General features: G+C 46.2%; 1 protein-coding gene across 3 annotated transcripts; it reads left to right on the forward strand.

Moving 5' to 3' along the window:
* The first annotated feature begins 19,917 nt into the window (after nt 1-19,917).
* LOC130382269 (syntaxin-binding protein 5-like) lies at nt 19,918-48,084 on the forward strand. Of its 3 annotated transcripts, none has more exons than XM_056589908.1 (29): nt 19,918-20,425; nt 21,578-21,675; nt 26,325-26,406; nt 27,151-27,251; nt 27,500-27,634; nt 28,237-28,300; nt 28,453-28,536; nt 29,086-29,209; nt 29,798-29,876; nt 30,914-31,068; nt 31,173-31,245; nt 31,913-32,060; nt 33,350-33,417; nt 33,799-33,839; nt 33,957-34,177; nt 35,286-35,473; nt 35,710-35,835; nt 37,097-37,248; nt 39,188-39,274; nt 40,600-40,662; nt 40,762-40,821; nt 41,166-41,213; nt 42,016-42,066; nt 43,767-44,009; nt 44,316-44,685; nt 45,777-45,942; nt 46,313-46,424; nt 47,105-47,325; nt 47,992-48,084. In XM_056589908.1, the coding sequence occupies exons 1-29, from the start codon at nt 20,288-20,290 to the stop codon at nt 48,031-48,033; spliced, it is 3,540 nt and encodes a 1,179-aa protein (XP_056445883.1). In that variant the 5' UTR covers nt 19,918-20,287; the 3' UTR covers nt 48,034-48,084. The 3 variants fall into 3 exon arrangements, with proteins under 3 accessions (XP_056445883.1, XP_056445881.1, XP_056445882.1); XM_056589906.1 differs by lacking the exon at nt 39,188-39,274 and adding an exon at nt 42,356-42,484; XM_056589907.1 differs by lacking the exon at nt 39,188-39,274.
* The last annotated feature ends 3,019 nt before the right edge of the window (nt 48,085-51,103 follow it).

Below are 51,103 nucleotides of genomic sequence, written 5' to 3' on the forward strand. Positions count from 1 at the left end.
CCCGTATCTGTGCCCTCTGTCCCCCGCACTTTTTACAGCCATTATAACCATTCAATTCATTTTTAACACGTGGAAACGCATTTTTCCGAGCCGCCTTTGACGCACCATGAGCAGGCGGAGCCAGGTGGCAAATACCGCTGCCGTGTTGTGATTTCAATCACACTGACGTTGAGTCAGATCTGTTTCAAGCATGTTCAGCAAACCAGCAGCCAAGAGGCAAAAGACTGCCTGTTTTTTTCCAAACAAACCGTGTAAGTTTGGTAATGCTGTTGCATGTTGTTTAACTAAATGATGACTGACTAATAGATGTCAATATATCAAGTTAAGCTAGTTAACAATTGTTAACTGCTACCTATGTTAAATCGCTTAGTAGGTGCTGAGGTGATGGTAACTAGTTACATTTACTCTGTTACATTTACTTGAGTAACTTTTTGGATAAATTGTACTCTTAAGAGTTGTTTTAGGCTACTGCAAAATACTTTTTTACTTAGGCCCATATTATTCTAAAGCAGGGGTGTCAAACTCATTTTGGTTCAGGGGCCGCATGCAGCCCATCTGATCTCAAGTGGGCCGGACTAGTAAAATAATCACGGATCACAAGGATCTAGCCCAACACATTTATTCACAGATAGGCCAATGGAATTTAAATAAAATACATTTCACTTTTATTATCAACTGCTTTATTTTTATAGAGTTATCTTGTTATCCTGTTATCTTGTCTTTGTACTGATCCATATCAGCATTACGTCCGGTCCAACGCACAGCGGTTAGACATGGGAAATGGGCGGTGTCACCACTAGAGCTGCGTCTCCCAGAGTGACAGTTTTAATTTGAATGCGCGGATGCTGTCGTAATAGTGAGTGACTCTTTTTTTGCGGCGCTGCAACATTTTGTTAAGATTATTCAGGGGCTGTGTAATATCCGCCATAAAGACAAGATCCTGCACCCACTGCGGACATTTAAGTTCCTTCACTGGGCTACCCATTTTCTCCATGAATTGTCCAATATCCTCTTGTAGCTCAAAGAAACACATGAGCACGGCACCTCGGCTTAACCACCGTACTTCAGTGTGGTATGGTAGGCCAGCCTGAATGTCATTATCTCTGAGAAAAGTGTCAAACTGACGGTGATTCAGACCTCGCGCTCTGATGAAATTTACAGTTTTTACAACCACAATCATAACATGATCCATTTTTTGTGTTTTGCAACACAACGCTTCTTGATGCAAAATACTTTTCTACTTATATCATTCTAAAGCAGGGGTGTCCAACTCATTTTGGTTCAGGGGCCACATACAGCCCATCTGATCTCAAGTGGGCCGGACCAGTAAAATAATCACGGATCATAAGGATCTAATTAGCCCAACACATTTATTCACAGATAGGCCAATGGCATTGAAATACAATTAATTTCACATTTATTATCAACTGCTTTATTTTTATAGAGTTGAGGGAATACATTTTTACATCTGAACACCTGAACCAACTCACCACACCAAACAAACTCAAGTGGTAGCTATGAAGATAGCTATCATGCTGCTTTGAAAATGTAAATGTGCACATATATAAATAAAATAAACAAACATAAAAGTTATAGCAGTGCATGAGCAATGAGATTAAGCTAAATCAGATCAAACTCTTTTGTAGGCTACTGAAGCTGAGAATGTGTCACGCTCCACTGAAGAGACTGGCAGATTTGAACCCAAAAGCACGACTCAGAGACCAGCAAACACAATGATAATCCGATTTTTACTTCGTCAAGCAAATCAACGGGGACGGGGCGAAGAACGTAGTCGGGGGCAGGCAGAATCGGGAAACCGGGGCAGCAGACAGGCGAACGAGGATCCAGAGGGGCGAGACGGGGAGCGTAGTCGGGGACAGGCAGGGTCGGGGAGCCGGGACAGGAGACAGGCGAACGAGGGTCCAGTAGGACGAGACGGGGGACGTGGTCGGGGACAGGCAGGGTCGGGAAGCCGGGACAGGAGACAGGCGAACGAGGATCCAGTAGGACGAGGCGGGGAACGTAGTCAGGAACAGGCAGGATCGGTAAACCGGGAACAGGAGACAGGCGAATAGCTGGAGAGACTTGCATGAACCAACAGCGAAGACAATCTGGCAACAGGAGAACAGTGTTCAGTCAACTTAAAGGCTCCACTAACCACCTGACGCAGCCCAGCTGCGAGGGTGAAGGGGGCGTGGCGGACAGACCGTGACAGGACCCCCCCCTCAAGGGACGGCTCCTGACGTCCCACCAGGTTGGTCAGGATGGGACCGGTGGAAGTCCCTGATAAGGGACGGGTCTAAGATGTTGCGGGCGGCCACCCAGGAGCGCTCCTCGATGCCATAGCCCTTCCAGTCCACAAGATACTGAAAGCCTCACGTTCTTGCTCGGGAAAGAGGGGTGGCTGGAACCCCTGGGAGCACTGGAAGGGAGAGAGGCCAGTGGCCGAGCTGGGAAGGGTGTTGTGGGCATACTCCACCCACAGGAGATGTTTGGACCAGGAGGATGGGTTGCGGGAGGCGAGACAGCGCAGAGCAGTCTCCATCTCCTGGTTCATGCGTTCAGCTTGACCATTGCTTTGTGGGTGGAATCCAGACGACAGACTAACCTTGGCTCCTAGGAGGGTACAAAACTCAGACCAAAAACGAGAGGTGAATTGTGGCCCTCGATCTGAGACCACGTCACTAGGGAATCCATGCAGGCGGAACACATGTTTTAACATAATTTCTGCAGTTTCTCTGGCGGTGGGTAGCTTGGGTAAAGGGATTAAATGCGCCGTCTTAGAGAAACGGTCCACAACAGTGAGGATGACAGTGTTACCATGAGAGGCAGGTAGTCCAGTGACAAAGTCCAAAGCGACATGAGACCAGGGGCGATGCGGAATCGGCAGGGGTTGGAGGAGACCGGGCGGGGCTTGATGTGAGCCCTTGCACTGGGAACACGTTGGGCAGGCAGCGACAAACTCCTTGGTATCCTCTTGCATAGACGGCCACCAAAACCGCTGACGCAGCAGAGCCAGGGTGCGCCTCACCCCAGGATGACAAGCAAGGCGGGAGGAATGACCCCACTGAAGAACCTGGGAACGGAGACTAGCAGAGACAAACAAACGACCACTGGGACAAGAGCTTGGAGCAGGATGCTCCGTCAGGGAGCGCTTGACTTTCTCCTCCACCTCCCAGGTGACTGACCTGATGACACAGGTGGAAGGGAGAATATTCTCCGGCTGGGAGGACAACACGTCGGGTTGGTACTGCCGGGATAGGGCGTCAGGCTTAAGGTTCTTGGAACCTGGGCGGTATGAAAGAGAAAAGTCAAATCGGTTGAAGAAAAGAGCCCACCTGGCTTGCCTGGAAGTCAGACGCTTGGCTGAACGGATATATTCCAGGTTCTTGTGATCTGTCCAGACCACAAACGGTAACTCGGCCCCTTCCAACCAGTGTCTCCACTCCTCAAGGGCCAGTTTCACCGCCAGTAATTCCCGATTCCCAATGTCATAATTCCTCTCCGCTGGAGACAGTTTGCGGGAGAAGAAAGCGCATGGGTGGACCTTCTGGTCCTTGACCGAACGTTGCGAGAGGACAGCTCCCACCCCCGTGTCAGAGGCATCCACCTCCACGATGAATTGGCGGCCTGGGTCTGGGAAGACGAGAATGGGAGCAGAAGTGAAGCGTTCCTTTAACTCACCGAACGCCCTCTCGGCCACCGATGACCACTGGAAGGGGGCGCTTAGGGAGGTGAGTGCCGTGAGGGGGGCTGCCACCGAGCTGTAGTTCCTGATAAATCGCCGGTAGAAATTTGCGAACCCAAGGAACCGCTGAAGTTCCTTGCGGTTTGAGGGAGTGGACCATCCCGTTACTGCTCTCGTCTTGGCCGGATCCATCTGAACACTCCCTGTACCGACGATGAACCCCAGAAACGATACCTCTGGGACATGGAACTCACACTTCTCGGCCTTGACGAACAGCTGGTTCTCCAGGAGTCTCTGCAGCACCCGACGCACGTGCTGCACATGATCCTGTTTGGTCTTAGAAAAAATTTGAATATCATCCAGATAGACGAACACACAGATGTTGAGCATATCCCGAAGCACATCGTTTAACAGACCTTGAAACACAGCGGGAGCATTGGTGAGTCCAAACGGCATGACCAAGTACTCATAGTGTCCACTAGGTGTATTAAAAGCCGTCTTCCACTCGTCCCCCTCTCTGATGCGTACGAGGTGGTAGGCGTTTCGGAGATCGAGCTTAGAGAAGATGGTGGCCCCTTGCAAAAGTTCAAAGCCAGAAGAGATGAGGGGAAGGGGGTACCTGTTCTTGACGGTTATGTTGTTGAGCCCCCTGTAATCGATACACGGCCTCAGGGACTTGTCCTTCTTTGAGACAAAGAAAAACCCCGCTCCAGCAGGAGACGAGGAAGGCCGGATGATCCCTGCTGCCAGTGACCCCTGGATGTACTGCTCCATGGCTCTGTTCTCCGGAGCAGACAAGGAGTAGAGCCCACCTCTAGGGGGCGACATGCCAGGAAGCAGGTCAATGGCACAGTCGTACGGTCGATGAGGTGGCAAAGAGGTGGCCCGGGTCTTATTGAAGACCTCCTTTAGGTCCAGGTACTCCCCAGGAACACTAGACAGGTCTGGGAAATCTGAAAGGGCAGGCGGACTAGGGGCAGGCGAAAATGCAGCTTTAAGACAGACAGCATGACAATGTGAACTCCACTGTAGGATGGTTCCTGTAGACCAGTCTATGTGTGGATTGTGTCTTCTTAACCAGGGATACCCCAGAATGACTGGCTGTTGAGGAGAGTGAATGAGGTGAAAGGCAAGTGTCTCGGTGTGATTACCTGACATGCTCATTCGGAGGGGAACAGATCGGTGAGTAACCCGGCAAAGAAGACGGCCGTCGAGGGCCGTGGCGAGGATGGGTTTCTCCAGGAGCTCGCGTCCAATCTCCAGTTGGGTGGCCAGCGACATGTCCATGAGATTGGCGTCGGCACCGGAGTCTATGAGGACACTGAATGTGTGGTCCTGCCCGGAGTAGTGGAAACGAGCCTGGAGCAGAGGTCGAGAGGGCATTTCAAAGTTCACGGTCCGACTCACCAGCGCCCTCTGGATGACTGGTGAGCCCTGCCTTTTACTGGACAAGCCGAAACAAAATGGCCGTCCTGACCGCAGTACATGCATTGGTTCGCACGTAAACGGCGCTGCCTCTCCTCCATGGATAGCTGAGACCGACCCAGCTGCATAGGCTCAGGTGAGCCACTAGGGGCGTGCTGAGAAGTTGGAGGCGGCTGAGGATCTCGCGGAGAATGGGGCGGCGCTGGAGAGACTGAAACCTGGGCTCTCTCCCTCCACCGTTCCCTGAGACGTCCGTCGATGCGAACGGCAAGGGCTACCAGGGGGTCCAGGTCAGTAGGGAGATCCCGGGCTGCCAGCTCGTCCTTGATGCGGCCGGAGAGCCCATGGTAGAAGGCGTCTATGAGGGAGGGGGCGTTCCAGCTACTATCAGCCGCGATTGTGCGTAACTCGATAGCGTAATCCGCGACGGTTCTCCCACCTTGGGTTAAATTCAGCAACCCCCGAGCTGCCTCCCTACCCGGAGTCTCATGATCAAAAACCTTACGGAACTCCGTAGAGAAAGCACTAACCGAAGCGCAGATAGGCGAGTCCCTCTCCCATTCGGCGGTTCCCCAGTCCCTGGCTCTTCCGGTGAGCAAAGAGACAATGTAAGCCACCCGGGACCGCTCAGTGGGAAAGGCTGAGGGTTGGAGTTCGAAGGAGAGGGAGCACTGCACCAGGAAGGGGCGACAAGAACCAGGAGCCCCGGAGCAGCGCTCCGGAGGGGGCACACGAGCCTCAGACGTTGAAGAGGAACCGGGATGAGGAGCGGCGACGGGTAACCTCCGCAAGTGATCCCGGACCGATTCCATGCTGCTCTCGTGGCGGGCGACCAGCGTCTGCAGGTTCTCCGCCATGGAGGTAAGTTGTAGGTCATGGCGTTGCAGGACGCTGCCTTGCGCCTGTAGTTCATTCTGGAAAGAATCTGAGTCGGCTGGGTTCATGTTGCGGCCAGATTGTACTGTCACGCTCCACTGAAGAGACTGGCAGATTTGAACCCAAAAGCACGACTCAGAGACCAGCAAACACAATGATAATCCGATTTTTACTTCGTCAAGCAAATCAACGGGGACGGGGCGAAGAACGTAGTCGGGGGCAGGCAGAATCGGGAAACCGGGGCAGCAGACAGGCGAACGAGGATCCAGAGGGGCGAGACGGGGAGCGTAGTCGGGGACAGGCAGGGTCGGGGAGCCGGGACAGGAGACAGGCGAACGAGGGTCCAGTAGGACGAGACGGGGGACGTGGTCGGGGACAGGCAGGGTCGGGAAGCCGGGACAGGAGACAGGCGAACGAGGATCCAGTAGGACGAGGCGGGGAACGTAGTCGGGAACAGGCAGGATCGGTAAACCGGGAACAGGAGACAGGCGAATAGCTGGAGAGACTTGCATGAACCAACAGCGAAGACAATCTGGCAACAGGAGAACAGTGTTCAGTCAACTTAAAGGCTCCACTAACCACCTGACGCAGCCCAGCTGCGAGGGTGAAGGGGGCGTGGCGGACAGACCGTGACAGAATGATATACTGCACAATATTCATTGTCTTTTAACATGAAACCTGAGTAAACCTTATTTTCAAAGATCTGTATTCATCAGAGTGCAAACATTTCTGAAATAGCATCACAAGAATTATGCCCAGGCCTACTTGCTGATTAACCTTTTTTTTTTTTCACTGCAGTCCATTTGCTGCTGCTTGCTCCTGAAACTTGGCATTTTTTAGCCTTTACGAGTGCATCAATATCAGGTGTCAAATCCTGAGTAGCAGCACATTTCACAATGTCTATCAAGTGTGTGTTTGTTAACCTTGAGCGGTCCTTTGTTTTATTTAGGTTCATTACAGAGAACACCTGTTCACAATGATAGATAGTCTCAAACATGGATAAAACCTTTGCAGCTAGGGATGTTAATTTGGGGTACCCTGGCAAGAGATATTGATAAAATGTGTCCAAGCCAACAGACGCAAATTTCTCCTTCATAATGGTATCACACAGGCATGTCAGAAGGCTTGACTGTAAATGGCGGGCGAAAAACGGCAAATTCCTTCTCTAGTTCACTGAAGACCTGAAACCTCCAGGCAGATCGCTATTCAGGGAACACTACTTCTGCAGCCTTCAGTATGCATGTTTTCACGAACTAACCATCAGAAAATTCAATTGGTGACATTTTTCTTTATGCTGAGTCTCATAGTGGCGCCGAATATTATATTCTTTGAGCAATGAAACTTGCTGATTACATACCAAGCACACTGCTTTTGTATTCACCTCGTTTGCTGTCATAGTTGACGACAGCAAATGTCAAATTGCTACATCTTCATGTCGAGATGTTTATTGTTGTCACTTTCACTTGTCACTTCTTGTCATTAAATTAAATTATGTTGCTTATATGACAAGGTAACACTGTTACCTTGTCACTTCCATTCCATTTTGGTGCTGATAATTTGAAACAGGAATGGTGTTTTACAGAACTTTTCGTGTTCAGTGTTGTCATTTGGCACTTAATTATCTGGCTACTTACCCTGTAGATGCTCGACGGTCATTCAGTGTCAACTCAACCAGAGTTTGGCAGCTTTAGATTTTAGATTTTGATAGTATATCATTTTAAAGAAGTAAAGTCGTCCCCTGTTGCTGTGCTGTTTGTGGTTATGTGGTTCTTTAGCCACTAAGGAGAGGTGCAACTGAATGCGAGAGGATGATAAATCACTCAATAGACCTCTGAACAATTTGTCCCCCTCACTTCTGAAATGATGGCTACACCCCTGCTATAGGGCTTTGCTTTGCATTATGCTAGCCTAGGCCCTCTAAATATAATTTAGGATTATGAGCATATGAGTACGACGTTTGTTTATAACCATGGACGTAGTCATAGTTTTGGTTCCGAAACAGATATACAAGTGAATCAAACACAGCATGTGAAGAATTGTTGAGTGACTACCTCATGGATAGGCAGCGGCTAGATACTATACTTGTGTCTGAATGGATGTCACAGCGAAATTCAGACAATAACCTACTGTATTTAGGTTTTACAGTACAATGATGTGAAAGACGCATTGTGGGAGTCTCCATGATCGTTCAAGCAATTCATCAATCAATGTGTCAATTTTCATCCGTAGAGCTCGTAAGTCCCACCCCTTCCGGTAGACCCCATGGGACCTATGAGATCGTAAAATATGAATGGGTTTCAATGAAGAGGACGTTTTTATTGTCTGGTCCCATTCTTTATATGCTCCGGATTGCACATATGTTTTTTGTGGATTCAAATGATAATTTTTCATGCAATGAAAACTACAATTTATCGCGAATAAGTTTGATAATGTTAGCTTTTGTGTGAGGCCGCTTTGTGAACTACAGCTCCTCGCTCCTCCGACGCGAATGATATACGTCCCCCCCACTCTGGTACACTGGAAAAAGCCTTCTGTTGAATCAATTTAAAAAAACAAGGGTAATGGTTCACATCTATATTACATAACTTGAGCCAATGACAAATATATAGCTTGCCTCAAACAATATTTCCTATGTTCATAAAAACAAAATAATACAACTTGGCACCAAGTATAATTATATTCTTTGAATGAAGTTAATACATTTAAATCGTATGTTAAATCCTAAACAAAAAAATATTGATTCACTCCAACAATTGTATCTCATTTAAGAAATATCTATCAGAAATAATTTGTTTTATCCAATCAAAAAGATTACAATTTAATCAAACAATTGTTTCTCATTTAAACATGAACATTTTTAAACAAAACATATTTTTGTATACATCATCATCAGCATTATTTCCCACTCGGCTCTCGCCGCTTCATGACCTTGGGGCGCTTCAGTCTGGATTCAACATCACATCGCGACATCAGTCAGGGTTAGGTGCTTTGTCAAAGACACCTCGCTACTCCGCTTGGTGAAGCCGGGGATCGAACCAACAACCTTCGGGATACCAGCCAACCCGCTCTACCACCTGGGCTACTTCCGCCACACAATATACCATTTATATTAACAATCTAAAGGGCAGAGTTAGACCTACTCCAGACCTCCCTCCAGACACAGACAGACTGTCCTAGCTCACAGAACCAGTGAGTCATCGTCACTCTGGTCAAGGCTAGTGCTTTCACCTCCAAAAGTCGCCAAAAGTCACCAATAGCAGCTGAAAAAGAAGCTAGATTTGTTGCTTGTCGCTGTTTTGAAAAAAAGTCGCCAAAGGGGTCTGAAAAGTAGCTAAATATAGCGACAAAATCGCTAAGTTGGCAACACTGCGGTTTGGTCCAGTAAGACGTAAGCGTCTTTGTATTTAATGCGCATATGCAGGCTTGTACGAAACCTTGAAATTGTACATTTGTCAGAACAAATATTTCTAAATTGAGCTCCTAATCAATTATAACAGTGTTTTAGGATGAAAACAAAAAAAAATATTTGGATTGAATGACAAAAGTATTAATCAGTTGAATACACAACCTTAACATTTTACATTTGTCAAAATGGATATTTCTTAATTGAGCTCCTAATTAAAAATATCTATATTTCACAGTAATGGGTCAAGCAAACAGATAGGTGATAGGCTACAAGGAAATAAAGGCGTTCGAACTTGAAACTGATCCTACTAATTTCTGTTTAGTTCTGACTTTTTTATAGGACAAAAAAACCTGCTGTGAATAACTTTTCGATTCCCAACGGAGTGCACATAAACGGTCGCTATCGGGAACACGCGCAAGCATAAGCGTCATCACTGGTGGTGAGCCATCTCGTTATCACCAGGACCATGAACACGCCTTTTCTAATTGTGTTTTCTCTACAGCCTCTAATTGAATAAACTGTCAAACTCTTGACATGAAAAATTATAGGCCTAATTTAAATCCACAGACAACATATGTGTAATCCGGTGCATAAAAAGACTGGGACCAGATAATAAATTCTTTCTCTGCATTGAAACCCATTCATATTTTACGATCTCATAGGTCCCATGGGGACCACCGGAAGGGGCGGGACTTACGAGTTCTATAGAGCTTACAAGCTCTGTAGAGCTCGTAAGCCGCCATTGCTCATGGGACCTATGAGACCGAAAAAAATTAATGGGAGTCAATGGAGGGAAAGTAATTATTTTCTTATCCCAGTCATTAAATGCCTTGGATTACTCATATGTTTTGTGTGGGTCTGGAAAGGCCAATCGCTTTTGCTTCCCATGCACTCAGCCCTACGGAACAACGGTATTCTGTGGGAGAGCGGGAGGCACTGGCTTGTCTCTGGGCCTGTGAAAGCTGGCACATGTACCTGTATGGACGTGAATTTGTGTTAAGGACTGATCACCAAGCCCTTGGCCACGTCAGGCACCGGCCACAAACCACTCAGATTGCACCGCTGGGCCGACCGCCTACATCAGTAAAATTTTTGGGAATAGTTCACACCAGGAAGGGGCAACGTAGTAGCCGACCTGCTATCTCGCTCCATCATCGCACCCACACCAGAGTCTACAGCACTCGTGCATGACGAAGCAGAGCATAACATTATACAGCTTCTGTATAATGTGTCACTGAGTGAGCTGCAGGACGCCTCAGCCGCCGACCCTGCTCTTTCCCTGGTGGCCTCGTACATCAGGAACTGCTGGCCTAACAACGTGCCGGGCAATCTTTCGGCCTACTTCAGGGACCGCGAACAACTTGCATGCTGGAACGACTCCTGTGTTGCGAGAGGGCTCTGCACTGTGGTCCCAAGTGTTCTTCGGGCACGTGTCCTTGCTATGGCGCATGAGGGCCACAGGCTCAAGCAACGATGCCGGGACCTGGTATGGTGGCCGGGGATTGACAGAGACATTGAGACCCCTGAGACTGCACTGCCTGCCTTCTCAGCGGCAAGACCAGGGCCCCAGCCCCGCCCCCACCCATGCAGCCCCTGGAATTTCCGTCCCCCCTCAGTCCTAGGAGCAGCTTCAACTCGACATCTTTTGTGAGCTGAAGGGAGTGCCGCACCACCAGAGATTTCTTTTGGTGACCTACGACCTCCACTCCAAGTGGCCAGAGGTGGCAGCAGCCGGCACAGTTACGGCTGGGGTACTGGTTAACAACTTAGACTCCCTGTTCGCTCGCTGGGGTCTGCCTAAGAAAATCACCACTGACAAAGGGGCCCCAAATGGTGTCTCACGAACTTTGTTCCTACCTGAAAGAGTAAGGAATTCACCATATTCGCACAGCTTTCTATAAATCAGTGTATGGTCGAACGGCTAAATCAGTCACTAAAGAATGGAATTAGGGCCCACCTGGCTCAAGGGTGCACGTTCAACACCAGTCTTCTCCAGTCACTACTACACTACCCTGCTACCCCCCACGCGACCACTGGGGTCTCTCCGGCCTTCCTCCTGCTGGGGCGGGAGCTACAGTTGCCGCTGGACAGGCTTCACCCTGGTCTGATCCAGTGCACCCGGCCCAAGCAAGGGTCAATATAGGTCAGGGCCAGAAGAAGAACCAACTTGACCGGAGGCAGCGAGCCAGACCACCATCCATTGCCGCTCAAGACTGGGTCAGAATTCGACAACCCCATCGCAACAACAAGCTGGTGTCATTCTGGTCGGAACCAATGCAAGTCAGCCAGCAGCTTGGCCCTGCCACCCTCAGGCTCGTAGATGGTACCCGCTGGCATGGCAGCCGCCTGCGCAAGGTTTTAGCTCCTCCTGCACCTGGCCTGAGCACAGCTCCTGCGACAGCTTCTTCAGCCTGGCAGTCAGACCTTTCTGCGGCCTGGGATTCACTGCAAAGTGATGCACCATCGCCTCCTGCCCAGCAAGGGGCCCCGGAGCCCAACCCTGAGACCAGTGCCCCACCTGAGCCCCGCCCGGTCCGTGCACAGAACCAGCCTGGGCGTCTTCAGGACTTTGAGACTGAGTATCACACTTGAATTCTTGTGAAGGGGGGGGGGAATGTTATGTTTGACATAGCTGTAACAATGCATGTTATGTTACGTATGTTTACGACATGCCATGTTCTAATTGGTTTTGCACTCTTGATGTGAGTCGCGCATGCGTGAGTTAGTTGGTTGAATAAATGGAGTAGGAAGCTCTGACTAGAGCTCTGTGACACTGCGGCTTTATTCATACATAACAATCAACCTAACAAAATAGGGGCCCTCGAATTAAGAAAGTATCCCAGCTTAGTGTATGCATAGTGAACCAGCCATGTTGTTGAGTGTTACCAAGCACTGTCCTGGATAACGTTATATGTTATCCATGTTAACACAGGATAACGTTATGTTATAAATATGTATATATTGAGTTTTAAGTTATATTTCCGACTCTGCAGACCTCGGCCAGGCTTGGCTATTTCAATGATGAGTCGAACTTCAGCTGCAAAAAAAAATAAACAAATCCATCCACAGGACGTAGTTCCAACAAACATTGTGATCTTAACTCCAGGCCTGATTGTGTTGGAGTTAGGGTTGTGTGTGTGTGTGTGTGTGTGTGTGTGTGTGTGTGTGTGTGTGTGTGTGTGTGTGTGTGTGTGTGTGTGTGTGTGTGTGTGTGTGTGTGTGTGTGTGTGTGTGTGTGTGTGTGTGTGAAGCCAAGCCAGAACTTCACAGATAGAGGCTACCAATGTTAGAGAATGATTTAGGATCACCCTCTGGTTTCCACTGGTGGGTAATAGAGTAAGACGTGCGTGCGTGCGTGCGTGCGTGCGTGCGTGTATGTCTGTGTGTGTGTCAGAGAGATAATGTTTGTGTATGAGTGAGAGAGAGAGTATGTTTCAGTGACAGAGAGAGTATGTGTGTGTGTGTGTGTGTGTGTGTGTGCGTGTGCGTGTGCGTGTGTGTGTGTGTGTGTGTGTGTGTGTGTGTGTGTGTGCGTGCATCAGAGAGATAGTGTGTGAGTGTCTTTAATCATTAACACAAACTCGCTAAAGTCAATGTTCAGATCCTTTTAAAGACAACAAAAAACGTCTGTTTTTACATACTTTATTGATGTATATATAAATGAATGCCTCAGTTAACAACAACATTATGTATAGTTGACATAAACCCCAATAGTAAACATGAACACCAATAGTAATGGTATTCATTAGTTAACTCTTAATTTACTCATTCAATTCAGAACTAATGTAAATTTTTTCTTTTCATCCTTATTATCTTATTCTGCTTAATGACACAGCCAATCACACCTGCAGTTGACCAGATATGGTATTCTCTCTCTGCGGCTGTATATGTAGGACAACATGAATATTGATGAGTCAACGTCAAACACATGATGCTCGCTGACAAAGGACAGCTTAATGAGGACTGTCAGGCTGGGGACATGATCAAAGTGAGCCAGCCCGCCCAATCACAATGCTGCTGGTCCGGTTGTTCTGAGACTCATAACCACACAAACACAAACAGATCCAACTGTAGTGGGATGTGTGTGTGTGTGTGTGTGTGTGTGTGTGTGTGTGTGTGTGTGTGTGTGTGTGTGTGTGTGTGTGTGTGTGTGTGTGTGTGTGTGTGTGTGTGTGTGTGTGTGTGTGTGACAAGACAAGCCAGAACTTCACAGATAGAGGCTACCAATGTTAGAGAATGATTTAGGATCACCCTCTGGTTTCCACTGGTTGGTAATAGAGTAAGACTCCCGTCCCGGGGAGTTCATATTCTGCTTTGCTGGTGTTCTGCTGAGCCCATCTCCCAATCACCTTGTTAGATTCGAGATGTTGAGCTCATTTTGATGATTATCAATGTTTCACACTTATAAACTGAACAGCATGGTGCAATGGCTGCTGGGAAAAATCTGTATTACATTCCCAGTTTTTACACCCAGCTGATGATTTTTTTTGGAAATCGGAGTCCGATTATACGTTTATGTATGACGTATGTCATTTTGATTCAGTCTACACATTAGGCTTTTTAGAGCAAAAATATAAAGCACAATTTTAGCTATGCAGTCATTTACAACAAAACATTTCTGATGTTCATTCAAATAAAGTATTTTGGTGTAGTGTAGGGAGCTATGGCCGGTGTGTGTGGTAAGGTTCCCGTCAGCTCTGTTCAGCTCATGAAGCCTACGTTACCTAACACTAACCCTGTCAAAAGGTGCGTGCTTGTGTGTTTATTCTGGGTTTTAAAAAGTGTCGATTAGGATTTGGAACATGAACACAAGTACACTTAGGAAGTAAGTGGTGAATTTATAATGGTTTAGAAAAAACTTTGCACGATACAAGTTTTCTTTAAATGGACTGCATAATGTAGCCAGATCCATGCTGCACGTCAACTCCCAGGTGGCTGCCATACCCAACCAAGGTGACTTTGACCGGGCTCCTCCAGACAAAGGACACAGGATGATGGTGTTGAAAGGCGGTTTATTGTACGGTTTGCAGCTTATGATACATGGCGCCGGTGCTCCATGTTGCCAGCAGGACATCTCTCCCTGAGTGTGTGTGGAGATGTCTGGTTTAACATGTGCACACTGATTACTCAAGGTGCAACAGGTGTGCAGCCTCATCCAGCCCCAGGTTCCCATCCCACTTGGCAAGGGGAGGCAGCCTAAACCAGCCATCCTCCAGACACACTCCCACACAAAGAAGGCTTAAGAATGAAACATAGTCCTTCAATCTAGACTGAAAGGGGGGGTCCTTCACACCAATGGTGAAGGAAACAAAAAAAACTATCTGGCATGTTGACATTTTGAGTAACGGCCTGTTCTGTGTGTGGAGCCTTGTTGGGCTGCGATGATGAAGGTGCATATGATATGATTATCTGCTACTTAGCTCGCTGTTAGCTCACTGGGGCTATAGGAGTCGTCCAATTAGGCTGGAGTTCAGCAATAAAAGCCATTCCTGACGTTAGCAAACAGCAGGTGGAAGTGGAGGTAAACTGACATGTTCTGTGGGTATCTCTGGGAGGTGGCGGGGGCCTCAGAACTCAAGCTCTTCTACGGCCACTTTGGGGGCTGAGCTGTGAGTGTGCTGCACTGGAAAAAGCCTTCTGTTGAACCAAGTAAAAAAAACATGGGTAATGGTTCACATCTATATTACATAACTTGAGCCAATGACAAATATATAGCTTGCCTCAAACAATATTTCCTATGTTCATAAAAACAAAATAATACAACTTGGCACCAAGTATAATTCTATTCTTTGAATGAAGTTAATACATTTAAATCGTATGTTAAATCCTAAACAAAAAAATATTGATTCACTCCAACAATTGGTTCTCATTTAAGAAATATCTATCAGAAATAATTTGGTTTATCCAATCAAAAAGATTACAATTTAATCAAACAATTGTTTCTCTTTATTGTATACATCATCATCATCATTTTTTCCCGCTCGGCTCTCGCCGCTTCATGGCCTTGAGGCGCTTCTGTCTGGATTCGACATCACATCGCGACATCAGTCAGGGTTAGGTGCTTTGCCAAAGACACCTCGATACACTGCTTGGTGAAGCCGGGGATTGAACAGCCAACCCGCTCTACCACCTGAGCTACTGCCGCCAGTGAGTCATCATCACTCTGGTCAAGGCTAGTGCTTTCACCTCAAAAAGTCGCCAAAAGTCACCAATAGCAGCTGAAAAAGAAGCTAGATTTGTCGCTTGTCGCTGTTTTGAAAAAAAAGTCGCCAAAGGGGTCTGAAAAGTAGCTAAATATAGCGACAAAATCGCTAAGTTGGCAACACTGCGGTTTGGTCCAGTAGTCGTAAGCATAGGTCGTAAGCGTCTTTGTATTTAATGCGCATGCGCAGGCTTGTACGTAACCTTGACATTTTACATTTGTGAAAATAGATATTTCTTAATTGAACTCCTAACTAAAAATATCTATATTTCACAGTATTTTGAAATAAAAAAAAGTTATTTTAAAAATAAAACAAAAAATGTTTATTTGAATTGAATTACAAAATAATAATCAGATGAAGTGCGGCATAAAACCCTTTTTCCAGTGTGTGTTCAATGTGCAGAGAACTGTACCGATTAGATTACTTTAGTTAATAACATGATATACAACACATATAGTCATATATAACTTTGTTTAAAGGGGCACCATCTTGCTTTTCTTTATATTCTTTTTTTTTATCTTGTTTTCAGCTTATGTCTATCACATAAGCTAAATTTTTGTGAAAAAAACACAGAATAGTTGGACCATTGACATTATTCGTTGTGTGTTTTTGAAACCATGTCACAATATAACCAGTGAGGAGAGAGTTCAATGTCCCTTTGTATTCTTAGCTGTCCCAAACAGCAGGTAAACTTTCAGGTGTCCTTTCAGTTTGTGCCAGGGGAACTGCTCCACATCCAAACACACACAAACTATTTTCCACTCGTCTTGAAATGCACACAGGTAGACTAGTACGCTAGGTCAGGAGCAAGTTAACCTTGAGCATGGAAGGCTTTTCCTGTTCTTCAATACGTCACTTTGGTCACACCCGCCTTGGCCGTGCGTTTGGCGTACAGGGCGAGTTGAGAGGCAAGCTGCACTATGACGTTTGTTACTGGGCATGGCAGAAGCCAGCCTTAGGATAACTGACTGGGAGTATATCACACTACTGCTAATTATGGAGTGTTGTCCCAGATACCAGAAGACCTAGATTCAGGAGTCTAACAGAGATGCAAATGCCCAAACACTTTTCACACCAGACACTTATACTCCAGTTTATAACTTAATCTCATGTCAGGCACAAACCCATACCAATTTTAACTTTAGGAATTGTTTGACAAAAGACTGTTCTCAGAATAGACAAGAATGTTCAAATCTCACATGAGACTCAGAGACTCTATCCCTTCTGTCACATTACAGTTTTTTCCCATCGTTTTAGGCAATTTACCTAAACCATGTTCACATTCCCTAAACACTTCACACAGTGAGCATACCAGTAGACCATGTGAACCAAACTGTGGTTACTTGCCCCTATGCTAAGATACAAATGCTGGCAATGACGCCTTCTTCCAAATTTCATGGATACCTGCCCCAGTCAATGTTCACTACCGGCAAAACGCTGTGGAACTACAGCATATTTTACCAATGTTTAGATACTTTGTTCAAAACAGTGAACTTTCTGTTCAAAACCTAACCGTAATTTAGATCACTGTAGATGGAAAGATGCTGCATTTGGACAGACAAATGAAGTTACATGTTTGAATAAGAAAAAAAAATTGGTTAAATATTTAGACAGGCAGAATCTACCAACGTATGTAATTGTATGGGACAATGTGGCCTTTCACCACTCCCGGCAAGTCACAGGGTGGTTCGCGCCGCATCCTAGGATGATGTCACTTTTCCTTCCGCCTTACTCTCCTTTCCTCAACCCCATCGAGGAATTATTTTTGGCGTGGAGATGGAAGGTCTATGACCACCGCCCTCAGGACCAGATGTCCCTATTAGAGGCAATGGCTGCTGGGTGTATGGACATAGCCCCAGAAGATATCCAGGCCTGGATAAGGCATTCCAAAAGATTTTATCCACGTTGTATGGCAAGAGAAACCATACGTTGCGACGTAGATGAAAATTTGTGGCCAAATGCGGAGGATAGGAGGGATTAGCCCAATTCTGCGCCACTGTTGGGCTACTGTAATATACAGTATGTGCAGGTTTTGTGCATTGCATTTTTTGTTATAACACATTTTTGGACTTTGTAATGTATTTTCTGTTTTGTGTAACACTTGCACTGTGACAAAATCTCCAAAAAGTAAAGCACAGTGAAAAAAATTGTTGTGTTTGTGATTTGTTTCTGGATCATATATTACGTACTTACTGTATGTAATTTGCATTACAAAAACTGAAAATTGTTATTCTCAGTTTCTCATAAAACACTTACAGTATTTACTCTATTTACAATTACATTTACCACACTCAATTGTGACATCTTTTGTGGGAGGTAAACCGACATATGAACACTGTCAGCAGATACTTGGCTTGGATTGTCATACTGTAATATTACAAACTTTATTACAGTAGTCCAAAGAAGTGTTTGTCTGTGTTTTTTCTCTTTTTTTCAATGCAACACTACAGGAAATCTATGCCAAACTGGAGGACACAGCAACATTTTATATATGCAATTGGCAATGCTTCAAGATGTTAGTGTTTTTTAGGTCATAGTGTTCTGAGAGGAAACATGTGTTAAGTTATGGCAGCATTGTTTGTGGTGTGGTTGTTGTATTGCATTTTGCACCAAAGGTTAACAGATATGCAGAGGTGTGTGTCTCTAAAGCCCACTGTGTTAAGTGATAGGGAAAAGTGACCATAGTATGGGTACATGACCGAAAACGATAGGAAAAAACTGTAAACACAATGACATCTTCATTATTTGGACACACAGATGTAACTTTTAAAACAAGTAATGAATCTCAAAGCTTTCATTACTGACATGGCCGCTATTCTGTCTGCCCTCCTGTGAGCGTAGATTTTGCCCGCAACTTTCGTATAGTTATGATGGCAACTTGGCAAGATCTGCAAGTTATTCAAGTATAACGAGGTTAACAGGGCCAATGCTGACTGTTTTTCCTTTCTATGTCTCATGTCTTGTCTTCATTGACACACTTTACCCGAAAGCCTGTTCATTTTGTGCTTCAACTACTTCTGTTATTCCCATTTTAATTTCTATTATGTAATTATTTGCCGTTTTTTTTGCAGAAAGATTAATATCAGTCCGTTAATATCATCTCGCCTCAACGGGAATCAATTGGACTAGTTTTACACTAGTGCTCTTTATGCGTCATTGTGCTTGGTTCTTAGGACATATAGTTAGTAGACAGCATCACCTAGTGTACAAAGTGTGAAGGCGCACATAAAGAACCCATTACAAGAGGCATCGTTCACCTGAACGCTACTTATCCTTTCTTTGTATTTAAATCGGGTATTTCTATCCTTATTTATTGAAGTTTGATATATATATATATATATATATAAGGACATTTGATGACATTTGATGATCTCGAACTTGTTTGACCTTCAGTTTGTACCGTGACTGTGAACATTTCCTTTCGAGGCAATTCATAAAGGAAAACGGAAGAAATTAGCTTTGAGGGAGTGTGTTGTTAATATCAGTGTAGAATCTGAATTACTGGCCTTATCAGTTCAATTGTCATAGAATCATTTCAAAGCAATGTTGAGCCTAATCGGGTTGCTTTGGGTAATAGCAGGTAAAACCAAGTGAGATAAGCAGGCGTGTCCCGTCGACAGACACCTGGGGTATGAGGAAATAAGGTACACAATGGGTCCTGACCCAGACACATTTCGTGTATCCTATTACCCTCCTATGGGCCTAGTTGGTGAACAAAAATTATGTTTGTAGTTTCAAGTCAAGCGTTTCATTTATTTATTTGTCTATTTTTTTGTTTATTTATCTATTATTTATTTTTGTTTATTTATTTATGTTTCCTTTTAAAATATTTGTATAATATTTAAATATAGGCCTTATCCTAAACTATTCCCCAGATAAAAATACAATTGACATATGTAATCTTTGTATTATTTTGTCTAATTTAAAATCAAACTGAAATGAATGAAGACAAATGCCAAATGAATCGTTTGGATTGGAAAGAATTTACTGACGTTTGCATTAATTTGAATCATATCAACGCAAAATATTTTCATCAGCTTAAACCAGTGACAGCAATAGCCCTCAACACCCATCAACCACCATCACCCATCACCACGGTCATCACCACCATCACCATCACCAGCACCACCCATGGTCACCATCATCCAGGGTCACCACCACCACCACCACCCAAGGTCACGACCGATGGTCTCCACCTCCATCACCACCATCACAACCACTGTCACCACACCATCTCACCACCCATGGTCACCACCACCTCCCATGGTCACCACCAGAGCTGTCATCCGGGTGTCCGTCGCTCGGCGCAGACTCACACCGCGCCGCAACTCTACTGTTTCCGTAGCCAGTGTGTGCTACCAGCAGCTGAGCCCTCAGCCCAGGGAAACAGCTCACTCACGGAAACCGACCATCCCGACCGAATCATGTCACAGATGCCCCCGTCCATGGTGGATTAACGCCCGCAATCGGAAGAGAACCGCTCGCTGATCCATGTCCACGCGCGGCGCTCCGCCGTGCCTCGCAGGGAGCTCGTCGGCGACACCTTCCATAACATGGGAGATTAAAAAGAGATATTAAGTGTGCGTCTTGGGCTAGTACGCTAGCAAGCTACCCCCTCCTCCCCCCCCTCCCCTTAGTTGATCTGTCACCCACACCCTCACCCTCCGTTCTCAATTTCAACGGTGGAAAATGAAGAAGTTTAACATCAGGAAGGTGCTGGACGGCTTGACGGCGTCTTCTTCCTCGTCCGCCCCGGCGGCACCGGGGAGCCGAGACAGCGAGCTGGTCCAAGAGAGTCTTCAGTCGGAGCATTTCCAGCTTTGCAAGGTGGGCTTCGCCTCATATCGGCTAGCGACTGTTTTTGCATACTGCTCAACCGACCGACATGATGACAGATGACAGCCTGGCCTGGCTCAATGCTATTCGGATCACATGCTGAGTACTGTCTGCCCAATGCATGCACAATGCACCTGCAGCCATACGCATCACTTGTGTCAGGGGTGATATCCCGTCGGCAGGGATTGTTTTAATCAGCTGGTCCATGGCGGGGCGCTTTATTTACCGCTGTTGTAGCGAGACGTCCGCACCACCACGGCTGTTTGCGTTGCACTGAATGATCGCCCCGAGTCAGTGAATGAGCAGGGCCAACCAGTTCATCCGTCTCTGCAGTGAGCCTAGAAATGTTGTACTCATTATGTAGCATGCCTTCTTGATTTGGGCATTGTTATCTAGAAAACATATGCTTGAAATGTGCTACATCGACAAAATAATGGACCATTTCCTTTGTATTAAGTGTGACCCCTTGCTTTAGGCTTCTTTCTTATTATGGCTCCTGTGTACATCGCTCGTATTAAAGTTGCGGGGTGCGAGCCAGCTGGCGGCCCAGCAGCTGCGGCCCCCAAACTGAGATTGGGATAAGTCAGCTCACCAGGTTACTGGGCAGGGCATCGGATCATGCATAATTTTATCCCTGAACCATTTGATTGAGGTCATGGATGCACAATCCCATAACTAGCTTTGTTATGTCTTATCTACAGAATTCCTATTTTTTTTGCTGCATGTGATCCACTGTGTTTCGAACGTAACCCCCCCAAACTTTTAACATCAAGGTTTATTTGGCTGGCATGCAAAGGCTTCTGCTTTGAGGCTTCTGCTATCATGTTTGTTGCATCTCTGTGTTAGCCTTTTTATTCCATTCATTCAGATGACACCCATTCTCCCAACATTGATGGATCACTCTGCCTGTGAAATGCTCCACATTTACTTCAAGTTTCTTCCAGTTAATGCCAGCTTTTAGGCTCTGGTACATTTTTTATTGTGCAGCAGGCGATGATGATGATGATGATGATGATGATGATGATGATGATGATGATGATGATGATGATGATGGTGAGGAGGACGATGACGATGGAGGAAGAGGATGGTGAGGAGAGTGCCAGTGTGATTTAGTTTTGCTCTCCTGCTCCCTCTCCCCTGCAGACTGTGCGTCATGGCTTTCCACATCAACCATCCTCCATGACCTTTGACCCTGTGCAGAAGATCCTGGCCGTGGGGACGCTGGGTGGAGCATTGAGACTGTATCCTCCATGTATTTATTGATTTATTTTATTTGTACTTTATACTGATCATGGCGAATCAAAAGCAAAGCAATTGAGAATAAAGGCGGGGGGGGGGGGGGGAACCGTGTTCCCAGACTGGGCGGGAAATCTGGCCCAATCTCAATTACTTGGAAATGTCGAGTTGGCAAAACACATTTTCACGCGTACACTTTGTGGAGTAGTCACTGCAGGGTTGGTTCTGTTGGGTGTCGCGTATCCTCCTGAAAAAACAATGTCCTGAAACCCGCCCTTTGACCAAACAACCACTATATAGATATATCAAGCTGAGCTATCTCCACGTCTGTTTTTCGGGGAGACGATTGTCCGAAATGGAGAATCTTAATTGGAGCTGGTTGATGTTGTGTTCTAATTGTGTTCATATACAATTAGATATGATAATATGCTAATATGATAATGTACTGTTTCTATCAGCTGGGGTTTCTAAAGTTGTGCTCTTTTATCTTCAAGGCTTGCAGTCTTTGCAGTCAAGCAGAACATATTCTGATCGTATCTTGCGCTTCCTGCTGATGGTCTCGTGGCCTTTATGGACGCAGGGTCCAAGTTAGTCATGATTGTCCCTCCATGAGTTGTAGTAAAAGTCCAAAGTTTTTCATCATCCAATGCACAGTATAATATACAAGGCTCGGCCACGTAAGGCATTATGTTTTTTTTAAAGACACACTTCAAATATAAATATGTGAATGAAAGTAGCGAGTAGCTGTATGATATTTGCAGTATAGGTTATATATTTCTTTACTTTTTTATTGATAAGTGGTCCAAACCATTGCATTAATGCTTATTACAGCCATACATATCAATCAATATTAACCAGCTCTAATCCACACTCAACTTTGAATCTTAAGTGTTGATAAGAGACACTAGCTACTATCTATAGACTCTGCTGAAAGCTGCAAGCTTTGTAGCTGTAGGCCTTACTCACCGAGCAGCCATCGTGGTTCTGAATATGTTTTGCGTTTAGTGTTTTAGCATTCAAAGATAGCAGCTGCAAAGGGAATATGGCCTATAAGCCACCAGCCCCCCCTCCCTCTCCAGAAGGAGCCTCATTAACGTAGCCTCTGCTGTAGCGCCAACAGAACCTACGCCATACGCCACGGAGCCAAAGTCTTCTACCGGGCCGTCGGGTGCCAACCTGCTTCTGTCACATGTAAACATCCACTGACCTGGCCGGTTGCATGGCAAGGCTGTTGTTAAACAATAGAAAATTACACGTATCTTCCATATACACTACAAATGGGTATGTTTGAATGCTTATCAATGCAACTATAGGAAGCAACATAGATGTGGAACCTGTTGGTATCCTTAGTCGGCAAGATTTCTACCAACCCATACCTGCTCATTTATTGCATGTATCTTATAAAAAAAAATCAAAGTGCCTGCTAAACAGTACAAAGTAATGAATAGCAGAATCCGCTACTCGTTGGCCACTGTTTTTTATGTACAACACCAATGTTTTCAGAAGAGATGGTGCCCCACCTGACCAGTGTTTACCTGCAGTCTTAGTGAAGGGAGGTTGTCCTAACAGCAGCGGGCGCGTGGTTCTGCATGAGCGTGGGTCTACTCACAGCCTGTCATGCGGAGAACATACCTAAACAGTAGCTCTCTGTTTAACTTCCATAGTCTGCAATGCATGCTATGTCTTCCTCTATCCTCACCTACAGTTTGAAGATTACCAGGCCCACTGTGTTTACCTGACGCCACCCGTAGAACACACACACACGCACGCACCCCTATTTTACTATTCTTGTCAGAACACGCACAAAGACATGTTACTGTTTACTATACTTGTGAGAACTCAAACCCCCGCACGCAATTACACCTGCGTCCCTATTGTACTATACCTGTGAGGATGGGCTGACACACAATCGCACAGACACGCACACATACAGACACACACGCACACACACACTCTTCCTCCACGGCGTCCCTAATTTGTGACGCCGGAGCCGTTGAGGCAATTGGTCCATTTATCAACGACAGGCTGTTATTGATTCAGCTCATTGGCCACAGAGTTTGGAAACGCTGCCACAGCCTGCTAGACATAAACTCAATGAGTTGTCTACAAGCCGTAAATGTCTACATTAACAAAATGTGTTTCTACTAGCGGCTGCCTCATCAGCGCGCCATCGTAGTCCGACTGCCCTTAACCTCCCACTAGCCCTTAACCTCACACTAGCCCTTTACTTCCCACCAAGCCCTTAACTTCCCACCAAGCCCTTAACCCTTCCACTAGCCCTTAACCCTTCCACTTCTCTACTCTTTGTTGTAGCTGCATTTCCTTTTCTCGGTGGTGGTGTTCACCGTATTCAGCCTAAATCTGCATAGTATGTGACTTTGCGTTGAATTTTCCGCATTGGGTGTAGCGTAGCAGGCAGCAGAGACGGTGACAAGTTAACCCGCACTTGACCCACATGCGTTTTACTAGACATCAAACACAGCGCCGTGACTACAGCCCTCCCTGCTATCTTCACAGCCCTTGCTGTAAAGCAAGCTGGAAGAAGAAACTTTAATCTACAGCCCATCAGAATGTGGGACGTTGTCTCGATATATTTGGGACAGGGGACAAGGGACAGAAATACTGTGCAGTTCCGAGTAAAAGGGGATCCCTGGTCACCCTAGATAGTGTTGTGGGCCAGCATGGGATGAAAGCAATGTGTTGTTTCTTGAGAAGACAAACCGCATGAAAGCAACGTGTTGTTTCTGGAGAAGACGAACCGCAGCATATCTTGCTCTAACCCTTGCCAGAGATTGAGTTTGGGATTGAGGTTCAAGGGAAGTTGGTTTGGTTTGCTAAGTTTCTAAAATGAAGTACTCCAACCCACTTCTCTGAAACCCATTGTTAGAAACCAATAGGTGAATGAAGTGCCCTAAAGAAAGTCCTTTCTTAAAGTAGAAGGTAGCTGGGCCACCAAAGCATATTCTTCTCCAATGTTCTGCTGATGCTGCATACGCTCTCATAGATGGCCTCAGAAATGGGCTGTGGTGGGAAAGGGCTTTCTCCCTGTGTTCTCTTGGGAGCCTGTGTGAGGGAGTCACGGCCCTCCCTCTACGATGGTTATCAGCTGATCTGCTTTTCAGAGCTGAGAAGGATAACACCAAATGAGGAAGAACTATGGGTCATTCTTCTGATTTGATATTTTTGTGTTTTCGTAATGCTGTCTTCCCTTGGCTTGTGACGTTATTTAAGCCTGGGTTTGGGCTCATGATATCAATGTGACTAAGAGTGTGTGATTCTAAACCAAATTCTTAATAATTATCTGAACAATCGACTTAATTCCCAACTGAATCAGCTGACTACCGATTTTATTTAAATTATTTAAATTAAAATGTGTAATCTTTAAATGTGGCAGTTCTGCAGTGTTAAGTGTTTGCTGCTGTTGAAGTGTGTCTGAACTGGCTTACACTAGCACATCGTAGACAGTCACAAGCAAAGTGTTGAAATATGAGGAAGTGAGGAACTTTATGCTTATCATATGAGCAGCGTGTGGGTTTGGATGCTGGGGCTTGTGTTGAAATAGAACATAAAAAAACATATTTTATCGACAAACACCAGATGACAAATAAAAAGCACAATAATTGAAATACGGAAAAAGCCAACCGACAAATCATCTTGTAGCAAACAAGGACGTTTAAGTGTCGTGCTGGCATGATGATGGTGATAACAAACCAGTAATGCTACATATTACTGTTTTGCTTATAAAAAAATCGATGATTTCATATATCTGCTGATCAAAGATCAGCAGATATGACGCAAGCCAAATGAATGAAACCCCCCCACAACAACAGAGGCATAGTACCTATATTAATAATCATGACTAGCCCTGGCCTCAGCCAGTGGCACTGGAGCCTGGGAGGGGGAGGGGGGGAGGGGGATGTGGGGGTGGAAAGGTCAGAAGTGAGGCGAGGTTCAGTAGCCGGCACTATGGCACCCGTGGATGTCTCTAGCCGTCTGTTGCCTCCATACTGCTAAAGCAGCTACGACCAATATATCATTATTATAGATAGATAGATAGATAGATAGATAGATAGATAGATATGGGCCTCTTCAGGGGTTGATTGAACTCCTGCATGCTCTGCCTTGCCCGACCGTTTAGGGTTACAGGAGATCAGCTCAAAAGCAACATTGTCTCATCTGCAATTATGAGTTGTTTTTTATTCAGTTGTCTGATTGCATCATTGAATTGGGAGCGCATCCCGCTGGTGGCTTCATGGAGAGATCCTCTTTCTGACCGTTTCCTGTTTCTGTCTCGGTAATGGTCACTGAATTCGATAACTCCAATTCCAAAATGAGCTCAGATCTCCATTCGTGTAGGTTTTTATCTTCATTGAGACAAACACAGCCAAGAGTCTCATTTAAATGGAGAGTTTCTAATTTCGTTTCCTTTCCGTCCTTCCAACCTACACAATACACTGTACACCATTGTCTTTAGTACTGGTTGTTTTAATCTGATTGTGGTTCTTACGGTAGACCACCGCACCATCTCTCTGCCTTTTAAAAAATAATAATATTGTGATTGTTTTCTTAACATGGCTGTATTACTTTCATTTGTATTTTTGTATACTGAATGAGAATGTCAACCGTTTATTCTCCTGAGTGAAGCAACCTGCAGGTTTGGCCGTTCTGGCGTGGAGTGCTACTGCCAGCACGAGAGTGGAGCCGCCGTCATCCAGCTGCAGTTCCTCATCAATGAGGTTGGATTCCTGATCTCATATCCGCATTAATTCCTCCCTCCATCCTTCCATCTGTCCATTCATTCATTCAGTCATTCATCCCTCTGTCCGTCCGTCTGTCCAATCATTCATTCAGTTCCTGATCAATGATATCCTCCTCAATTAAGCTTCTCACGTTGTCAATAATTCTCTCCCTCCCTCCCTCCCTCCCTCCCTCCCTCCCTCCCTCTATCTATCCATTTGTCTATCTAACCATTTATTCACCTAACCATCTGTTTGTTAACCACAAGGTTTGATTCCTCCCTAATATCCTCCTCACCTCCTCGCTCAGCCCTCCCTCCCTCTATGCCTCTATCCATTCATCCCTCCCTCCTTCCATCCCTCCCTCCCTCCCTCCCTTTATCCATCCATCCCTCCATCCATCCATCTATCCCAGCCTAGGAATGTCCCCCCCTGGGCGGACATCTCTCCTGTGCACACCCCTTCCCTGGCACTGGTTCAGCGTTTACAGATTGTTAACCAGGGCCAGCACGTGTGAGAAGTGCTGTCAGCCAACACATTGATTAGACAGTGGTGTTAGCTTTGTGACCTAGCGGGGCTCCGTAATGGCCTTTTTAGTTGTGCTTTTTAGGGCTCACTCCCACTCTCTCTTGCTCTCGCTCTCCCTCGCCCAGGCCAGTGCTGGGTCCAGGGTTTAATCCTCTGCAGTGTGGCTGTGTGTGAGAGCCGTCATGTGATTCATTTGACTTTTAACCTGACCTTTAGGGGGCGCTGGTGAGTGCCTTAGCCGACGACAGCATTCACCTGTGGAACCTGAGGCAGAAGCAGCCTGCTATTCTGCATTCCCTAAAGTTCAGCAAGGAGAGGTGAGGCTGGTGGGGGGGGGCGGGCTCTACCATGCGTCACCAATACCACGTGTGTTCTTGGGCCTTTGTTCTGTCTAGGTTGTTTTACCTGCCAGGATTTGTCTAAACAAAAAAAGTTTTTTTTTTTTGAAAAAAGTTTCAAATAAGGATAATTCGGTTTTATCTCTTGGTTAGTATTGTGAAGATCTTTTTAAAATGTTGCGTGCACATTTTCATAACTTTGGGGTTGAACTGTGTTTATTCCCCAGGATCACGTACTGCCACCTGCCCTTCCAGAGTAAGTGGCTGTACATCGGGACGGAGCGGGGGAACATCCACATCGTCAACGTGGAGTCCTTCACCCTCTCGGGCTACGTCATCATGTGGAACAAAGCCATTGAGCTGTGAGCCCCGCTGCCTCCAAAACCCTCTCTCCCTCACTGACATTTTCCCTTCTTTGTGTCGGTAATTCTGCATCGAACAGTGTGAACCCTTTATTGTGGGGGGGGTAATGTTAATATTGTTTTGTGTTGTTTATCCTAGCATAAGGATATGGATACATTTTGTAAGGCTTAGGTTTACAAAATGTTTGTACACAGCCTTATGAACAAAAACTCCACATCCTATTCTACTTGTGACCACTGGTCACTGGTCTGTCCTCTTTGAATGATATATTTCTTTATGCAACATTTAAAGTGAAGCTAAGATATAGTATTGGCTAGGCAGACGGTGCATGTGCTCTGATCTGAGAGTGAGCCTACGCTGGCCTAAGCAGCGAAATCCAATATTCAGCAGTGTGTGTAACCGCGCACACAGCTTCAGGCACTGGGGATCTAAGGAGAATCAGTGCAAAGTGTTTGACTTACCGTTCTGTCGCTGTACTGTGACCTGTGTACTGCATTCGGTTTGTTCAATCTCCTGAATGTCACCCGTCCAAGGGATGCCAAATCATTTTATTCCATTTTATTTATTCAATCCATTTATTTTCTCCCCCTTCCTATTCCAGATCCACCAAGTCCCACCCTGGCCCTGTAGTCCACATCAGTGACAACCCAATGGACGAAGGCAAGGTATGGATCCTTCTGCTTCTAATCCAAGCCTTCCAAACTGGCCAATACACAACATGGGAACCTATGTTGACACCCCGTGTGTATTTCAGTCGACTGTAAGTCAAGCTGTATGTAGTTTGGTCGTGACCTCATGTTGTCTCCTTGTGTTGCAGCTTCTGATTGGTTTTGAATGTGGGATAGTGGTGCTGTGGGACCTCAAGTGTAAAAAGGCTGACTACCGCTACAGTTACGATGAGGTAAGGCACACGCACGCACGCACGCACGCACGCACGCACGCACGCACGCACGCACGCACGCACGCACGCACGCACGCACGCACGCACACACACGGCGCTGCTCAACGGTGTTTGTGGGGACATGGCTGCCGTCCTCACAACGGGCAGCTGGTTCCTTGGGACTGTTACTCTGGTGGGATTTTGACTCTGTGAATCTCACTCTCTCTCTCCCTCTCAGCCACACCTGTTACACCTAATGAGAGCTAAACAACTTAATTATGTTTCACCAGTCCTTAATTGGCTTGGAAATTAAGATAACGCTTATTAATCCCGCAAGACTAATTAAGGAATGCATGAAAGGCATGAAATTATGCAATATTGGACATACTTCCTAATCTACTAGCATGGATTCCATTCATTCCACGCATAGGATAATGACCGCCACTCCTGTGTTCAACTGAAGCAAACTGTCGTTGTCCTTACGGTCCCCACTTTGCATATGTTTTGGTAAGTGTGTGTGTGTTTCTGTTTGTGCGCGCGTGTGTTTGTTTGTGTGTGTGTGTGCTGCAGGCCATCCACTCGGTGGCCTGGCACCACGAGGGGAAGCAGTTTGTGTGCAGCCACTCTGACGGCACCCTGACCACTTGGAATGTACGAGTCACCGCCAAGCCTATCCAGACCATCACACCACATGGTGGGGACGCGTCGCGCGCACGCACCGCACGTACACCGCACGTACACAGTGAGTGAGCATGAGTCTATGTATTTGCGCGTGCAAATACATAGACTCATGCTCACTCACCACATGGCTCAAAAAGTACTTGCACATGCAGACACAGACTTACATACATGCATATACATACATATCACACCACACAGAAGGAGCTGTTGTGTGAATAAAAGCCATGCACGCACAGGTATAAAAGTACCCACAGCGTTTGTAGCTATAAATACAGTGCTTGGCATCATTGATATTTGTCGTTAGACCTCAATACACAATGCCTACTTCCTGTCTGGTCACATGATCCTCTCGTGTGGTGAAGTTGTGTAGTTAATGCAATAGAAAAACCCTTACTGGATCTACATTATACCATATTATTCATCACAATATAAAAGTAATTATGAGGTGAATGTAAACGTTATTGAAGAACAACCCGCTCACTCATTCATTATTAATCATAAATGTCTTCCATAATGGGTGTTGTAATGAATGAACTCGCTCTAGTGTGGCCATACATTTCTCTCTTCACATCCATGTCTGTGCATCCCCCCCCCCTCCCAGGCAAGCAGCCCAAAGACGGGAAGAAACCAGAACCCTGCAAGCCCATCCTCAAAGTGGAGTACAAGACCACGCGGGCCGGGTGAGCCATGACCCCTCCCCTTAGTCAGCCGGCTCTCCTTTCCACATCCTGTTTGAGGCGCTGGCCGTCCTGTTGTTGGGTACACACACCGGGACGCATTCCAACTGTCACTGTCTCCTCCCTTCTGCCTCCCCTCCACCTGCTCCTTCTCCCCCTCCTCCTCCTCCTCTCCCTTCTCCCCCTCCCCCTCCTCCTCCTCTCCCTCCTCCCTCCACCTCCTCCTCCTCTCCCTCCACCTCCTCCTGCTCCTCCTCTCCTTCTTCCCTCTCCACCTGCTCCTTCTCCCCCTCCTCTTTCTCTCCCTCCTCTCCCTCCTCCTCCTCCTCCTCCTCTCCCTTCTCCCCCTCTACCTGCTCCTCTTCCCCATCCACATGCTCCTCCCCCTCCTCCTGCTCCTCCTCCCATCCTCCCCCTCCTCCTCCTTCCCCTCCCTCTTCCCTTCTCTCATTGTCTCCTGTTCCTCCTCCTAATAAGCGGCTACAGTTGATCATGACGGCCATTAGCCACTGATTGGCTAGGTGGGATCTAATTAGGGCCCGTGTGAAAATGCTGCGCCGCATTTTCTGCGGCGCAACATATAATTTGTGGGGAAATCTTTCAAGAGGGGTTTTAAGGCTTTCGGCCTCATCACATCTGGTTTAAGCAAAACAGAAATGGCTTTCCATTTTATATTGTAGAAAATATACAGGTGTTCACGTTTTGCTAGTTTAGTTTGTTGATTAATTGAATTTGAATGAGTAGTTTACCTCGCCTAAAGATTAAACAGTAAACACTCAAATCAAACCCATGGAACAGAGCCAATCACTGGTCAAACATGCTGTTGGAACTTCTGATTGGCTGATTTGGCATAAGCTGAGGTGAGTAATATCACTGGGCAGAATTGTCAGCCAATCAGAACGCAAGATGCATAGCATGTTGCACACAGTGCCGGCACTGAGGATTAACCATTGTTTCTAGTCATTATTTACTCTTTGTCAAGTTGCTGTTGGCCGGTTTATGCGTGCATTTTCCAAGACGGTTTCTTGTCTTCGGTCCAGGGACGCCTTCATGGTGCTGTCGGGGGGGCTGTCCTACGACACGGTGGGGCGCAGGGCCTGCCTCACCGTGATGCACGGCAAGAGCACCGCTGTGCTGGAGATGGACTACCCCATCGTAGAGTTCCTCACGCTATGTGAAACTCCATACTCCAACGGTAACCCCTCACTGCCCCTGTGGTCAGTCGGCCGCGGTCTGTAGTTCTTTCATGCTGTTGGGTGCGAGAACCCCAACCTTTGTGTTTGTGATCTGTCTCGCCAGACGTCCAGGAGCCGTATGCTGTGGTGGTCCTGCTCGAGAAGGATTTAGTGGTGATCGACCTCGGACAAATTGGGTGAATATTTAACGGATCATTATAACAATGATGAAATTAGATTTGACTCATGTAGCACGTTTAATTGTGAACATTAGCGTGTTAACAGGGCTGATCCATTCTGTGGTAATTCGCTCTCTCTCTCCAATACCACACAACACTTAATGTCTTTGTACTGGCATCTCTGCATCCGGAGCCTTTTAAATGGGTGCCAGGTGATGTCACTTGCGTCATGACATCACTCGCTGTTAAGTGCTGCCCAAGAAGAATGATTTGAGTGTGCAACACATGACACATTTAATCCACTCCTCAGCTCCTCTGACGTTTAGCTATGCGTAGATAATGTAGATATAGCAATAAGGTTGACGTTTAGTGGTAAATAATGAGTTATAGTTACCTACCAGCCCTCAAATTAACTATGTTTGAACAGGAATAAGTAACATTTTAAGAGCACACATAATTAAAAACGAACCTACTAATAGGAAAGCCTACCTTTTAAAAATGGATTTGGTCATTTGATTTAAATTATTAGTTATACTTTCTGAATATGCTATCATCCAGAATACGTCGTCAGGAGACCCTCACTCTGTCTGTCCGTCCACAGATGGAGACAGATATTGGCTAGTTTAGTGTTTAGTGTTGAGTTGAAAGACTCCAGTTTCATCTGGCTGTAATGGTGTGTCCACAGCTACCCCATATTCGAGTCTCCGTACCCCCTGAGCATCCACGAGTCGCCGGTGACCTGCTGTGAATACTTTGCCGACTGCCCCGCCGAGCTGATCGCAGCGCTGTACTCGGTGGGCTCCAGGCAGAAGAGACAGGGTTACAGCAAGAAGGTACTTCATCATGGTCAAGCAATGGAGAGCATTCATTAGTAGATTAAAGGTACTGTAGGTATCTTTTAGGAGCTGTTGTTTGACATTTGTTAGTATGGCACCGCTGTCGCTCAGTTAAGAGTGAGTCAAAAGCTCTGCGAGAACATCGGTTTAAAGTGGACTGCGCCGGCCTCTTTATTAGACGACTGAGATTTGAGATCACTCCCGGGTCATTCTCGACCGATCTGGGCATCTGTTCCCTGATTGGTTTGAGGAATTCATCTTGCCTGTCAATCACAGGTGCATTAATGCAAACACTTCTGGGTTGCGGCGAATTGTATGGAGGGAGGGACTAGAGAGGGAGGGAGGGAGGGACTAGAGAGGGAGGGACTAGACAGGGAGGGACTAGAGAGGGAGGGAGGGAGGGAGGGACTAGACAGGGAGGGACTAGACAGGGAGGGACTAGAGAGGGAGGGAGGGAGGGACTAGAGAGGGAGGGACTAGACAGGGAGGGACTAGAGAGGGAGGGAGGGAGGGACTAGAGAGGGAGGGACTAGACAGGGAGAGACAGGGAGGGACTAGACAGGGAGGGACTAGACAGGGAGGGACTAGAGAGGGAGGGACTAGTGAAGGATGGTCTAAAGAGAGAGGGGCTAGAGAGGGCGGGACTAGAGAGGGAGGGAGGGACTAGACAGGGAGGGACAAGAGAGGGAGGGACTAGACAGGGAGGGACTAGACAGGAGGGACAAGAGAGGGAGGGACTAGACAGGGAGGGACTAGACAGGAGGGACAAGTGAGGGAGAGACTAGTGAAGGATGGTCTAAAGAGAGAGGGGCTAGAGAGGGCGGAACTAGAGAGGGAGGGACTCCAGAGGGAGATAGGAAGGGACTAGAGAGGGAGGGACTAGAGAGGGGGATAGGGAGGGACTAGAGAGGGAGGGACTAGAGAGGGAGGGACTAGAGAGAGAGGTAGGAAGGGACTAGAGAGGGAGGGACTAGAGAGGGAGGTAGGAAGGGACTAGAGAGGGAGGGACTAGAGAGGGAGGGGATTCATTTTGGTAACATTACATTCACATTTTTAATTAGTGATATTAAGTTAATTTTGAATGAGTGATCTTAAGGTTGTTTATAAGGATACAGCGAGAAGGTATCAGAGACTAGCTCAATGTATTGAATCTTCCAGGCATTGTGGATCCTTTTTATTTAGCACATGCTGTTAAAGTGGTGCCCTGGCAGCAACCATGGTGTTAATTGAATTGATCAGAGTAATGGTGCGATTGTTCTCATTAAGTTTTGTCACTCTAATTGCAGGAATGGCCCATTAGTGGTGGAAACTGGGGCCAGGGGACCCAGAGCTACCCGGAGATAGTCATCACTGGGTGAGTGGAGGCCGGCAGGGTTAGGGCATATGACCCATTAACCACCTCTAGATCTGTGTTCATTCCATTCTCTGGGGATGGGTCTTGATCAAGATTATAAACCTCTTGGCCTTATAAAAAGAGAATGTGAGTCCAAATAGTGCAACTATTTTCATTAAACTATATATAATATCAAGTCTTTGTTGGACGTCTTGGGTGGAGAGTGATAACAATTTATTCAGCAAAGTTTTTATCTTGATTCTGTTCCCAGATTATATTAATCTCTCTCTCTGTTAGTTGTTGTTTGACTCTGGAACTCATCCAAAGAAAAGCATTTAAATGTTCATGTACGACTATGATGAATTCCAAATATGTTTTTTTCTTTCTTTGCTTTCTGAACAGACATGCCGATGGCTCCCTTAAGTTCTGGGACGCCTCTGCTTGTAAGTAGAAACCGCCGCTAGCTACCAAATGAATCACACACACAAACAGCCAAAAGTTTATATTGTCTCCTTAGGTCCTCTAATTACATTTCTCTTATCTTTCTGCTCTGGGTGAAGTAATGTTCCAAATGCTGTACAAGCTGAAAACTGCCAAAGTGTTCGAGAGGCCCCGCGGCAAGGAAGACAAGCCGAGCACAGAGCTGGTGGAGGAGGATCCCTTTGCCATCCAGACCCTTTCCTGGTGCCCTGAGAGCAGGATACTGTGCGTGGCCGGAGTCTCTGCCCACGTCCTCGTTTATAGGTTCAGCAAGCAGGAGGTCACCACAGAAGAAGTGCAGGTGAGCAATAGGGTTCTGCCGTCAGTTTCTAGGAGGGAGAGATTTGTGTTTCTGTGTTTGTGTTTCTGTGTTTGTGTGTGTGTCTGTAGGCATTTTTGCACTTTCAAGCCGGTAGGGTCGAGGCTTGGCAAGCCCGGCAATTTTACTGTCTTACCGGGTGGTAAAATCAAGGAGCGGGCTTTCTTGGCTCACTGGAGAAGGCGGGGCTACGCATGGAGGGAAGAACTCTTTAGAATAATTTGCATAGTACGAATGTTTTAATTTTTTTACGATTCGCCTGCAAGTATGAGAATACATCTGAGTGTAGGCTACAAACGCGATTAACTATTAACAAGTGCAAAAACGGCAAGATATTCTTCATTTTGCTGGCCACTTGTTTTTTATCCCGACAAAAGCCTCGTAAGGACCGTTCCTCTGCGTCTTTCTCGTTGATCGCACCATTTTTTACCCATCTTCCTTTAATATGACTGCATCAGCTTCTCTTCAAAGCAGCTCGTGGATTTCACCATCTCTCCGGTTAGAACTGCTCATGCTGACATCGCTGTGTTGTCTCTGTTGTAGAGACAACGCAGCAACACCTCTACCCAAGCCCCGCCCCTGGACCGCGGAGCCGTGTAATCACATTAAAATGAAACCGTAAATATGTGTAGGGTCCGCGAGGGTAAATTGGGGTGCGAACTCAGGCCGGTATATTACCTCGGTCAGTGTAAACGCGTGCCGGGGAAAAGGCGTGCATAAGATGGGCATATTTGGCAGTGTAAAAACGTTTTGTGTTTGTGTATGTGATCTAAATGCTGTCAGAACTGGTTCTCTGTCATAACTTTTATTAAGAAATATTGATTATAAGTTAACCCATTTTATCATTGTGTTTATTTCTTTTCATTGATACCTTTTATAGGAAGAATATTTGATCGTGTTAATGAATCAATTCAGTTCTATTCATAGTCTTTATAAGACGGTATTAAATCTATTAACAGTATGTGATGGTCGTGATCATAAATAATGTCTCTGTCTCTCAATCCTCGCCCTCCTCCCTCTCACCCTCCACCTCTGTCTCTCTCACCCCTCTTCCTCACCCCCTCTCCCTCATATCCCCCCCGGACACCAGATGCTGGAGGTGCGCATGCAGAGTGATCTGAGTGATGTGGAGTCCCCGGAGCCAGCGGGGGATCAGACCCCCACACTGCCCGCCCCGGGGGCCGCCTCCTCCAGCCCCCAGGAGGGAGAGCCCCCCCTGCAGGCCGCCGCAGGCAGCACCCCATCGGACCCTCCCCGCGGCAACGTGCCATCTCTCCAGTATGCACCTCGGTTCTGATGGGTCTCTCTGGGGAAGCCACAGAGAGTGACTCCATGAATAGTAAAGCTGGTTTGATACTGTTGTTGATGTTGTTGTTCAATTCTCTCTCTCTCTCTCTCTCTCTCTCTCTCTCTCTCTCTCTCTCTCTCTCTCTCTCTCTCTCTCTCTCTCTCTCTCTCTCTCTCTCTCTCTCTCTCTCTCTCTCTCTCTCTCTTTCCCCCCCCCCCCCCCCCAGGGTGCGTGGCTCTCCTCTGAAGCAGTCTCCGGGCTACCAGCTGGACCTGGTGGTCCAGCTGGTGGGGGTGAGCGGCGAGCCCCCCCAGCAGATCACCAGCCTGGCCCACAACTCCTCCTACGGCCTGTGAGTAGGGCTGTCCCGACTGCACCATTCCTCTGTTTGTTTACCTCACTCAGTTTCTCATGTTTATACCGATCACTCACTCTCGTTGTATCTCTCTGTCTCTTTCAATTCAATTCAATTCAGAAGGTCTTCATTGGCACGGAAAATAGACATTTACTTTTACAAAGCAGATGATACTAACAGAACAAATTATCCAAACATAGGCAAGAACAATACAAATTCAAAATATATAATACCCCAGATATATAAAGAGTAATATACAGTGTGTGTGTATATATATATATATATATATATATAAGAAATCTATAAGAACAAGACAGAAGTACAGTAGTATAGTTGTCCTGTATTCCTTTTTGAGGCTGTACAGTCTTGGGTTGGGTGTGTGATTGTACATTGTTGGATATCTCTCTGCAGAGATATGGCAGTTGGTTTGATAACTAGGATGGGTCTGTGTAGTTCTCAGGAAGTTTGTGTTCCTGGTATCCGTTGGGATCCGGTATCTAGTTGCTCTGGGTACGACTGGAATACAGCCGCTTTCCTCTGGTCTGTTTATGGCTGTTCGTGGGCTTACATATTTGTGACTCAGGCTAAGCAGTCACTCACTCTCTCACTCACACACCCTGAGTCATAAAAGACACACACACTGCGACACCCGGCTGCCTTTACAGATGCCTCTTCCTTCGGCTGCTTCTCTCATCTATCTCCCTAAAACAAGTGTGCTGTGACGTGCAAAGCAGCCTCTAGTCGCTCTAATGGGAGGGCAGGGCATTAACAATGCTAGGGTTTGTGGTTCCAGTCCCAGTTGGGGTATCTCATGCTAAGAATGTATGCAATCAATGTACTGTGCAACAACTGGCATTTATTATACTCTCTCTCGATCTTCTCCCTCTGATCGTGTGTGTGTGTGTGTGTGTATGGGGGGGGGGGGGGGGGGGGGGGGGGGACTTCGATTCAATAACATTGAGGGCTGAATTGGATTTGTGCCGCTCTTAATGTACCAGAGCGTGGTCATAAAACCAGCAATGGGATGACTGTTGGAAACGCACAGAAAACGCACAACACATATGTTGGCTTCCAACCAGTCTCTGTTTAAACATGACGGTTTTCAGTATCAATGCAGTACTTTGAAAGATTCCAAGCACTGAAAACACTCATTCAATAAAAGCTTGCAGAAAAATAGAAACAACATGAATAGAACATACAGTGTGTGAACACCTTACTCCAAAAGGTAAAAAAAAAAGGCTCTCCCTCTCTCCCCCAGTGTGGTTTTGGGTAACAGTGGTGGACTGGCCGTTGTGGACTACCTCCAGCGCACGGTGCTCCTCAACATGGGCACGTCGGAGCTCTACACCCCCTCGGACCCCTACCAGAGGCAGCCGCGCTCCCCCCGCAAGACCCGCCACCCCTCTGGAGGTCAGCAGTCGGTCTTTTGTGTGGATGGGACGCTTTGTGACACTGAAGGCTTTCCAGTCCTTATAATAATAATTCTGTTCTTCTGTTTGTGTTTTCATTAAAAATATTTTCTCTTTTCCTCTCCCTCTGTCGGTCTCCTTCTCTTGCTCTGTCGGTCTCCTTCTCTCCCTCTGTCTCTCCCTCTGTCTCCCTCTCTCTGTCTCTGTCTCTGTCTCTGTCTCTCTCTCTCTCTCTCTCTCTCTCTCTCTCTCTCTCTCTCTCTCTCTCTCTCTCTCTCTCTCTCTCTCTCTCTCTCTCTCTCTCTCTCTGTCTCCTTCACTCTCTCTGTCTCTCTCTCTCTCTATCTCTCTCCTTCACTCTCTGTCTCCTTCACTCTCTCTGTCTCTCTCTCTCTCTATCTCTCTCCTTCACTCTCTCTGTCTCCTTCACTCTCTCTGTCTCTCTCTCACTCTCTCTTTCTCTCTCTGTCTCCTTCACTCTCTCTGTCTCTCTCTCTGTCTCTGTATCTTCTCTCTCTCTCTGTCTCTGTCCCTCTCTGTGTCTCTCTCTCTGTCTCCTTCACTCTCTCTGTCTCTCCCTCTGTCTGTCTCTCTCTCTTTATCTCTCTCTGTCTCTGTGTCTATGTCTATCTCTCTTCCTCTCTCTGTCACTCTTTCTCATCCACCTACAGAACAACACTTTGGGCAGTTGCTTTAAACAAATATATTATATAATCTGTAAAGATTTTGTGAGAATTCCCTTAGTGCCAACAATTTACTCACGCAATAACTTAAGGAATATTATCATCATCATTGTTACTGCCATCTTAAGCTTTAAAGCTATTTAATTGTGTTATATATATATATATATATATATATATATATATATATATATATATAATATTGTGTCAGTATGGGCAGAGATGGTGGGAGATGTTGTTAGAGAAAGGGAATCCTTGGCAGCCAGCTCTGGTTCTCGCTCTCTCCCCCCCTCCGTGTTCTCCCTCTCCCTGAAGTAGTTCCTCCCACTCAGCAGGGGGCATCTCCAACACAACCTCCATCTGTTCACCTGCGCTTTTGAAATACTGCAGAGCTCTGCTAATTACCAATGTTCTGCTGTTTGATACCATTCATAATGGGATTCAGTCCCTAATTAGTGATCGGTCATTTTGTCTTGCCTACGTGTTGATTTATTTCACTACACTAGTCCTGTGAGACCATACTCGATATGCACTTTGATTTCCACAGTGACTACAGTCTGGCTTTAGCTGGACAGATTTACCTTTTCCATTATGGGTGCGGCCTTACGTTGTTCAGAATCCAGCCAATCAGATTGATGCTCCTGCTCTCTCCGCCGTTGAATGTGGTTTGAAGTTGAGCAAAAACGTTTTCCAATCCGATAAAAGCCATTGGTGCAAATTGCAAATTTCTGCAATCTTTTATTGCCATTATTCTGTCTATTTTGCATAAAAAACTTTCTGAGTGCTCCGTTGAACGATACGTTTGCTTGAGCCCCTCCATTACTCTTCCCATCCGTCAGACTGCGGCCGGTCGCATCAGGCTGGGTTCACGAGGTCACGACAATGCACCACTGTTTGAGTCCCACTGGGTTACATGGTCCATGTCAACATACACTGTTTGTTGCCTGTATGCATTTGTTTTGTTGTCTCTGAAATGTCTTTCTTACTTTGTTCTTTTTTTCTGCATTTCATTCCACTCTTTTAATTATTTTTTTCTTCTGTAGCAGGCCAGTGCTAGATTCAAAATTTTTGCACATGTTAAGTGTAGTGCTAATCGTCTTAAGTACACACAGTATTTGCTTTTACTTAGAACAGTGTGGATCTAGCCTTGAGCAACGTTTTTGTGGCTTTCATTTGGATATCATTCTGTTTTGATTTCTGGCTAATCTTTTCTCTGTCACCTTCTCACGTCGCTCTCGTCTTCTCTGTGGCCTTCTAAAGACTTTCCACATGGGAAGCCTTCTTGCATGTCCAGCCTTTCTAACTTGTGTACCGAGTCTGTGAAAAAACTCAGCTTCTATCACTTCAGTAAGTCATGTCTGTCGGTTTCTCTCTGTTTCCCTTTCCAGTTCCTCATTCAAGTTTTCTGTTTTGTCCTAGTAAATCAAGCTCCCTCACTCGATCTCTCTTCATCCCTCTCTCTCTTTCTCTCTCTCTCGATATCTCGATCTCTCTCTCGGTCTCACCACTTACACTCTCTCTATATTTGTGTGTGTTTGTCTTTCCTCTGTGTTTTTCTGTTGGGTTCCTGTTCCCAGTAGAGCAGATTTTCTCAAACCAGTGGACCAATGATGACTGGTTCCCACTCAGGTCCCCCTATTATATCACTGACGATTTAAAACCTGCGCCTCCCGTTACATGTGCGCCAAATAAATACGCTGACCCATCAGAACCAAACGACAACAAATCCCATCACATTCAACAGATTGAGAACTGACACTTCACTTTGATATATATCTTAATTTGTCTGATAAAGTTCTGTTATATTACATCGTATTTATGTAGTCTCCGTGGGCCCAAGGGGCCGAGGTCTAGAGGCAAGGCAAGGCAAGGCAACTTTATTTATATAGCACTTTTCTTACACAAGGCAGACTCAAAGTGCTTCACATATAAACATTTTCATACAATAAAATAAAATAATAGATAAGTAGAGGGCAGAGGGTTGAGGGTAGAGGCTGGAGAAGTTTGAGAAAGGCTACAGTAGAACAAACCAGTAGAACACCAGTAGAACACAGAAGTAGACCACACCAGTAGAACACACCAGTATAACAGTGCCCGTAGGCACACTGACCATATGCTACCATCATGGTATCCTATGTCACGGCCCGGATTGGGAGGGTCCAGTAAATCATACGGTCTTGGCACCGTTATTAGACCTGATGTACAGAGGGGCCACACCCCCACCCAGCACAGTTCCCCCTCCTGCCTCTCTCCCTGTGATGTGATCCAGTCGCTAGCTTAGTGGAAGACATCCAATGAACATTTAATTATGTTTGTCACCGGAGCCTTTGATTGGTGAACGGTGTAGGATTTGGTCAAATGGCCCCAATGTCCTCCGACAACTTTAAACAAATAAACCTCCAGAAATGAATTTATTAGACGTATCGAACGGCTAATGAGTAAATGTTGAAAAGATATGAACCGGTTCAATTAAGTCTGATAAATGCAAGTTCATGCTAGTTATAAGCATGGCATGTGTCCTGGAACAGGGTAGGCTGCACGTTGTGCTGATAGCTAGCATGTATTCTACCCCATGTCAGGCTACATGCACGTCATCAGCATGGCTTTCATCCCTGCACATGGGAGGTTGACCGTTAAAACAAGTTTATTTTCTGCTCCGTTTCTCTCTTCAGCGTTGTGCGACGGTAACGACGGCCCCACAGCCTCAGAAGACCGCTGCAAATCGCCCACTTCAGGTAGGCTCTGTTTGTGTTGTGGCGACTTTTCTAAAGCACTTTGACTTCAATGCTGAGTGTGGTTTGACACGGCTGCCTCCGGTGTCGCTGATCCTGTAGGATCTGCCTCTCCCTGCAATTCAGACGAAGAGCCAAAGCAACAAAGGTTCCTTGCTCTGGGTACTGTATCGCACCACGCAGCCACAATACCCTTTGACAATGGGAATGCACCATTACCCTGTAGCACGTGTCCAGCGACAGGATTGATTTCAAGGAAGTATCCTTCATATGAACAAAAATGATACCCAAGATCCAAATCTGGCTTTGTCAACATAGAAGAAAAGCAACTGAATTTGTAGAAAGCTATGTGTCCGATCCGCACTATACACACGTTTCACATTTGGGTATTAACCGTTATAAGTTGGTATTGGTGCGTTCCTATTTAAAGGACTAATAAACATCCTGCCTTATTCCCGGTCATTTTATTTATTTTGTTTTTGTTTTATTCTGGAACACATTCACAGTGAAGACAAAGAGCAGGCGCTTCTCCAAGACGGTGTCCAGTGACTTTGGTACTGTATGACCTCTGTGTATTGCTCTGTCCCACTTCCTGTGGTTTCCCGCTATGTGGTGAATCACGGGAAGCTCGCCTCACCCCTCTGTGCTTCTGTGCGGCAAAAACCTCTCTTCTGTGCATCTTGTGCCAATCGCAGACTGCGGTGCATCAGGACGAGTGTTGTGTGCTCACTAATCACCAGGTGTTGGGGCCTTTGTTGTGTGTCTCTATGGTCGTCATACGATTGATCAATCCGATCTGTTTTTGTCCACAAGTGCATGTTTTCCTTTGCTGTTTCTGGTCTCCTCTATGCACCACGTGATAAGAGGAAAAACTGCTTCACTACACTTGTGGTGGTGCCGAACACGCTTAATTCTGCACACTTCTAACCTCTGGGCAAATCAGCAACTCCGAATCCTCTCCGGTCGTAGACGCAGTTTCTGTTCACTGCCGTGTTTTTGTGATCGCAGGTGCGCAGTGCTGTAAAAAATAATAAGACAACTCACCGTTTTTATGGACTTTGTCTTCTGCTGCCGCTCTCTAACCCTGACTTGACCACATTCTAATGATGTAATTTCCTTCCTGCTTCCTGCTTGATTAACATGACAGCCACCATGTAGCTTTTAACAGAGAGAGAGAGAGAGGTCTGACTGCGGTGTCACCTCCGCCCTTTCTTTCCAACACACATGTCATCAATCCACGAATGCAAGCTGTCATTAAATGAACTTCGAATGGGGGGGTGATAAGGAAGAAAGCTGTTAGAAGTGGAACGTCACTGTCCTCTCGTAAAAGAAGAAATGTCTCCTCTCTCCTTACAGCCAAGATCTCAAGGAAAATAAATTCCTCCACTGAGCAAAAGCCAGACACTGGTAAGCCCGAGCAACTGTTGGAACTAACCCTGCTGATTTTACAGTCCATCATATTGTTCTTACAGGTGTGGTGCCGTTGTTTATTCGTGTTTGTAGTTCTTTTTTTTCCCACTTCTATATTGTAGCCAATCTGCCGCTTAGTGTGTGTGTGTGTGTGTGTGTGTGTGTGTGATTGTGTGTGTGTGATTGTGTGTGTGTGTGTGTGTGTGTGTGTGTGTGTGTGTGTGTGTGTGTGTGTGTACATCTGTGTGTGTGTGTTGGGGGGGGGGGGGGGGTTGCTGGGGAGCAGTGGTGTCGCGGCGGTCTTGGTGCAGGCGTTCTCTCCCCTCTAGGAAGCATTGCATGAGTCTGAGGAGAGGCCCGGACGTGGCGCGGCTCACCCTGGACGTGCGCAGAACGCACTCAGAACAGGACCTCAGTGAGTTGGGCGCCCGAGCCTCCGCGCCTCAGGGCGGCCGGGGCGGCGCTCGCTGCCTGGTGTGACTAACCCCGCCCCCACGGCAGTGTTTTGGTGCCTTGCTGTCTCTGATATGGCGGTAGCAGTCTCTGATGGACACTAACATCTAAAAACAATTCCCACGATTCTCACCAGGCTTTTTCTTTTTATAACTGCTTCCTGATGCGTTGGTGTTGCATATCCTGCTTTTCCTGTTTAGATCCTGTCCCCAGACAGGACAAGTGGGCGTGGTGCATTCATCCTAACTGCTTTTTATCACCTAGCATAACGAGTTCCTGTTCGGAATCAGTTTTTTCTTTTTTTTTTTGGAAGGAGAGTCGATAGTGAGACTTTCCACCTGTGTCCAAACAGCAACAAAGCGTCCTCGTGGATTGCCTGTTGATAATTGCCGGTGTTTTGGGTTTGCTGCTATGTGTACTCTCCATTAATGGCAATTGGCTATAAATATAACCATGAAGCTATTTTAAAACTGTTTGTTAACATTCAGTGAAGGACTTTATTTTCCCTTCACTCACTCTGAGGTGATATGCTGGGTTTAAATCTGTCTGCTATGAAAACTGTACACTATTTAAACTATGTGCACTATATGTACACTGTACACTATAACTATCAGTGAAGGCATGGGATGGTCGCAACCTACTAACATTGAATGGGGAATTCTGCAGGTTGATGGTTTTCATCCTAACTGCTCCACCGTTCTGCTGCTGCTGCTCACTTTGTAAAAACAATTGTCTCATGTATTCTCCTGGTTCTCCCCCTCCTCCATCTCCCCCTCCCCCTCCCCCTCCTCCTCCCTGGTTCTCCTTCTCCTCCTACTGGTTCTCCTCCCCCTCCTCCTCCTCCTCCTGGTTCTCCTCCTGGTTGTCCTCCCCTTCCTCCTCCCCCTCCTCCTCCTGGTTCTCCTCCTGGTTCTCCTCCCCTTCCTCCTCCCCCTCCTCCTCCTGGTTCTCCTCCTCCTTCTCCTGGTTCTCCTCCTCCTCCTCCCCCTCCCCCTCCTCCTCCTCCTCCTCCCCCTCCCCCTCCTCCTCCTGGTTCTCCTCCTCCTCCTCCTGGTTCTCCTCCTCCTCCTCCCCCTCCCCCTCCCCCTCCTCCTCCTCCTCCTCCTACTACTGGTTCTCCTCCTCCTCCTCCTCCTCCTCCTCCTCCTACTACTGGTTCTCCTCCTCCTCCTCCCCCTCCCCTCCCCCTCCTCCTCCTCCTCCTCCTACTACTGGTTCTCCTCCTCCTCCTCCTACTCATCCAGACGCCAAGGACAGCTCCTTCAGCCGCTCCCGCAGCTCCAGCGTCACCAGCATCGAGCGCGAGTCCCGTGAGGTCATCTCCTCCTTCCACTTCTGCGAGACGTTCCCCCGCAAGGTGACGGAGGGCGGGCCGGGCCCCTGCCTGATGGTGGGCACCAGCCAGGGCGCGGTGTTGCTGCTGGACCTCAGCCTGCCCCCCGCGGCCGACCAGCGGCTCTCCCAGCCTGTGGGCGTGTCCAGCTGCGGTGAGCTCCACCGCTTTAGGGCAAATAAAACACGCATGCGTCAACGCAACGCTGACATTGAAAACGGGTCTTTTTAAAACCTATTTTATTGAACGTATTTATCTTGGGCGCTTTTCCCCTTTGGATGAACGCATCTAAACTGACTGTACAAATGTTCAATGAAGGTTAAGGTCATTATTATTTGAGCAAATGATGATCCACAGCTCCTGTTTTGAATTGATTTTGGATGTGAAAGAGGACGTTAATAACACTGGGAGGTCTACCAGCCGGAAGCAGGCCCTCTAACGTGTGCTCTCGTCGCTCCAGGCACCCTGGTGCGACTGAAGGGTGGGGTGATGACCATGGCTCTCCTGGACGCCGCCGGCGCACTGCTGCCCCCTGCCTATGAGCCGTGGTACGACCCCAACGCCTCGGACGAGGACAAGGAGAAGGAGCGGAGCAGGAGGCGCGGGCCGACGTCCCCGGCCGCCTCCCAGGAGGGCGGCGCGGCGGACGGGCAGTACGCGGTGGTGTGCCTGGAGAAGCAGGCCACGGTGGTGGCCATGCCCTCCCAGACGGCCGTCTTCAAACACAACATCACCGAGAGCTCCTTCGTGCTGCGGGCCGACGTGGTGCAGATGGCCGCCAGCAACTGCATCGCCTGCTTCTGCGCCAACGGGCACATCATGACCCTGAGGTACCCCTCAAACACACTACCCCCTGGGTTGGTCTACATCAGGACCCTGAGGTACCCCTCAAACACACTACCCCATGGGTTGGTCTACATCAGGACCCTGAGGTACCCCTCAAACACACTACCCCCTGGGTTGGTCTACATCAGGACCCTGAGGTACCCCTCAAACACACTACCCCCTGGGTTGGTCTACATCAGGACCCTGAGGTACCCCTCAAACACACTACCCCCTGGGTCGGTCTACATCAGGACCCTGAGGTACCCCTCAAACACACTACCCCCTGGGTTGGTCTACATCAGGACCCTGAGGTACCCCTCAAACACACTACCCCTGGGTTGGTCTACATCATGACCCTGAGGTACCCCTCAAACACACTACCCCCTGGGTTGGTCTACATCATGACCCTGAGGTACCCCTCAAACACACTACCCCCTGGGTTGGTCTACATCATGACCCTGAGGTACCCCTCACCCCCCCCCCCTCAGTTTGTCCACCTCATGACCCTGAGGTACCCCTCAAACACACTACCCCCTGGGTTGGTCTACATCAGGACCCTGAGGTACCCCTCTCAAACCCCCCCCCCTTGGTTAGCACCAAAGGTTTACTTACATTAGTCAAAAAGATAGTGGACCCTAATAGTCATATAGTATTGTATGTAGGATCATTATAAATGTATAATGATAGGAAAAGCTAGAGTCAGATTAACCAGGCCTTTGGTGCATTTCCGTACTGCAACAAGGATAATTGACCAAGTTGTTATAGACTCACTGGTCTGGCAGCAAAGAGCAGAAGGGCAACATGAATAGAGTTATCTCATAATGGGTAGGAATCCAGAGCTGTAGAGGTGGTCCACCTCCAGCACAAAGATGCTGGGTTCGATCCCCAAAATGTTCCCCTCAACGTATCCTTCTGAATCCTCGTTGACCCCTCCTTACATTCTTGGCCAGGTCACTATTCCAAAAAGGATTTTAATCTCAATGAGTCTCGACTGGCTTAATAAAGGTTATAATTAAGAAGTATATTTGGATAAAAGCTTCTTGCCCCGTGACAGCATTGTAACCTTCTCCATCCTCTCTTTCTCCTACTTTGACAGTTTGCCCAGCTTGCGCCCCCTGCTGGACGTCAACTACCTGCCTCTCACCGACATGCGGATAGCACGGACGTTTGCCTTCTCCAACCTGGGCCAGGCGCTGTACCTGACCTCCCCCGCGGAGGTGCAGAGGATCACCTACAGCCAGGAGACCTGTGACAACCTCCAGGTCAGCATGGCCCCCCTCTCAGCCTCGGGGACACTTGGATACATTTGTGTTCATTATAACCAACATATTTTAGTTTTCATTGCAGACGTGTATCTCATGCATTACAATACAATTAACATACATGTATTAATTGTTTAATTTAAAGTAGTGATCTCGAAGAAGTTGTGATTCGTCCCAGAGATACAAACTGTTAAACATTTATAATACTGCAGTTGTAAAGGCTTTCATGGGCCACTTGGCGATAGGTAGTTACCAAACAGACATTATTTAAATGAACATCTTGGAGACTGCCACTTTAACAATAATAATAGACATGACTATGGCCACAGATGAGCAGGTCAGAATATGGGTGTGTTCTTGCCCCCTGCAGGAGATGCTGTGTGAGCTGTTCACCCCTGTGGAGACACCAGAAGCTCCGAACCGAGGCTTCTTCAAGGGCCTGTTTGGGGGAGGGGCTCAGTCCCTGGACCGGGAAGATCTCTGTGAGTCCCGTAACATCACTGCATCATGTTCACGTTGGAGTCTTTATTATGTTCACGTTGTAGCATTTCATTATGTTCACGTTGGAGTCTTTCATTATGTTCAGGGTTGGAGTCCTTCATTATGTTCACGTTGGGGTCCTTCCTGTTCCTGTTGAAGTCCTTCATGTTCACGTTGTAGTCATATATCATGTTCATTTTGGAGTCCTTCATATTCACATTGTAGTCTTCTATCATGTTCACTTTGGGAGTACTTCATGTTCACATTGTAGTCTTTTATTATGTTCATGTTGGAGTTCTTCATGTTCATGTTGTAGTATTTTATCATGTTCATGTTGTTGTCCTTTATGTTCAAGGTGTAGTCCTTTTAAGTTCAGGTTGTAGTGTTTTATCATGTCGATATTGTTCTTTCATCATGATCTACAATGTGATCATGTCCTTCATAATCAAACTGGGGACCTTTATGATCACATTGTTGTCATTTAGGCGTTCTAGTTTTTCATGTATGAAATCCATGTTCACATCGCAGGCATCCTTTATAGTTTTTGCTTCTCATCTAGTGTGTGTGTGTGTGTGTGTGTGTGTGTGTGTGTGTGTGTGTGTGTGTGTGTGTGTGTGTGTGTGTGTGTGTGTGTGTGTGTGTGTGTGTGTGTGTGTGTGTGTGTGTGTGTGTGTTTGTTCAGTCGGAGAGACCGCTGCGGGGAAGGCCTCCCGCAGTCTGGCCCAGCACATCCCGGGTCCCGGGGGCATGGAGGGCATGAAGGGGGCTGCGTCGGGGGTGGTGGGGGACCTGGCCCGCGCCCGCATCGCCCTGGACGAGAGAGGACAGAAGCTGGGCGAGCTGGAGGAGCGCACGGCGGCCATGATGGCCAGCGCCGACTCCTTCTCCAAACACGCTCACGACGTACGCAGAAGTCCTTCCCTCCCTCCTCATCCCTCCCCCTCTCCCGTCCACACTCCTCGCTTCTTTTCCCCTTATTCTACGGTGGCTCGGCGCGGTCACCTGATCATTGCAGTGACATCCGCGATGATGAACTCAGTTCGCTGTTTGCTTCCTAATCTCAAAATCTGTCCTATTTCAACAAGCATGCAGAGAAAATGGTCAAACTGACCTCTCCGTGCTATGCTTCTATTAAACCCTCATGACCCTTTTTAATGAGGCTTGTATAGTTAGAGGAACGAACAAATGATAATCGATAATAACCTTTGGCCTCCTCAGGCATGGGCACCTTTAAACTGCTAGTGGAAACGTTAAAGAATCTGCGCGTACGGAACGGCCAGAAGTGCCAATGTTAAAACCTTTTATATATATCTTCCATCAAACACACTATAAGACATATGGTCAATTATATTTAAACTATTGCAGATAAACATTTTAATACAATAATCTTCAGGTTAAAGGTTCCGAGTCCGAAGCTCAATGTCTGTGGTCGGCCTGTTGGCATCATGAGCAAGATTCTCTCCTACATATTCTTAATTTTTGGGTGTACAAATTCTTGGTTTGGATTAAAGCCTCTGTTTAATGACTTGTGATTTTTTTATATGTATATATTCTGTTTTCCTTCCCCAGATGATGTTGAAGTACAAAGACAAGAAGTGGTACCAGCTCTGATGTCGGCACGGCTGAGAACTTCAGACTCTGTAGCAACACACTCCAGTCTTCTCTGGGGGGAGGCCATAATGTCCCTGCCTTTCCCTTTTACCTCCCCAAGGGCCCCCAGAGGTGTTGGTATAATTATTTTTTTTGGCACACCATCATTAATTGGGATCACGTTACTTTGTTCAACCGAGGAAAACGAAGAGGAGTGTCAGACACCTGCGGAAGGGTAGAGAAGCGAGAGGGAGCGAAGAGGAATACTTTTTGCGTTTTTCAGGACGGTGGATTGTGGATTCTGACACTCTGGGGAGCAGAGAGCTAGAGAGCCAGTCACATCCATGAGTAACGCACTCGTTTAGAGGAATACACATTAATATATGATATACTGCTGTTTTATTAAAACGGAAGGAAGACTGTTTGTGGTGGCCTGATTGATGTTGTTTTGTTTGTTTATTTTATCGTTATTGCATTTTATGGTGTCAATGGAAGATATTTTGAGGAATAAGTCTGATACGCCCCTCTATGAATCTATTCAATTTAGCACTCCCTTTCGTCTTTTTAACCTAAGCAATGAGTGGATGGATGAAGAATAGTTTTACTTAGCTTTTTCACTTTTTTTTTCTTCATTTTTTTGTTCTCTTTGAAAATTATGAATATTTATGTATGATTATTATTTTTTATATGGTTCTCTAAGTTAGGTTAACACTTAGAAGAACAGAGAGAAAGGGAATGATGAGGTCATCGCCTCTTTTTTTTTTTTTTTATATTCTGTAACAAAAGTTTTACTTTTGAATGCAAATGCTGTGACAGAAATAACTCCCCGAACATAACTTAAGTCTTTCAACAAAATATTCTAAATATAAAATTACCACTATGTAACAGAAATGGTTTGAATACTTTTTAAGACAAAACTGCTTCAGGGAACAGGATCACATTTCCTTCAAGAACTAGAACAACAACTACAAATACATAAAATCTGAAGATAAAATATAAAATAAAAGTCCATGGTGGTAACTCCGAACGTATATCAATACAACCATAGCAGCTTGGCCCATGCTTAACCAAAGGCAGATTGTGAGCAGTGCATCTGCTCCCCTCTCCTCATTCCTCCACGTCTGAGAACTGGCCCTCCTCAAGGGGTACCGAGCAGCACTCCGACCCAACAGGGTGGTCATCGCCTCTTATCCAATAGGGAACGAGCAGCCATGACCTCACCGCCCCTCTTTAACCAATTAGAACTGGTCATTCCTTATCACAGACAGTTTTTGCTTACACAATCATTTCCGATTAACTTGATTAAGGTATGACGATCCCAATAAGGCGTGATATCTGAATGAATTCGATTTTTATGGCTTTATTTCAAATTAGTTTTTTATTGGAACATGACTGTGGTCCATAGAAATGAAGTGAGTTTGGGCATTAAATCAAAAAGAAAATGTTTTTCTTCTTCAACTTAAGTGCACAGGGACATGTGGGGAGATATCAACCCTCGGGTTTGAAAGAGTTTATATTGATTTAAAATGAGTCGATACACTGTTAAAAAGAAGAAAAGGGCAGTTGCCTGCTGTGAGGATACCAATATCCTGCAATTATTTATCCTGAACGATATCCGATTATGCAAATTGTATATTTTGATTTTGATTCTATACATTTTTTGCCAGAATTATTCTTAAAATCTTAAAATATGTTTATTTTTTTGGACATTTTATTTACTTACAATAGTAACTTTATTATAATCTAAGTTGTTTTCACCATTTATTTGTGTGTGGGGGAAAAAAACAAAGCATGTGACTCTTACCGCACAATGCAAACGGTAACTGTCTTTGTATCCATGGCGACCATGAGAAATAATTTTTTTTAAAGAGCCACCAAGTCTGCCGCATCGTCCACCAGTCTCTAAACCATTTTAATGTATAACAGTTCTCCTTTACCTTTGCCTACCATGACGCAAAGCCTATATACTAGCCTCTAACGATGTGTGTATCTGTGTATTTGTGAACATGCATATATTCAGGAATATGTGTATGAACGCCAATATTTATAATATTACATAGACAATGTATTACAATCGATTTTTATTTTATTTTTAGCTTGACAGTGTTTTTATTTATGTGGGATTTGCTAGACTTCTGTGGTCTAGCATACTTTTTAGTTTTGTCTGTTTCCGGGATATGCTGCCACATTGTGTTGATTTCAGGAGCGGTGTCTGCTAGTCTTGTCATTCAATTTTATTTTGACAAAAGCAACAGGATTTTGTGTCATCCCATATATTGCTTTCAAATGCAGCGAGCTAAGAGGAGAGCCCCATACAGATAGAAACGCGGACATTTGGCATTGTGATGTAAATGTACGTTCACACTAAAAGCCAAGCAAATATTCTACTTGTGTGAGCAAACTCACACAAACCGCAAATCTTTTCCTGCGAGAGTGAATAAGAATCAAGCAAAATTCGCACCAAAAAATATTTGAAAGAGTAGAATTCGAGCGTCCTGCATCCTTCGCGCCATGTCTTCGCTTTTGGTGTGAATGCACATAAAGATGGCGGCCATGTTTTGTTAGGTTCAGACACCAAAGAATATTTCATTCTACAGTTGTCTTTACTTTTGTCTTCACTAGTTAAGATCGCACCTGGTTAGGTAAAGAGGTAGAGACCAACGTGGGCAACGCCGATATCCGCCGTCCAAAACAGCTGTTTTGTCTTTTTAAATATCAGATTTTGTCCGTTCTTCCAAAATACTACACATACAACATTTAGCTTGTGATCGTTAAAAACCTTGTGCTAAACTATGATTATCTAGGTTATTTTGGAACTTTTAAATTTAACATTTTAGAGAAATACACGTTTCTGCTTTTATCCAAAGTGGATACATGGGAACAAAACCCCCTTACTTTTTTTTCTTATGTTTTGGAAAGAATGGCAGTTTGTCTTTTTAGCTAAGGTGAAATCCTGTGAAAGACGAATTTGGTGGGTTTGCACTATGTTTTGTAATTTTGCTATGTCTTTTATTTCTAAATGTATTTTTATTTTTTGCTTTGAAGGACCAAAAACATAACGAAAACTATGCCTCTATATGTCATTTGTCAG

The sequence above is a fragment of the Gadus chalcogrammus genome, chromosome 5 (assembly GCF_026213295.1).
Source record: "Gadus chalcogrammus isolate NIFS_2021 chromosome 5, NIFS_Gcha_1.0, whole genome shotgun sequence".
NCBI classification, from domain to species: domain Eukaryota; kingdom Metazoa; phylum Chordata; class Actinopteri; order Gadiformes; family Gadidae; genus Gadus; species Gadus chalcogrammus.

Bases quoted from the DNA above. Each gene is read 5' to 3' on its own strand.
- LOC130382269 (XM_056589906.1), top strand. From the start codon at position 20,288: ATGAAGAAGTTTAACATCAGGAAGGTGCTGGACGGCTTGACGGCGTCT. The intron at 35,836-37,096 runs GTGAGTAGGGCT...TCTCTCCCCCAG, and splicing joins CACAACTCCTCCTACGGCCT to TGTGGTTTTGGGTAACAGTG. The intron at 42,067-42,355 runs GTAAGCCCGAGC...GCTGGGGAGCAG, and splicing joins TGAGCAAAAGCCAGACACTG to TGGTGTCGCGGCGGTCTTGG.